This window comes from Salvia splendens, chromosome 4 (assembly GCF_004379255.2).
Source record: "Salvia splendens isolate huo1 chromosome 4, SspV2, whole genome shotgun sequence".
Taxonomy (NCBI): domain Eukaryota; kingdom Viridiplantae; phylum Streptophyta; class Magnoliopsida; order Lamiales; family Lamiaceae; genus Salvia; species Salvia splendens.
Window position 1 is genome coordinate 18,129,530 of NC_056035.1, and position 60,948 is coordinate 18,190,477.

General features: G+C 38.4%; 3 protein-coding genes across 6 annotated transcripts; 1 reads left to right on the forward strand and 2 right to left on the reverse strand.

Moving 5' to 3' along the window:
* The first annotated feature begins 5,463 nt into the window (after nucleotides 1-5,463).
* On the forward strand, nucleotides 5,464-10,712 carry LOC121798977. Of its 4 annotated transcripts, XM_042198266.1 has the most exons (6): nucleotides 5,464-5,892; nucleotides 5,980-6,031; nucleotides 6,619-6,707; nucleotides 6,841-8,838; nucleotides 9,640-9,823; nucleotides 9,999-10,712. In XM_042198266.1, exons 2-6 carry the CDS (start codon nucleotides 5,983-5,985, stop codon nucleotides 10,589-10,591), a joined length of 2,913 nt encoding a protein of 970 aa, XP_042054200.1. In that variant the 5' UTR covers nucleotides 5,464-5,892; nucleotides 5,980-5,982; the 3' UTR covers nucleotides 10,592-10,712. The 4 variants fall into 4 exon arrangements, with proteins under 4 accessions (XP_042054200.1, XP_042054198.1, XP_042054201.1 ...); XM_042198264.1 differs by having other exon boundaries at nucleotides 5,464-6,031; XM_042198267.1 differs by having other exon boundaries at nucleotides 5,464-6,031; nucleotides 9,649-9,823.
* Nucleotides 10,713-45,512: 34,800 nt separating this feature from the next.
* On the reverse strand, nucleotides 45,513-46,388 carry LOC121798369 (protein SODIUM POTASSIUM ROOT DEFECTIVE 2-like). Its single transcript, XM_042197334.1, has 2 exons — nucleotides 45,983-46,388; nucleotides 45,513-45,848 (listed from the first exon to the last, which is right to left on the reverse strand). Exons 1-2 carry the CDS (start codon nucleotides 46,380-46,382, stop codon nucleotides 45,658-45,660), a joined length of 591 nt encoding a protein of 196 aa, XP_042053268.1. The 5' UTR covers nucleotides 46,383-46,388; the 3' UTR covers nucleotides 45,513-45,657.
* Nucleotides 46,389-54,831: 8,443 nt separating this feature from the next.
* LOC121798979 (putative pectate lyase 21) lies at nucleotides 54,832-56,696 on the reverse strand. Its single transcript, XM_042198270.1, has 4 exons — nucleotides 56,302-56,696; nucleotides 55,664-56,226; nucleotides 55,522-55,590; nucleotides 54,832-55,246 (listed from the first exon to the last, which is right to left on the reverse strand). The coding sequence occupies exons 1-4, from the start codon at nucleotides 56,429-56,431 to the stop codon at nucleotides 55,022-55,024; spliced, it is 987 nt and encodes a 328-aa protein (XP_042054204.1). The 5' UTR covers nucleotides 56,432-56,696; the 3' UTR covers nucleotides 54,832-55,021.
* Between the last annotated feature and the right edge of the window lie 4,252 nt (nucleotides 56,697-60,948).

The window sequence follows — 60,948 nt, forward strand, 5'->3', positions numbered from 1 at the left end:
ACAACTTAACTGTATTATACGTATATTTTGTGAATAATTAAACATGAATGAACTAAATAACCTATTTGATGAAGGTATAACCTCACGTAATGAAGTAATATAAATCGATTACTTCACAATACTTTTGATATTTGAGAGAAAATGTATAAAAAAATGTGGCTGCGTAAATCGATTTAGTTTATTTCATGAGGATATTACTTCATTTCACAAGGCAACTTCATTTGATGAGGCTATTAGTTTGGTGCTTGATTGTTAATGTGTGCTTCTAGTTCATTTCTGGACTCATTCGAATTATGTGGCAAAAACTAATCTGCATCTTCTTAATTTGATTTATTACTTCATAATTTGGAGACATTGCTTTGTGGAAATCAAATCGCAAGGAAAGTTCGTCAAATGTTCGTATAAATTTTATTAACTGTGTTGTATGCATATTTAGCTATGAAATAGCATTGAATGAACTAACTAACCTATTTGATGAAGTAGTGTTCATAGGATGAAGTAATTGTGTTGTATGCATATTTTGTGAAGAAATAACAGTTGAATGAACCAATTCAGCTATTTGATGAAGTAATAACCTCATGGAATGAAGTAATATAAACTGACATGTTTTGTACGTATATTTAGCTGTGAATTATACTTTTAATGAACTAAAGAACCTAAATCATGAAGTTCTAAACTATTTTAATGATGTAATATAAACTATGTTTCAAATGTTGAATTATTGTTATGTGTTTCTTGTATATAGGTGAAGAAAACGCTAGGGTCCTCCAACTCACAGCGGGGTGAGAAATCAAATTTGTGGAGCGAGATGAAGAGTTTCGGGAGATGTAGTTGAGGCACAGTGATATGCTGATGAAAACATTTGTGCAATCCGTCCCCACTCCTAACAAATGGGTGGTGCCCAGAATCACGGCTCAACCCATTGAGATGTGCTTGTGTGTCAATTTTGGATGATTTCTTGTATTGGACAAGTTTGTGTTTTTTCCTTTTTTATGATGGAGAGTTTGCATTGGTTATGGGATTTATATAGTGAGGATGGCGAGGTTTACAACTTTCACCTACTGTATGAATAGTTGACTATTTTAGAGAAAATTAAAACGGTTTTAGTTCACGCACAATAATAAACTACTATAATGAAGTAATAAACTACTGCAATGAAGTAATGAACCTACTGGGATGAATAATAGGTAGGTTCAGTCTTGACTTATGAATACGTTATAATAAAGAATAAAAATTTCATTAATGAAACAATTCAAAGTTCACGCAGTCTATTTGATTTAAAGTTTGCCAAATATTTAAATAAATTTAAATTCAAAGTGTAATGAAGTAATAAACAATAAGAATGAAGTAAATAACTACTGGAATGAAGTACGAAACCTACTGGAATGAAATAATTTACTATAAGGAAATAAGCACTTCTTCTTCTCACAATTCTTGAATCACGCTGACCAACCTCGCCGTTTGGCACATTTACGACTTTGCTTGGATATATCCTTTATTTCTTTCTCAAGGCGTAAACTTTTCGACTACTGCAAACCTTGGTGCTGACGACATCAGGAGGATGGACTTTTATTTCACTAGGACTTGCGAACCATAGAAATTCTAAATCATCTTTCAAGCCATAGAAATTCTAAATCGTCTTTCTCTCGTCACTTACAGACAACACAGCCCCCTCGCAAAGTACTTCTTTTTCCATTCAACAATGATATATTTAAATGTACGTATTTGATCAATATTGCCCTCAATAAGCTGAGCGACATTCTAAAAATGTGCTTGCAAATCATTCCTACTAGCCTCATCCACCACAACAATAACAACAAAAGTAATCTTTCAACCATAATTTAAGTTCATTCATCCATGTTATTACTTCATTTAAAAAGGTAATTTAGTTAATCATAAGTACAACCGATCACGTACTTATGCATACAATACACTTTATATTATCATTTCATATTAACCGACATTTGTTCATTGAACATGTTATTAATTCATTCAACTAGATATTTAGTTCATATTAACTAATGCTATACACAAACTTATGCATACAACACAGTTAAGTTCACGTTACTTCATTCAACCTGCGGATTACTTCATTCAGCCTAACTGTTACTTCATTATAGATTTGTTTATACAACAAACATAAAAAATCGAAAAAATAACCACCAACAAGGTTCAACAAGAGATTGTTCATCAATGTTAAAAACATATATCAGATTCAGAATTGGCCATAATTGGCTAGGATTCAAAATTAGAAATTGGCTAGAATTGGCTAGGATTTCAGAATTCAGGCTAAAAACTTACCAGTATCAAAATAACATCCAATTTGGCTAGAATTTAGAATTGAAAAAACTAAATCAGGATTTCAAACAAAAGACCTAGCATTTCAGAGAAAGAGATAGCAAAATTCTAAAGGAATTCACCAAATCCCACCGTTGATGCCGCCGGTGTAGTACTACTTCACCGGCGGAGGCAAATCCTCTGGCGGCGGATCGAGATCGAAGCTCCGCATCCACCGCATAATTTGTCGGTGTCGTTCCTACTACATCAAGAAGCTGATGAATTTCACGTGTGGAATTCTCCATGGATGAGATTTAGAAGATCGTGAAAACTGAGACAAATCGCGATTGAAGCAGATCGCGATTGAGGCCATTATCCGGCGATCGTGAATTGAGGCAACACAATTGTCCGGTGATGAAGATCGATGAAGATTGAAGGTGATTGCGAGAAGGAGATCGATGAAGATGAAGGAAATTGCGAGAAGGAGATCATGAAGATTGAATAAGAGATCGGCGATTGAAGAATTGAGAGAAAAATTGAGGAAACACGTATTTAGTATTTTATGTTTGTTAATAAATTGAGTTCCCAAAATACCCTTCAACAAGTTTTTTAGGGATAAAATAATAAAATAATGGTAAATTAATCCTAACCACAAGATTAAGAAGATGGATGGTCCTAATTTGTTCTCTAGTTCGGTCTTTAAGATTGGTTCGACATTGATCACAACTCTTAAATTTTATGTGCAATTGAATATTTACGGTTATATTTGATTACACGTGTGTAAAATCTTGTACTACTATAAATTAGTTGTGCGCATGATAAAATATTTTGTTTTTAATAAATGGGCCATTCATGATAGTTAAGAAAAACATACTACTACTATTGTGTGGATGGATAAAAAATAATACTCTGCATACTACTGTCATAGTTCAATCTTCATAACACATATACCCAACTTTACTTTTCTCTATCATAAATATTACTCCAATTCAATTGATGCATTATTAAATCATATCAATCATAGTTCAAGGAATCAAGTTTCCATTTTCTTCCTGAGACAAATTAGCCTGACAGTTGTTAATTTTCAGCTCCAACGTGTGGGTTTATTATGTACTTCATTATTCAATTCGCGATAGGATATAGTAAAATTCAAACTTCTACCACAATATTTTTCAATTATAATAAACAGTACTATATTCAACAGTAACTAGCACACCACGCACCACATAATAAACAGTACTATATTCAATAGTAAGTAAAATTGATGATTTTTTTTGCCACTAAGGGGTATGCAAATGAAAATAAAATGATGAACTCATATCAATTTTGTAATGTCGACCGGTCTTTGGAAATTTTGAGTTCCCTATTTTTTCTAACAAGCGGAAAGAATTAAATGGCCTAGAGATAAAACTAACTATAGAATATGCAACTATAAACACAAAAAGGTCTGATCAGATTTGAGTAATGTATATTTTGATTTGTTCTCAATTGCATATTAAACTATGCCATCGATTGGGGATACCCTAATAAATAAAACTTAGTCGAAATTTTAATATACATGATCTTTATTACGAACTAAAAACACTAATGGTAAAACTAACTTCACCAAAAATAATAAATGCCAATCGAATTCAAATTTTGGTGCGTACTTGATGCTTCGACCGTGCCCGATTAATGATACATGTTCAAATTTAACATATTTGAATGTTAACTATTTAATGTAGATCAAAATATAAAATTAATAAAAGGGTAAATAATATAAATACAAATTTATACATGATTGAACACTCTATACAAATATTAGTAATAAAGATTAACAGAAATTTACATTATGTAAATCTAGTACTATTATACATTTAGTATTACTATAATTTTTTCTCATTATTGAACTTACTTCAATAAAAATTGCAATGTAGTTTTTTACATCTATTATCTTAATTCACAGTTCTATATAATGCCATAATAGATTGAAAATGAGAGTGGTTAGTGTAGAGAATGTCTAGTAATGAATATATGTCATTAATATAAATATCTAATGAGTTTTTACAATTGTGCAAAGTGTAAAACGTGATATTTATATTGCCAATTTTATAAATCTTACTCTAGTTTATCTAACATAACATTCCATCGGGAGGGGCGTCCCTTGACAGAGGGCTTAGCCCTATCTGATGGGATGACGCGCCGGGGCGACGTAGCGCTCCCTGGTGGTGCAGTGACGCGCCCACTCAGGGACAAGTGGGTGTTGTTTTAGCAATTTAAAATTTGATTTTGATTTTGATTTTTTTTAAATCGAGAAAAAATTAATATTAGTAAAATTTTCCAACTTCTCCAATTATTATCGTTCATTACCTTTTCCCTTATTCTCTTTAATTTTTCATTTTTCTAATCCCCATTCATTCCAAAATCATTTATAAATACTCATTCATACTTAAATTTCTTTAATGGAAATAACGCCGCTATAACTGCTGACACTTTCTGTATGACACAGTCACAACGAGTAACACATTACCAAACAATTGAGCTCATCCTCTGTCTCATTTGAATATGCCACTGCCGCTGTCGTCGTAAGAGTAATTTTTATGGTTTTTAATTTTTTAGAATTTTAATTATGTAATTTTTTTATCTTTAGGAGTTGGTAATGTAATTTTTTTGATTTTTTAATGGATTATTATTAATAAAATGTTTTCTTATTAATTGTGTTTTAAAACTAAAGAATGAAATAGTGTGACCCATAAATAGTTAAGAGATTGAATGGATTGTTACATGTATTGTCTCTTAGTTAATGAAGAAAATAAAAAAATAGTAGTTAAATGTGTAAGCCCACGAATAAGAACCAATTCACTACAGAGATCATAAATTATGAATACTCTAAGATGCTATATGGACAGCAAAGTTGAAAATAACGATATTTATGAACTTTTATTTTAAAATTATTCAAAATTATATACTCCATAAAGGAAAAATTAGTCATGAAATTCAAGGGTATTATAGAAATGGAACTAAATTAACGGATATTATTGCAATATAAATTTATCTTAGAAATAAAAACAATACATATACAATCAGATCGACATAAACAATAAATATATATTACGTGGAAATTTATTATTCGTCCACGTATAGATAGCACCAATCCCTCCCGCCCGTGTGTCAACCTACCTAAAATTGCAGCCCACATATGGTGGAGTCAAGTGCTTCACCCTTCTCTCTCTCTCTTTCATTTCAAAATTACAAATCCTTTCACACACACACACACACACACACACTCCCGTCATTAATGTCCGGCTGTCTTCTCTCTGCATCTATTCACTTCACGTACCGCTTTTTCTTTATTTCTTCCTACCCGTCTCTTCCTCTATCGATAACTATCTTAATTCCGTATACACACACGGCCTTTCCTTTCCCTCTCTAGAATGTTAACAGGATCTACTCCGATTGGATTTTCCTTATCTTTCAACTCTTTCTCCTCGAAATGAGCTGAGCATCATTGGCTTTGGCTAGGTTGTATGTGGCGATGGTGGCGTCGTGCTTTTTTGCGATAATTCCGCTCTGATTTCTCACTCGCAAACTTCGCCTTCTTTTTTAGAAAAAAGAAACCCAAAGGCCTTAATTATTGTAATTCAAAATAAATTCACTCTTCATTTTCCTCTTCTTTTTACCTTTTCGCTGCTGCTGTCGTCTTACTTTCACATTTTGAAATAGAAAATGGAGAGAGCTCGACACAGGAAAACCAAAAGTGCTTCCGGCATTGAAGGTAATATTTTTTATAATCTCAATTCTCATCCCTGTTTGTTGAGAGTCAGAGTGCGGGAACACAATTATGCTCCAATTAGCCTTGCTCATGCTTTACTAAAGCTAGTTTTGTTGGCTGTGGATGAAAAAGAACTTTTCTTTATTGGTGTTATCATAATTTTGTCCTCTTTTGATTTTCTATTTATGATGGGTTTAATTGCTAGAAATAGTGTTTTGGAGTGACCATTACAAAATTCCTACTAACTTCTTAATAAGTAGCTGCTTTCTAAGCATTGGCATTGCTTTTGAATTTTCTTATATCTCTCCTTAATTCCAGGTATAACTGTTTATCTGTAGATAATGCCATTTTCATATTGCTTTTCCATTTTATGAATGGTCCATTTTCTTACAATTATCGAGGTGTTTGTCTGATGCACAAACTCAGTTGACTGCATCTTTTGTGGCCGTCACGGTGATTAGCAGTCTTGAATTTATCTTTTTTCCTTCTTTCTAGAGTTTGGAGCAAGGGTCAAGGGAGATATTTCTGATTACAATTTGTATCGTTCTACTTTCATGAATCTTACCATTACTTTTTGAGCTTTTGCCCAGGTATTTGGCCTATTTCAAAGCAGAAAACTGTTCCAAGATTGTCTTCAGATTCTCATTCTTATATTGATGGGAGCAACAGGGATGAAATGGTCTGTGATAATGAAGTTCTATTTCTACTATTTGTATTTAGAAATATAATTTTCAATTTTGTGACATATTTAATATTCTCCAATTCTTCAGCAGTTTCAAAATTTGATATACTTTTAAATTTGGCATCTACAGTTCATGCTTGAGCTGGGGCAGAGCAACTTAGGAAGAGGAACAGGGATCCCAATGAAGAAGTTGCTAGCAGAAGAGATGTCAAAAGATGTTGAATCCAAGAAAAGATCACCAAGTGTTATTGCTAGATTAATGGGTCTTGAAGGGCTTCCATCCCCTCGGCATGCTTATAGACAACAAAAGAAGTTCCCGGAGAACTACCAACAGAAAAACGTTTCAACTAACAAACAAAGAAGTAGCCAACATTATGATAGCCAATCAGAGCGGAGAAGCCCAATAGATCAGCCAGAATTCAAGGATGTCTATGAAGATTTAGAAGCATCCCATGTTGTTAATCGCCAGTATTCTTCAAGATGGGGTGAACACTCAATTCTTACAAAACCTGAGATGGAACTGATTCGGCAGAAATTTATGGATGCAAAGCGTCTTTCCACAGTTGAAAATTTTCAAGGTTCGAAAGAGCTCAACGACACTCTTGAGATGCTGGACTCCAACAAGGACTTACTGCTGAAGTTTCTTGGTCAGTCAGATTCCTTATTTGTGCAGCATTTGCATGATCTACAAGCTGATCCTGGCAATTCGTTTGGCAGTCATATAGCAGTCTTAAAGCCATCTAATTCAGAGAAGTTTGAAAGTAAAGCCAAAGCATGGAGATCTGAGAGAGATACTTCTAATAAGCCTCGTGATGCTTCTCACCTGAAACGTGAAGATGGTCTTCTTCTTGAACCACACAGTCGCCATAGAGTTCGCAGTTCAACAGGGATTCAAGTGGAAGAGACGAAAGACAAAAATATTATTCCTACTAGGATTGTTGTTTTGAAGCCAAACCTTGGGAAAATTCAGAATGCTGGCACATCTTTGTTGTCACCAGATCTTTCACACAGTTATAAGACTGGATCCAAGAAAATCAAGGAATACTCAAATGTTGGTAGTGCTGAAATGGTGTCATGGAGAAGGAAAGACTCATCTCATAATGCAGGATTATCAATGTCCACGTCGAAAGAAGCTAGACAAATAGCCAGAGAAATTACCATGAGGATGAGAGATGGCTACGATGAGAATGCAGGTGCCAAATCTACTGTGTACAGCGGATATGTGGGAGGTTATGTGGGAGATGAGAGCTCATACGATGCCAATGAAAGTGATTCTGATAGTGAGTCTGATGTGTTTATATTTGCTTCTAGAAGATCCTTTGATGTTAGTAGCATGTACAGATATCCATCTTCTTATTCGGGTGAATCACCTGTAAATACAGAAGCAAAGAAGCGACTTTCTGAGAGATGGAAGATGACTCACAAATATCAAGATTTGGAAATGATGAGTAGGGGAAACACATTAGGGGAAATGCTTGCTTTGCCCAATAGGGAAACTGGGCACTGCCAATCAAATGTTAAGATGAGTCCTGGCCGAGCAAGTAAAGAATTTGGTAACAATGGAACTGCTACTTTGGATGTTCCTTTAGGTATCAGCAGTAGGGATGGATGGAAAGATGAAATATGCAGAAACTCCTCTAGGTCTAGGTCACTTCCTCCACCCACTGGTGGGAGAGGGAGAAGCCACAGAAGCCTAAATCATAATAAGTTGGCTGAAGACAAAGGCCTGATGCATAGTAATTCTGTACGTCGTAGCAGAAGTAAGGTTGAAAGGGGAAATCTGAGTCACGGAGAAAATTATTCAGCTAATGATTCACAATCCAGGATCAAGTCATCTCGTTCCTGTCAACACATATTTGCTAATGAGATGGACTCTTCTTCAGGAGCCAACATTGAGATTCTGTTGGAACCAAACACCAAGGACTTATCATCTGAACAACAGCCCATCTTTCCAATGGCTGAAAAGGCAGATAATTATGAAGTCCCTGTGGTTGATGTAATGATGATTTCGGATCCTGATAGCACCAATATGTCTTCAAAATCTTCTGAGATTCTTCCAGAGCAGTCACTTTCAACTATAGCAAGTAACAAAGTTGCTGATCATAACCAAGAGGGCTCTTGTCTCCAGGTTTGGTCTTGACCTTGAAACTCAAGTTTCTTTCTTCACCCTATAGCATACTTCAACTGTTATAGGGTGCTTCATATCTGTTAATCCTACTTTTATTTGGAATGTAGAATTCCCCTGCTTTCTTTACACTATCACGTATAGCTTTTTGTGTGTGTGTGTGTACAGAGGCATGCCTTCTTGTGCATGATACTTTTAATTATTTACAGTTGTTTTCGTTAATTAGCAAGGAAGATAGTTAGAGTGCATATTTGCTTTCATCCTCAACTCGAGAATCGAGATATAAATATGTTTGCTTTACTTGATTTTTGTTGGTTAGCCTTGTCTGTTCCCTCAAGCATATGAATTCTGTTCACCAGGTTCATTGTATTCCCTCTGCTGCTTTACATTGAATAAGTGAAAGTGAATCTAGAGCTAGCACAACTGCACAACTAATAAAGGCTTTCTTCAAATTATGCTGATTTGGCTACTTCATTATGCCTTTTGGATATGCATTGCTTAATTACCTGCTGATGGTGATTGCTCTCTTGTTACAAGTTGATAATTCATTTGTAGAGAAGGCTCTTCACCAAAATTTGTTTACAACTTTCCTTCTGGTTAAAAGCCTTTATGGTTAAGATGGCTTCTACTTATGTTTATAATGCATAAATATCTTTAAAAGGTAGACAACTAATGTTTTCATTGTGTGATGCACCTCGTGTGACATGAGTATAATCCACTATTTAAGATCTGGAGTAGGCCCTATGAATTGAACCTCAGGTGCTTTGTGCTTTGGTATGTACGTAATCAATCTTCTGTTTTCAGGAGCTGCAGAAGGAATTGCCTGATCAAGGATGTCCTCACTTGCAGTGCCCTGGAGCCGACCCAGATTCTTCTGCGAGCTCCAAGGAAGCACACCATCCTAGTCCAGTTTCAGTCCTCGAGGTCCCTTGTGGTGAAGATACGCCATCTTCTGAATGTTTTGAGAGAGTCAGTGCTGAACTTCATGGTATGAAATCCCTTCACTGGCTGTTAACATAATTACTAAAGCATAGCCCTCCATGGTTGATCCCATAAGCATTTCTGTTATAATTCTTTATGCTGTTGAACTTTTTCATTCTCCTTGATTCCTGATTTCAACAATGATAATCTTGTCAATTGTTTATTCTTGCCCTCTGGTGTAGAACTCCGAATGCAACTGAAGCTCCTCAAGTTGGAGTCGGGCACATATGCTGAGACATCCGCACTTGTTCCCATCGAGGAAGAAGAAGGGCAACCATCTCCAGTAGTTTCTGAAGGTGACCTCTTAGCAGCTGACAACTGGAGAACTTGTTATGCTTTAGATGTGCTGATAGAGTCTGGTCTTGAAGAATCCTACTTTCACATTTTAAGGACGCCGTGGCACTCCTCAAATAGCCCATTAGACCCTAATTTGTTCGACAAGCTTGAGAAGAAATACAGTCATGATGAGACAACCGGATTGAGGTGGGAAAGAAGGTTGCTCTTCGACGAAATAAATTCATCAGTGATGGAGATTTTCCAGAAGCGCGTGAACCTGTGCCCCTGGGTGACGCCAAAAGTGTCGGGGTCGAATCTGCAATGGCAGGGGGTTCAAGATGATCTTGAGAGATTGATCAACCAAGACTACATCAGCGGTGACGGAGAACTTGATAGAGATATGCTGCGGTCAGAATGTAGAGCAGAAATTGAGATATTAGGTAATGAAATCGAGAGACTGTTGATAGATGAGATGATAACTGAGGTTATATGTAACTAATGGTTAGCTTTTCAACTGAACTGGAATAGAATAGTTGATAACATAGGTAGATGAAAAGCTTGTGGTACAAGAATTGAGAATAAATCTCATATTTAATCTAAACTTACAAGTGATTAATTAAGTCTTCACTGCGTCTGTGTTTCATCTCATTACATAGCAATGCATGTTTGTAGATTCAATTTTGCTTTTAGTCTCATTGCATATGATATAACTTTTATTTTTCACACTATTTTTATATGCTTGAGCCAATAAATATTTTATTTCACTTTTATTATATTTAGTGGGTGCATCCACAACATTTCAAGATGCCCATAACCAACTCCTAAACACCTCAACTGTCTAATTTTATTTTATTTTGACTATATAATTTTATAAATTGAATAAAAAGTTTTTTTTGTAAAACAAATTAACTATATGCAAATGTAGTTTAAGGGATTGTAGTTTTATAACTAAGAGGTGTGAGGACTGTAATATAGGTTTAATTGAAATGGTTTGTAAGTTTGTACATATTCCTCTCTAGTTAACCACAAATTGAAAATCTGTTAATCTTAATAGAGCAGTGATTTATTTCTTATTAAAAAAAGCAAACAAGATTAAGAGCGGGACTAAGCTGGTTAAAAATATGGAGATAAGTAAGATACAAAACCCTATCCTTGGCGCCCGTTCTATGCTGCTTCCAATGTTTTAAAAACCGGACCGACAAGCGAACCGACATCGTTACTGGTTCACTGGTTCAACCGGTTCACTGGTCGAACCATTGGTTGAACCAGAATACTATTTATATATATTTATTTATTTAGTAGTAAATAATAAAATTTAATTGAATGTTTTATCAATAAATATTATAGTATTATACATTTAATAGTATTATTATAGAAAACAAGTCTTAGTATATTAGAATATTTAATGACGTTAAGTTTAAATACAATAATAAATTATAATACACAATATTAAAAACTAGTATTAAACTCTATGTATTATTATAAACTCCTATATTCTAAAATATTAGTGATTGTAAAAGTATAATTAAAATATAAGAAATATATTATAATTAACAATTTCATAAAAGAATATAAAATTAAAATGAATTATTAGTTTCGGTGAAAAAAGAATTTCAGATTTATAATGTTCATAATATTTCAAAATGATCATGTGGGAGTATGTATTTAGAGATGAGGTTATGCGTTCAAGTCCTACTAACAACAAATCTTAAAAAAATATTCTAAAAAAGTGAAAAACCGATTTCCGGTTCACAATCTTAAAAAAATATTTTAAAAAAGTGAAAAACCGATTTCCGGTTCACAGTTGGACCGGCCAGTTCCACCGGTTCGCGGTGATTCAATGTGCTAGTGGTTTTTAGGGGTGAACTAGACCGGACTGTCTGCCGATTCGCAGTTGAACCGGTCGAACCGGCCGATCCGGTCCGGTTTTTAAAACACTGGCGGCTTCGTATGCTTGCATAAATACTTCAACTCGGACAGCTTGCAGCACCCCACCATCTGCCCCAAAAACAGGAACAACCAATTAATCTCCCTCTTCTCCTCCGCCGCCACCGGCTTCGCGCAATTCCGCTGCCCGCAAAACCCGCAGTCCGGCAGCGCAGGGCTACTCCACACCGCCGGCGCGCGCTGGCGCATCTCGTGCCGGTACATCGTGATGTACTCCGCCACCTCCCCGAATTTGGCCTCCAGGTCGTACTCCACCTCGAACGCCTTGTCGCATCGCTTGCACTTCACGCTGCCCGTGATAGTGGCGATGCCGTTGGACTGCAGGTGCTCTATGCTGTGCACGGTCGCGCGGCGCTCCGTCGCCCACGGAAAAGGCGGCCGGATCGCCGCCTCCTCCACCTTGCCCGGGGGCGCCTGGGGTTGAGAGGGAGAGGATGAGCATGTCTGACTCGTCGCTGTGGTTTGGATGCGGATTTGGAATAGTCATTTTGGGGAAGACAAGCGAGGGAAAAAGGCTTGAAAGAAGATGCGGGAGATTGAAACTGCGGCGCTGTTTAAATTGATGGAGGATTGCGATTTCATCGATTCAGTTACTGGTTATGTAGAAAAATCAGCCCCGTATCTCTCATTAGTTTGTTACACTTTGGCTTCGCTTAAATTTTTATACAACTATAGCTTGAACCAAAAACCTTATAATTAAAATATACTTTGTCATTTGATCCATGTCCGCCAATAATAAATTTACTTACACTTGATTTTATAATTAAAAATATTCAATTAAAAGAAAATAAATTTGATTATAAAAGAAACTAGTGTTATCACCCGTGAAATAAATTTTTTTAAATAATAAAGATAAATTCTAAGGTAAGTAGATTAAATAAAAGAGAAGATAACATAATGATATTTATAGTTAAAAATATGTGTTAATTACACTAAGTATTAATAATTTTAAAAGAACAATTAAAAACATTATAAGCAATAATAAAAAGAGAAATTTCTCTCAACCCACTTTAAATTAAACATTTCATATTTAGCTAACGATTTTATACAGTTTTAATTTCTGATATGAGTGGAGTAAAAAAAATAAAGCAAATAACAAAGAAAAGGATGTGAGACCAAGGATTAAAGAGTATGTGTTAATAACCCAAGGAGTGTGGTCGAGTGGCATGAGACTCGTCCATCCTTAACCAAATGGTCAGGGGATCGATCCCTGCCTTTGGGTATAGAGCAGCTTTAAATCCTTGGGCCAACTGTCCCACCCTTTGAGGTGCCTACGGGGATTTCCTATTACTTGTTTTATTTTGTGAGTGTAGAAGAATAAAATAATACTCCCTCCGTTCCTTGTTAATAGAGACATTTCTTTTCGGCACGAAGTTTAAGAATAGTGTGTTAAATGATTGGTGAAAAAAGTAAGAGAGAATAAAGTAGGAGAGATGAAGAGAGAATAAAGTAAAATATGGAATTACTTTTCGTCAAAAGTAGAAATGACTCAATTAACTTGGAACTTATCAAAATAGAAAAATGACTCTATTAACATGGAACAGAGGGAGTATAGAGGATCAAATGAAGATTAAAAAACAAAGTTTTGCATAATTTAATTAAAACTGAAGAGAAAAGAAAGAAGAAAATTATACTCCTTCCGTCCCAAGGAAGATGACCCCTTCTTTGGGCGGCACGGAGTTTTAGAGCATCCACAACGCCGGCCGTCTCGTCCGCCATTAGGCGTGAGAGGGATGAATGCGGACGTCCGCTGCGGACACCGCAGATCCGCGGCTTTCCGACGACGTCCGCCATTGCAGGTTCCCGACGGACGTCCTGGCGAACGTCTCAATTTTTCATTTTTTTAAAAAACTCTATATATACGGCTCGTTGAACTTCATTTCATTCGCACCACTTGTTTTAACGAGTTTCTCTCTCTCTCTACGTTTCTTTTATATATCCAGAATGACTAGTGGTAGTGGTAGTGGTAGTGGTGGAATTTCTGATGACGTACGTCGGCAAATTAGAGAACAGTTGCGGGCTGTTACGTCCAGGGAGATAAATTGCGCGATACAAGCTGCCTTGCAGCAGCAGCCGGCGGTACCTTGACCCATCCATCGTCGAACTATAGTACCCCGGGACCACATCACTGCACACTGTCGGTTGTATGAGGACTATTCGCTCTGGAGCCGCGGTTTGGGGAGAACATGTTCCAGCGACGTTTTAGGCTGCATCGTCAACTATTTCTGCGTATCGTGGGCGCTTTAGAGCATCGATACGAGTATTTCAGGATGAGGGAGTATGCAGTTGGTAAACCCAGCCACACGCCCATACAGAAGTGCACTGCCGCAATCAGACAGCTGGCATACGGAGGTGCGACCGACATGTTCGATGAGTACCTCCACATCGACGAGACAACTGCCTGCGATTGTCTGAAGTATTTTTGTGAGGGCGTTAGGGAGATATTCGGGGATAGGTATCTTCGGGAGCCTACCCCCAAAGATTGCCAGACTCTAATGGATATGCACGGGAGTCAGCACGGATTTCTGGGAATGTTAGGCAGCATAGATTGTATGCATTGGGAGTGGAAGAATTGCCCCGCCGCCTGGAATGGGGGTGTACACTACCGGTTTCAAGGGCAAGAATCCCACGATGATCCTTGAAGCGGTAGCTGACTACCGGTTGTGGATTTGGCATGCGTTATTTGGAGTATCCGGGTCGAACAACGACATCAATGTCCTTCAGTCATCGCCCATTTTCAACGACCAGTGCATAGGTGTTGGTCCGGCAGTTAGTTTCGTCGTCAACGGCAACCGGCACAATTTGAGCTATTATTTGGCGGATGGGATATACCCTATGTCGCCCGTCTTTGTGAAGACGATCAGATGCCCAACAGAAGAAAAGAAGATCTATTTTGCGGGTCGCCAGGAGGCAGCGCGCAAGGATATTGAGCGGGCATTTGGTGTGCTCCAGGCTCGATGGACAGCAGTGAAGGGTCCATCACGACTGTGGTATATTGACAGCATCGCTGATATCATGTACGCATGTATTATCATGCACAACATGATTGTCGAAGATGAAGGTCCAACACTGACTGATTGAGCCAATGATGATGTTGATGCTGCCGGTCCAAGCCACGGCGTGGCCACCGCCAATGTACGTATGGGGATACCCCATGAAGAGGCCGATCGAGTCCGTGCATTTGCCGTCATGCGCCAACGACAAGCCCATATTCGACTCCAGAACGATATAATTGAAGAGCTATGGACGCGGAGGGGTCGTCGTTGATATTTAAAATGTAATTTGTTTAGACTTTTTTTTGTTGAAATGTACTTTTTTTATTTTTTATTTAATGAAATTATCATTGCACTTTCTCCGTCCGTATTCGTGTCGAAATTTTAATTCCGTGAATTGTTTAATTTGGTGAATTTGTGAATTTTTATTATTGTTGATGTATGTCGGGATGTCCTTGGGGATGTCCGCCATTGTGCAGTGGGATGTCCTTATGACATGACAGTGCAGTGGGATGTCCTTATGACATGGCAGTGCAGTGAGACGTCCTTATGACATGGCAGGAGGTGTTTTTGGGAAGTCCATCAGGATGTCCGCCGGGACATCCGTCCCACTGTGGATGCTCTTATGTAGTTTTATGTGTGTTAAGTGGAGAGAGTAAAGTAAGAGAGAGAGAATATAGTAGAGATAAAAGTCTTTCCATTTATAGTAATGGATCATCTTGGATGAGACAAATAAAAAAGGAAAGTGGATCATCTTTAATGGGACGGAGGGAGTATTAAAAAAAAGCTCCTAAAAAGAATTAAAGGTGCAATGCTAAATACGAAATAAAATAAAGAATAAATTGAACAAAATGTAAGTTTAGTTTTATTTTAACATAAATTTGAAACTAATCAATAGTGTGTTGCACGTTTGTCGAGACACCTTACACTTAAAAAAGTTATTGAAATAATGATTATATATTCTATTTTTATCAGTCTTCGTCATCTTCTTCTTTAAACACCCACACGGCCGGGAATGGATCCCCTGCTGTGCTCCCACCACAGCAGAGAGTGTTGTGCTCTCAGAGCACAATTTTTTATTAATAAAATAAAATATTAAAATATTAATTAAATTTTGCTTTTATTAATTGGGCTGTGAGAGCACAGCACTCCCTGCTGTGGTGGGAGCACAGCAGTGGATCCATTCCCCACATGGCCACACTGTTTCCTGCTATTTCTCTGCAATTTAAGAATTTTAAATTTTCAGCCCCTTTTACCGTGTCCGCCCAGGACTATAAATGAATAATTTTCAATTAAATAGAGAAATCAGCCCAACTCATTAATTGCATAAGTGGCCCAAATATCAATCCAATTTCATTCAGTTCCTCTCAAATGATCCCTAACCCTAGAGAAAAGGAAAGAAGGCGGCGCACCATCTTCCATCTCCTCACATTCCGTCAAAAATTCCTGCAGCCGGCACCACCAGGTCTCTGTCAACTCACGCCGGCTCCCTTTCTCACTTTCCTGGCGAAATGCCGCTGACACCGACGCTCTCTTTTATCTTTCTCTCTCTAAATTTTTTCTGCGCGCTGTAAGTCTGCAATCCATCCCCTCTGCACTCCACCGCCGGCGACCATCTCCTCTGTCGCTAGGCTGCCACTGAATCTTGTTCTGCGCGCTGCAAACACCCTCCTTCCTCTAACAAAAAGAAAAAAACTCACCTTCATGCTCAATCTCCCAACATCAAAATTCCTGAAATAAAATGTTAGATTCTGGTATGGAATCGGGGTCTCCGATGATCGGAACGGCGACCGGAATTGCACTAACACGTATAGAACTATGAGATGGAGATGAAAGTGAGAAAGAAGAAGTATCGTGCATTAATTCCAAAACATGGGCATTACAACTGAAAGAAAATCAGCTTATATAGCTGTGAATTTGCATAACAAACTTGAAATGATAGATCTAACTAACTATTATTCACGCCACGTACTGATATTCTTCATGCTCCCTTCGTGTGCTTGCATCCATGCCCACGTGTTATTTAATTCACCTCGTGCGTTTATTCTTCCATCATACTTCTACCTTTTCATGCACCAAATCTCCCCTCCTTCAAATAACCTTGTCCTCAAGGTTTGAAATGCGGAAAACGCTCCTGAATGTAATGAAGAAACTCCCATGTTGCATCTTCGGGAAAGGAGTTTGCCCAGTGAATTAAGACCTGAGTCGCTGGCTTGTTGCCGCGTTTAACCAAGCGACGTTCAAGGATTTGCACCGTTTCAAGAAAGGTTGAATTCCTAACATCAAGCAATGTGCCATGAAGCTGTGACAGAGGTCCCATCTTCTTCTTTAATTGGGACACATGAAAGACAGGGTAGATCTTCGAGTCAGCTGGTAAAGAGAGTTTATACGTCACTTCTCCAAATTTGTCAATAACCTTGAAGGGACCAAAGTATCTGGGACTGAGTTTGTGAAACTGCCAATCGCGCAAAATATTATGCCGATATGGTTGCAACTTCAAGTAGACCCAATCTCCCATTGCAAACTTTCGATCAGAGCGATGCTTATCGTGTTGTTGCTTCATACGTTTCTAAGCACGACCCAAATGGTGTTTAAGAACCTCCAACATCGTCTCCCTAGACATCAGGCTTTCATTAATATCATGCATCGTGGAGTCTCCTTTGAAGTAAGGAATGTGGACAGGCGGAGGATAACCATATAATGCCTCAAAAGGGGTGATGTCGATAGCCGAATGGAAAGAGGTGTTGTACTAGAACTCAGCCAAACTAAGCCACTTACTCCAGTTGGTTGGCTAATCACCGCACATACAACGGAGGTAGGTTTTAAGGCAGCGGTTAACTACCTCCGTTTGCCCATCCGATTGCGGATGATAAACTGTTGACATGTGCAATTCCACACCTTGAAGCTTGAAGAAATCTGACCAAAAGTTGCTCAAAAACACCTTATCGCGATCACTGATAAGAATACTCGGTAAACCATGCAACTTGAAGACATGATTCAGAAAAGCTTGAGCCACTGCGAGGGCTGAGTAAGGGTGTGTAAGTGACATAAAGTGAGCATACTTCGTGAGATGATCCACAACAACCAAGATAGTAGACTTCCCATGAGAGAGAGGAAGACCTTCAATAAAATCCAAGCTAACTTGAGACCAAGCTTCTTCAGGAATAGGCAGTGGTTGCAAGAGTCCCGAAGAAGCACTGTTATCATATTTGTAGCGTTGGCATATGTCACATTCTCGAATAAAATTCCTGATTTGCTTCTCCATATTGACCCAGTAGAACAAAGAATGTAGTCGTTTGTAAGTAGCCAAGACTCTAGAGTGACCCCCTGCACTCGAGTTATGAAACAACTGAATTTTTTAAGCCTCAGATCATGATCATTACCCACTACTAGCCTTCCCTTCCTCCTCAGCTGATTGCCAATCCAAGAGAATTTAGATGAGGCTTCAGGGTTCTGTTGTAGCTCATTGATCACAACCTTCAACTGTGGATCAGACTCCCATGTGGCCTGGATCAGAGGGTAGATATCAATTGAGACTGTTGCTAAGGCCATACCGAATATTTCAGAGGAATGCACACGGGAGAGTGCATCAGCAACTACATTCTCAGCTCCCTTCTTATATGTAATTTCGAAATCAAAAGCCATTAGCTTCAACAACCAACTGAGTTGACCAGGGGATGAAAGCTTTTGTTTCAACAGATGACTCAGAGTCTTGTGATCTTTTCTAACTTCAAAAGTTTGAGTACTCAGATAATGGCTCCAATGTGTGACAGAAAATACAATAGCCAACAATTCTTTATCATAAACCGACAAGCCTCTATTCTTTGGAGAAAATGTCTTGCTAATGAAAGCAATGGGATGGTTGTTTTGCATCAAAACAACACCTATCCCATAGCTAGATGCATCAATCTCCACCACAAAAGATAATGAAAAGTCAGGCAAAGCTAACACTGGAGGAGACAACATAGCCTCTTTCAATGCTGCAAAGGCTGCATCAGCTGCTGCATCCCAACAGAGGGCATTCTTCCTGAGCAGATCAGTTAAAGGCCTACATATAATTCCATAACTCTTGATGAATTTTCTGTAGTAGCCAGTAAGGCCAAGGAATCCCCTGAGTTTCGAAACATCAGTTAGGGTAGGCCAATCCTTCATAGCTTGGAGTTTCTTAGGATCAGTTGAGACACCCTCCGCGGAAATAATTTGGCCGAGGTACTCAACCCTACTCTTAGCAAACTCACATTTACTCTCCTTGGCAAAGAGAGTGTACTCATGTAGTTTCTGGAAAACCAACTTCAGGTGATCCAAATGAGCAGCCAAATCCATGCTATATATCAATATATCATCAAAAAAACCAGCACAAACTTCCTTAAGAAAGGTCTAAACACATAATTCATTAAACTTTGAAATGTGGCTGGTGCGTTGGTGAGCCCAAAAGGCATTACCGCAAACTCATAGTGGCCATCATGAGTGTGAAAAACAGTCTTAGGAATGTCCTCTGCCTTCATTCTAATATGATGATAACCTACTCTCAAGTCGATCTTAGAGAAAACAGTAGCTCCCTTAAATTCTTCAAGGAGTTCATCAATCAGAGGAATGAGATATTTATCCTTGATAGTGATCTTATTCAAATGCCTGTAGTCCAAGCACATTCTCCACGTCCCATCCTTCTTTTGTACTAAGACCACAGGGGAAGAAAACGGGCTAGAACTTGGCTGAATAAACCCCTGCTTAAGTAAGTCAGACACTTGCTTTTCAATGATACTTTTCTGTATAGCAGAGTGTCTGTAGGGTCTAGAATCCACCGGTGAAGCGCCCAGTATTAGAGTAATTTTATGATTATGAGACCTCAAGGGAGGCAGAGAAGTAGGCTTTGCAAAGATAGCCTTCTGTTCCTTCAGAAATAACTTGATGCTTGAAGGAACTTGAAGCTCGGAGTCATCAGATTTCTCCATAGAAAATAGGGTAGAATTCCCTTCTTCATTCACCTTAATGCAGCATAGTTGTATTCCATCATTGTGAGTGAGGAGCTTATTCATTTCTTTTTCTTAAACCGTGTGTACCTTCTGCTCATTATGCCCCCTCTCACCAGATGTCTTCTACCATTTAAGGTGAAGTCCATTGTTAAGTTCTTAAAGTCCCAAAAAATGACTCCCAAGTTTCTAGCCATTGTATACCTAACAACATATCACAACTTCCCAAAGGAAATAGAAGAACATCAGTTATGAATGGGGTACCTCTCAACAACCAACGCATTCCCTTGCACATAGAGTTACACTCCAACCGATTTCCATCCGCAACATCAACCATCACTGGATTTACTGGCGTGAGATGAAGCCCCAGTTTCTTAGCCAAGTGCAAATCCAAAAAGTTGTGAGTACTGCCCGAAAATGTTAGAAAGAGAAAAAAGATACAGGGCAGGAAAAAAAAATGTAACCTGACCCGGTAGAAAAATATAGATAGAGGAATAAGGCCAAAATGGCCAGGGAACAAATCCAAGTTTTGGGAAGTTAGATTGTAAAAAGAGAGGTTGTTTCCATCTTTTGTCCCTAAGTTCACATGTCCTTCACATAATTTACTTACAATTTTTGAACTTAGCCCCCGTAGGATTCTCACCTATACATACTATAATCCCTTGGCCCCATTACAACCGAAATAAAGACCTTGAGGAACTTTTCCTGTGTCAGTAGAACTCAAGGCATCAGTGGTATGACAGAAATGAATGAGTGAATGGTCCTAACGTTTATGGTGAGGAATCCAACAATTGGTAAAAATAAAGCCTATTTTGACGAACTGACAAACTGACCAGATAGAAGAAGGGAGAGGGAGGAATATGAGACTGTAGACATTGGATAGACCTTAAACTTGTGGGGACGGATGCTAGATGTTAAACCAGTTTATACATCTATGTGTTGTTTTGTTTCTGTGTCTTGTTTGTTTTCTTTTATGTGTGTTTGTGTCTGTTTTCTTTGTCTAAGTCTTTTTGCAACTAGGCCCAGGAGTTTGTGTTTGTTTCTTTTCTTTAGAGGCGGTCAAGTGATAACCATGCATTGAAACTTTCCTTATTTCTTTTATCTTGCCTTTCATACTTGAGGACAATTATGGTTTAAATGTGAGCAGTTTGATAAGGCTCGTTATTTCAATGAGCTAATGAGTGTTTATAAGTTCAGGTGCGTAGGAAATCCGTCAGACCCAAGAGATTGTGCTAAATGACCTGGTGGATAAAATCAAGCAGATTTTGAAGTGAAATGGCCGAAGTCGTCCAACTGACCTGGGAGAATCAAGAATGTGGCGGCAGATGCAGAAGTGGGAGCGAAGAGCAAGATTCAAAGACACCCTTATGTTGAGGGTACAAACGTCAATTCAAGGGCTGATTGCTCTGTTTACGTTTCTATTGTTTTATTTACAAAAGTACAATTTATTTACGTTTCTGTTGTTTTACACCGTGAACTTCATTGTTTTGGAAGTTCGGGGCTGATTGCTCTGTTTTGAACTTAATTCTGATGTTACGAAAGTCTCGGTTTATGTTTTATCTGTTTGATGCTTTGATGTTGGTTTTACTGATTTGGATGCTTTTCGCAATTGAGGATGATTTGGAGTTGAGATCGGTTGAATCGGTGTTGAATTGTTGTTGAATTCGTGAATCTAGATGAAGAAGTAATGGATCTGAACATAGCAGAGTTGGGATCGAGTTTATCTGAGTTGGATTGTTGTTTGGAGTTGTGGATCTGATACGTGTTGTTCTGATTCTGCATGGTTATGGCTATTTGCTGTTTATTTTCGATTCTGCTCGACCTAGTAGTTTAGATCTGGTAGTTTTCTGCTTAATCGTAATGTTTGAGTCAGGAATCTGAGATTGCTCTGTTTTGGTGTGTGTGATGCTCTGTTTCGTCTGCGTTTGAGTTAGTTTACTGAAGAAGATGAAGTCGGTTGTTAGTTAAGGATCAGATTTGAATTGTTGAAGTGTCTGTTTACTTTTTTACATGCTTGTTTAACCGTTTTGTGAAATCCTCAACCTGACCCAGTAGTTATAGTTGTTTGAATTTCTCTAGTTAAATTTCATTTCGTTGAGTCATGCACGCATACGTACTTCTCCTGCTTCCTAGGGGTAGTAGATAGGTTAATCGCTTTTCATTCTATTGAGCTTAGTAGTTAAAAGAAAACCTAACCCATGAGTTGCGTGGCAGCAGTGATACGCTCGGATTTTTGCAATGGTTTAAGACTATTTTTTGATCCGTTTTTAATGTCAAAGTTGCATTACATGTCCATTATTGACATATTTTATCTATTTTGGTATTTTGACACGTTTTGTGAGAAATGTGCATACTTGAGCCTAAAAAGGGAGTCAAAACGCGAAGTTGGAAATTTGGAGCTGTTCTGCATGTCCAGCAGTCCGCTGCAACTCTGCCGGCGACCACTGGCGCCCATCGACCGCTAAGTCAGTAGCGGCCCGCTCCGCGAAAATTGTGCATGAAGTCAAGACACGTCTAGCAACTGCTGGAGAATGCGTGGTGACCGCTACCGAGAGTCCAGAGAGTTACAGGATGATGGCTAGCGACCGCTGAAACAAGTGCAGCGGCCCACCAGCCAAGAGACAGAAGCCTCGGACCAACCCACAGCGACCGCTGGCCAAGGTGCAGCGGCCCACTGGGAAAAAGCAGCGAGCAGAATTTACCCTATTTTCTCTCTAAGATTTACCATATTTTGCAACCATTTTCCTTATATGATGTGGGACGATTTTTCCCCTATAAATACCCCCCCAAAGCTTCATCAAAAATAGATCTTCTCTTTGCCAAATATTCTCAGAGCTTAAAAGTTAGAGTGCTTCATTGTGCAAGAAGTTGAATAAGGATTCAAGATCATCAAGGCTACAAGGATTCAACATTTGGGTTTTATTGTTTTAGTTCTTATGTTTTCATTGTCTTTCCTTCAATCTATGTTTTTAGCTTATTCTATCATGTGTAACTAAACTCATAGGATTCTAGGGATGTGTTAGTAACTCGGGAGGGTAGGTATGATAAGGATAACTTTGGAATGAAGGGTAATGGCTGGAATAGTTAGTTTGGTGTGTCGGTGGGATGAATCCATAGCTGTGAAATTCTGGGTAAGGTTGATAGTCTGGACATCCCATTTGCCAAGTGGGCGTTTGGGCGGAAATCAGATAGGGCTCTGGATGGTATGGGAAAGGTGGGTACTCTTCCGACCAACTCCATCCTCCACAATGTGGGTATTCCTGTTGGTACACATCTACTTGACCTCTGGGATTCCAACTCCTATTTGAACTCTCATTCTCCCTTGTATTCTGGCGAAGACTCACTTGATCAGTCTGAAAGTGGTTTTGGATAGGAAAGACTTGAGGTTGGCTCGACTCAATCACTGACTGGAGTGTTTCTTCTAGCTTGTCATATCGGCTCTTCAGTAGATAGTCATTGTCCTCTATGGTAGTACTCTTCACTTTTTCTTGCAATGAGGTCCTTAATGTATCATCGGACTCTCTTTTTGCGTTTACAAGTTTTTTAGGACAATCTTGGCTTTACTCAACCGAAGTTGGGAGAAATTCCCCTCGCTCGACGAGTTCACAAGGTCCTTGCTCTTTGCATCCATCCCATCGTAGAACCTTGAGTAGATCTACACTTCACTCAGATTGTGGTTGGGGCATGCATTCAGCAGACTTCTGTACCTGTGCCAATATTTGCTCAAACTCTCACCATACTCTTGGGTAGCTTCTCTAATTTCCCTTCTGAGTGCATTTGTTCTTGTTGCTGGAAAGAATTGGTTCAAGAACTCCCCTATGAAATCTGACCATGTGCTGATGCTGTTGGACTCCAATCCTCTAAACCAAACATTGGCTTCGCCTTTTAAAGAGAAAGGAATAGTTCTCAGCCTGAAATCCTCCTCACTTGACCTCTTTGGCATTTTCTGTACTCTGCAAACTTTGTCAAACTCACGAAGGAATTCAATCGGACTTTCAGCACTATCTCCCAAAAAGGTGGGTAAGATGACAAGTACTTTCGGGTTCACATACACCGCTTCCTGCCCCTAAGTGATAGATATTGCAGTTGTTCGTTCATTCACTGGGTGGGCATAGAGTGAGCCTATCTCTAGATCATCCTTCTGGTAAAAAACTATGGTAGGTTCCTCCAGGATTTCTTCCTTGTTTGGGGCGGCTATTGATTCACGCGGACTCACAAAGGTGATGTCCTCACTTTCTTCACAGCTGGCATCCAAGTCAACCGGTGGAGTAGGGGTTGATTCGTCTTGGACAGTGTTTTACTCCACTCCTTCTTCAGTTTGCTTCCTAAACAGAAAACAACGAAAAGTTTACTTACAAAAGTTAAACTAAATTTTTTAAGAAAAACCTGAGACGCTCTGCCTATCTATGTGTTCTCTTGCTTCAGCAGCTCCCTTGGTTCACACCAGCAGGGAACATTTAACCCACATAGATACGGACACGGATCTTTCTCTGTTGTTGCTTGATAAGTCGTATTCTAGGCCCAGGTTACGGGTCAGTATGATGTGCATAATTGAATTATATCTGCAAAACTAGTTGCTTAAGCGTGCAGGGTAAGCGTTCTAGCCAGTAGGCAGAGTTTCAGACACTTCAAGTGAAAAGGGCGTCAGGACGATTACGTACTGACCAGTATACATGCAAAAATGGCTCGAGATGGAGAAGGAGGATAGCTGGGACTGCTCAATCACAATTAAGGGCAAAGAAGTCATTTCACCGCAAGGTCTCACCCTAAAAATCAAGGGTAAGCCTCCCTATAAAAGGAAGCCACTTGGAGAAAAAATGAGGAAGAGTCGTTCATCATCATCACTTTTAGGAGAGTTCTCTCGGAGTTTAGTCTTTCAGCCCAGTCCAGAATCTCGTTCCTCGCCACTGCCATGGTCACTTGAAGATCTAGATGTTCCCGGAGTTCCAAATCGTCCGTTCCAGCCAGCAAGACCGTAGCTTAGAGATTTCATCGCCCAGAGTGGCAAAACACTTTTATTCGCTTTCGTAGTTTAATTTACTTGCTTTCCTTACGTTGGATCTTTGCTTGCTTTTGGATATTTTCTGCTTTTGAAGTACTTGTTGAAGATCCGAACGTGTTAATGCTAAGAAGTTGATTTCCGTTCAGTTATGGTGTTGATTTCTTTTCCTTCATATTCCACCTAGTTAGCTTGGATCTAAGGTTCCTTGGTGTTTTAAGTGCTGAATCTTTTCTTTCCTTGTTTCCGTCGCAATTTCCTTAGTTAAACGTGGAACTGTTCGATCGTGAGTGAATCGCTGCATGTGAAGTTTAGTTTGAGTGCGTTTCGTTTCCTGTTGACCAGTACGCGGAGTTGCAGTTTCTGTGTTTTGATTTCAGATTTGGTGTTCTTATTTGTGGATCTGTGTTCGCGAATTGATAAACTGTGTTTCTGTGTTGAATCTGGAATGATTTTCTGATTTTAGTTTGTGTTGTTGAAGAAGATGATGTCCAAGTCTAATGTTGGGGACCACTTTGCTTTTTAGATGTTTTTTGCTTTTTGTCCTTTACTTTTAGTTATAACCTGCAGATCTGTCGGCCTAGTCACCATGACTACCACTACCCTCTGAATATTCTGTCTAGCCCAAAATAAAATCCCGTACCTTCCAAATATTTTCTGTTACAAAAATGTCTCCCCATTTCCACGTACACAGCTGCACCTCTACACTACTTTCCCCATTCTAGTCAGTAGGAAATTACCTTTAAGTTCTTGCCTAGGTAGAGACTCAACCCGAGCGTGGTAGCTAACCAAACCATCCAGAATATCACCACAATAGTTTTAACGCACCATCTCTGTGGGATTCGACCCTTACCACCACTATACTGATCAATAGGAGTGGGTTGAGGAATTTTTGAAACCAGGGCCTAGGTTTAATTAGGATCTCTATCCTGACCAGTGGGATGTATCCTTACTTGAACGACACCTAAGCGCCCTAAGCCCTATAACCGTTTCAAATGGCGCCGTTGCCGGGGATGGATGGCGTTACTAGTTACTTTTGTGTGTGATACTTTGGCGTATATATTGTGCATAATCTTCTTTTTCTTTTCTTTTCATTTCAGTTTATGAGAAGCAGTTCGGCTCCTGACCAGGGGAGACCGAAGATACTTCAGCGAGGATCTATACTCGTAACCACTCGTTCTGGCCTGTCGACCACCTTGTCTGACCTAGGCACGAGTAGTGACGAAGAGAAGGGCACCATAGAGGGACCGATACCAGAAGAGATACCACGGTTGGAAGGCAACCCAAGGGAAATGGCCAACCAGGGAGATGAGGACCCGGAGATCGGGACGCTGAACGCGCATACTGAAGGAGAACCCCCGCAAGCCATAGTCGTTACTCCAGGGCAAACCGCCTGCGATGTGAAGCCTCATGTGATCGCGATCCTGCCTACGTACTGCGGGAAGAGCTACGAAGGGCCGTATGAGTTTCTTCATGAGTTTTGCAAAATTTGTAGGGCGCAGAGGAGACCAGCAGGAGCAACTGAGGATGATTATAGGCTGAAGGCTTTGCCATTTGTGCTCAAGGGGGAAGCTAACACCTGGTTCATGCGCCTGCCCCCCAACTCTATTGAGACTTGGGCCGATTTCAAGTCAGCATTTCTGGGCGAGTTTTTTTCCGTCATCCAAGACAAGCGCGCTGAAGAGGGAAATAACTAATGTGAAGCAAGGGTATGATGAGCCCTTGAGTGATTATTGGGCAAGATACATAGGCCTTTTGGAATCATGTCCCAACCATCGCATGGCGGACATTGAAGTACATCATACTTTCTACGAAGGCATGAACGCGGTAACCAAGGACCTGGCAAATTCATCGTCAGGAGGAAGCTTCACGCAATTACGGGTTAGCGAAGCAAAGAGAGTCCTAAGGAAGCTATTGAATGCAAAGAAAGAGTATGACCATTCAAGGGAAGGATACAACCGAGAGCGGGCTGCCGTTGCCTCGGTTACTGATCTGGAAAATACACTGGAGCAGAAAATGGATTTGAAAATAGATGAGCTGAAGAAGTCACTTCTGAGTGCGATCGAGAAGAGCACTCCACCCCCAACTGGGAATTACAAGGGTGCAGAGCAGGGAAATCAAGGACCAAACTATGATCAGCCTACTGACTTCGGGAATATGGAGCAAGTTAATGCTGCGGGGTACTTCAATTCTAGTGGGCATTGGATTCAAGGTAGGCAACAGGATACACCATGGAGGGATCATCCAAACTTCCGATGGGGTGACGGGAGCCAAAATCAGAACCAAGGTCAGAACCAGTATAACCCTCATCCGAACCAAAACCTAACCGTGGACCAGCAAACCCAGACTACCAGCCCAACTGGTCAGGAAGAAACCAACATTCCCAAAACCAAAACCCACAAAACCAGAACCCGAACCCTGTCTATATGCCACCCCACCAGAGAAACTTCCAAAACTTCCAAAATCAGCCAAACCCAGGACCCCAAAACCATCAGAACCAAAATCAATTCCAAGGCCAGCACCAGAATCAATATCCTCAAGATCAGTACACCCCTCCTGCCCAGTATAACCAATACCCGCCTAATCAAGGCCAGCAAAACTCCCAGAACTATCAACACCAAGGGCCAAGTCATTTCCAAAACTCGAACAGGTCAAGGAGATCCGTTGAGGACATGATGGGTGAAATGCTAGCGTCACAACAGAGCATCAAAGGAGAATTGCAATCCCATAATGAGGTCGTGCAGGGGATGCAAAACGCCCAGAAGGAACATAAGGCGAACATGGATATGATGAATAGGCAGTTAGCTCAACTGGCCAGTTCAGTGGGTGATTTGAAGGGAAATGCAGGGAAACTCCCATCTACAGTCCAAATGCCCGAAAAGGCAAATGTGAGTAAGGTTACGTTGAGGTCAGGAACCACTTATGACGCGCCTCAACCGAAACAACCTGGTGGAGGATCCAATGGAACGAAGATAGGAGGTGATACCATTTCAGCGGAAGAATTAGGGAGAACTATGCCTCGGATGAAAGATCCATTCTTCTTGGATGATACACCAAGTGTACGAGGTGAACCCGACACCCTACTGACCAGGAAGGAACCTCCTCACGAGGTAGAGCCCAGAATAGAGGCTCAGACCCAGGAACTACCCAAGAAAAACTCCAAGAAGGTTGCTGAGGAACCAGTAGAGGAGAAAAAAGGGGAGAAACCATTCCCATTCCGATTTGTTACAAAGAGGAAGAAAGAGAACCCGGTTGACTACATGTCGATTTTTGGGAAGTTGGATGTCACCATACCATTCCTCCAAGCCGTGAAGCTACCCCCTCTTGGGAAATTCATAAAGGACTTCATAGCCGGGAGAGCCCAGAAGGATGGCAAGATTATGGTGGAAGGGATAGCGTCAGCAATAGTGCAAGAGAAGTTGCCACCCAAGAGAGCCGATCCAGGTATGTTCACTCTGCCTATAGCTATAGGAGATGTGAAGGTCAAACATGCAATGTGTGATTTGGGGGCATCCATAAATGTCATGCCATTGTCTATCTATAACCGATTGAAGGGAGTTAGATTGTCGAATACTAGGGTGTTGATCCAACTGGCTGATAGGTCGTGCATAAGTCCTGAAGGAGTTTTAGAAAACGTGTTAGTAAGAGTGCATGATTTTATCTATCCTGCTGATTTTTATGTGATCAAAATGAGTGAGCATGAAGCTAGGGAATCTAGTGGAGTGTTGTTAGGAAGGCCATTTTTGAGAACGGCTAAGACAATAGTGGACATGGCCGAGGGGACAATTTGCATTGATTTTCATGGAGAGAAATTCACTTTTGATATCAATGAAGCCATGAAGAAACCGATTGATTCTGAAAATTTGTGTTATGTTGATGTGATTGACCCCCTTGTCCAAGATTTTCTTGAGACCGAACTATTGCAGGAGAAACTCCAAGCGTTAGATGTTTATGAGCAGGCTGACATCGAAGCTGCTGCATGGTGCGATCTGATCAGTAGCCAAGGGTTAACTGATGAGGAAATAGAAGCAGCAATCAAGGAATTCTGTCAGAAATCGGAGTTCATTGGAGCCGCATGGGTTCAGCTACCAGCCAATATAGAAGAACCATCGGAGGGAGATTTAGAAAAAGAAGGAGAGATTGAGAAAAACCCTCTACCCGAAGACACACTTTCACCTCAAGTTGAGCTGAAGAAGTTACCACCAAATTTGAAGTATGCCTTCCTCGGAGAGGAGAACTCATATCCAGTGATCATCAGTAGCAGCCTTACGATGGAACAAGAGGCTAGGCTACTGACCGTGCTGAGCAAGAACAAGAAGGCGATTGGTTGGAGTCTTACAGATTTAGTGGGAATTAGCCCCGATGTCTGCATGCACCACATTAGGTTGGAGGAAGGAGCGAAGGCACATCGAGATGCTCAAAGGAAGGTAAACCCTAACATGCGAGAAGAGATATTGAAGGAGATCTTGAAGTTGTTGTCGCTAGGGATTATCTATTCAGTACCGGATAGTGAGTGGGTCAGCCCGATCCACATGGTCCCAAAGAAGTCGGGCATCCAAGTAGTTCAGAATGAGAGGAATGAACTGATCCCAACGAGGCTAGTCACGGGTTGGCGAATGTGCATCGATTACCGTAAGCTGAACAATGCGACCAGGAAGGACCATTTTCCCCTGCCGTTCATCGACCAAATGTTGGAGAGATTAGCTGGGAAGAAGTTTTTCTGCTTTCTAGATGGGTACAACGGGTATTTCCAAATTTTCGTAGATCCTGAGGACCAGGACAAGACCACTTTCACTTGCCCGTTTGGAACCTATGCATACCGTCGCATGCCTTTCGGCCTGTGCAATGCTCCAGGTACGTTTCAACGATGTATGATGAGCATATTTTCCGATTTGATTGAGGATTGCATAGAGATATTCATGGACGATTTCACGGTTTACGGAGACTCGTTCGACTCTTGCCTTCACCATTTGGATATAGTTTTGGAAAGATGTCAAGCAAAGAGTTTGGTTTTGAACTTTGAAAAGTGTCATTTTATGGTCACCGAAGGGATAGTTTTAGGACACGTGGTCTCAGAAAGAGGTATCCAAATGGATCGAGCCAAGGTAGATGTTATATCCAAATTACCATACCCTACTGATCAGAAGGGAATAAGGGGTTTTCTGGGGCACGCCGGATTTTATCGAAGATTTATCAAGGATTTCTCCAAGATCGCCCAACCCCTTACTAGATTACTTTAGAATGACGTGGAATTCATCTTTGATGAGCAATGCAAGGCTGCTTTCAACCTTCTCAAGGAAAAGTTAACATCCGCACCTATCATAAGGGCTCCTGACTGGAACCATCCTTTCGAAGTAATGTGCGACGCCAGCGATTTTGCGGTAGGAGCCGTGCTGGGTCAGAAGATCGACGGGAAGAGGTACGTAATTTTTTATGCGTCCAAGACTTTAAATCAAGCCCAGCGGAATTACGATACCACTGAAAAGGAGATGCTGGCAGTGGTATATTCTTTCGAGAAGTTCAGGCCATATTTGTTGGGATCCAAAGTCATAGTGTATACTGACCATGCGGCGATTAAGTATCTGATTGCCAAGAAGGAATCCAAACCACGCTTGATCCGATGGGTACTCTTGTTACAAGAATTCGACTGGGAGGTAGAAGATAAGCGAGGAGTCGAGAACAAGGTGGCAGACCATTTGAGCAGAATAGTGCAAGATGGAAACGGTGACGAAGTGCACGATAAATTTCCAGAGGAACATTTGTGTAAGGTGATTTTTGCGCCCAGAAGAATTGATTGGGAAGAAGTGTTCAAGCTTACTGGTCAGAATGATACAGCAAAAGGAAAAGAGAAGGTAGGGCAGGAACCATGGTATGCGGACCTGGCCAACTACCTAGTGACTGGAGAGCTTCCAGAAGTGCCGAGTGTTACCAAGGTCCAAAGAATGAAGATCAAGAGTGAAGCGAAATACTACTTTTGGGACGACCCCTATTTGTGGAGGGTAGGATCCGATCAAGTGATAAGGAGGTGCATTCCTGACTGGGAGCAGTGGGATGTTTTAACCCACTGCTATTCATTAGCATGCAGAGGACATTTCGGGTCCAAGAAGACGGCAAGGAAGATTTTGGATAGCGGCTTTTATTGGCCAACCCTCAACAAAGATGCGTACGAGTTTTGCAGAAGTTGTGAGCGTTGCCAACGGACCGGTGGAATATCTGCCCGGGATGAAATGCCGCAGGTACCCGTAATAGTTTGCGAGCTATTCGACATATGGGGAATGGATTTCATGGGGCCTTTTCCTTCATCCTATGGGAATCTGTATATCCTAGTTGTTGTAGACTACGTCTCCAAATGGGTAGAAGCCAAGGCCATAGGCACGTGTGAAGCCAAGGAAGTGGCCAAGTTCTTAAAGAGTCATATCTTTAGCCGATTCGGTGTACCCAGGGCGATCATATCCGATCAAGGTACACACTTCTGTAATCGCATAATTGAAGCCTTGATGAAGAAATACGGTGTGCACCATAGACTATCCAGCCCTTACCATCCGCAAGCAAATGGTCAAGCAGAAATCTCTAACCGCGAGATAGAGAAAATTTTGGAGAAGACGGTGAACACTTCTAGGAAGGATTGGAGTGTAAGGTTAGAGGATGCTCTCTGGGCGTATCGAACAGCCTACAAGACCCCCATAGGCATGTCCCCTTACCGGATTGTTTTTGGAAAGATGTGCCATTTACCAGTTGGAATCGAGCATCGAGCATACTGGGCAGTACAGAAAGTGAATATGGATGCTACAGCCTGTGAAGAGGAGAGGAAGCTGCAACTGCAGGAGCTTGAGGAACTTAGATTGGAGTCATTCGACTCCGCCATGTGGTACAAAGAACGAACTAAATTATGGCATGATCGAAATCTGAGAACTAAGGAGCTCCATGTTGGCCAGAAAGTACTACTCTTCCAGTCAAGATTGAAGCTTATGCCAGGGAAACTCAAGTCCAAGTGGACAGGACCTTACATCATAACTGCGCTCCGATCTAATGGGGCAGTAGAAATTTCAGGGAGTTTCTCTAACTCTGAACCTTTCATAGTAAATGGGCATAGGTTGAAAATATTCAGGGATAATAGCGAGGTGGGTGTGGTGGATGAAATTCCACTACAGCCACTTACATCGGTTTCATACTGATCAGTAAGATAGGAATTTGGAGTTCCGCGCGGCCAGTTTCCCTTTGAAAATAGTTTGCATATACTGGCCAAGTTGAATTCCAAATTGCCTAAGGAAGTTGTAAATATTGTAAATACATAATTAATCTTTGCACGCTAGATAATTCCTAAAAATCCAAAAATATTTTCGGGCCTTAATTTTAATTTGAAGTGCACATTGACCAAGGGATTACTTATCTGGTGCTATTTCAAAATTTTATTTAAGTGCCCATTTGAATTAGTTTCTTTTTTAGGTAAGTATAGGAGAAATTATGGAGATGACGAAAATTTGAATTAAAGCTTGAGCAGCTTTTGCAGGGTGACAGCAGGAAAAATGGCGCGTGAGCAGAGGGAAAGACGCGCGGACCAATCAGAGGCCAGAAACCTCAACCGCCCTTCCCGTCTGAAACGTCGCGACCGGCTACCCCTGATAACCGGTTACAACCACCTGGAACTGCATTCTCTCTCCCACATAACCATACTGCTTTACCTTTTCCCCTCACAAACCCTCATTTTGCAATTACACTCTCTCTCGAAAAATTTCTCTTTCATCTCCGCCGACTCCCAACCCTAATTTCCAGATCGTAATTTCCGCTCATGGTTAAGAAAGCATTCGCCAAGAAAACCAAACCCAGCCGCCGAGAAACCCCGGAGGCACGACCACAGCCAACCCCACCAGCACCCGTCGCTCAGCCACCACCTATGATTTCCATGGATGCCATGATGGCATTTCTTCGCCAACAGGACCCAACTAGGGACTGGACGACGGCTCTGACCAGTTTCGGCCAAACGGGGGGCGTCGGAACCACATCCAGCGAAGCTCCGCCTGCGCCGGTAAGTCATGCAGCAGTTTCAGTACCGGAATCGGCAGAACTCGACGCTATCGCCGCACATTACGACTCCGACTCTGAGGAGCGTAAGAAAAAGTCGAGCCAAGGCAAGAAGACTCCGGAGGGGAGCGAAGGTACAGAGAGAACGCCCGAAGCGGAGCCGGTATTTCAAGAAGTGAGAAGGCCAGAAATAGATTTGAATGAATCGGCCAGAAAACAAGGCCTCATGACAGACGAAGAATTTGACTCGATTCTGAACAGGGTCAACCGGAGAGAAGAGGACACTGCACCAATGGCTGAGGGTCTAGACCTCGCATTGGGGGCAGTAGGAAACAGGGAGAAAGCCACATCAGGAAACATACCGGAAGGCCGACCTTTCCAGTTGGTAGGAGGGGAAGGAGAAGTACCGAGTAAAGAAAAAGAACCAGTAGACCCCCAAGTGAAAGCCGGGGATGATAGAATACAAGTAAGAGAGGAAGGTACTGCGTCTACGGAAGTCAAGGACACAGGAACAGAGACAGCGGAGCCAGAAGTAGAAGCACCCACCCCAGTGGCACCTCAGGTTGTAAAGCCGATTCCGGTCAGGCGAAAACTGGTGGTGAAAGCAGACCCCAAGGCAGACTCGCCCAAGCCGCAGAGGGTGTCGCAACGTTGTTTGGGTAAGTGGGCCTCCAGCAGGGCAAAACCGAACACGACGGAGGACCCCATAGAGATCGCAAGCGAGGAAGAGCGAGCCACTCCGAAAAAGGCTAAAGGTGAACCTGTTCAAGCTACTGATCAGGAAGACACAGGGGTGTCTCCAGTACAGAACGAACCGGGCACGACAACGGAAGGAATGGATGGGGAACCGAACCTCACATCAGCGTCAGGAAGGTCTGATGGATCTGAGAAGGACGAGGCTTTACTCCAAGCTGAGGAGGAAGCCAGGTACCAGATAGAAAGGAAAAGGAAAGGAAAAACCGTTGTGAAATACAAGCCGAGTACCAAAAAACCGCGTACCGTGAACACAGACATAGTGATCACTGAGGCTGACCCGAGGACCCCATCAAACCGGCAAACACAGAGTGATAGTGATTATGAGATAAGTGAAGAATCTGAATCCGATAGCGATACGACCATGGAAGATGAGGAGTACAAGGAGCAGCAACTCCCTAACGATCATCGGGAACTATTGCATCCACCTGCAGAACCACTCCGAGTACAAGGAGCAGCAACTCCCTCACAGATGACGTGGTGGAGGGGATGAAATTTTTTGACTCCAAGGAGCTCCAGTCCATCTATCGCACCAAGAACGCAAAAGGCAAGAAGGTTAAGTGTGGAAAGGTAATTCATCTCCCCTCCTTAGATGAATTGAAGGTTCGGGAATCGTTTCTCGCCCTTGTGCATGAGTTGGGTTTTGAATGGCTGTTAAGAAATGAGAATTTGAATGTTCCGGTCGATTTGGCCAAAGAATTTTTCGCGACCTTTCGATTCAAGGTCGCGACGGATTTAGATGTAGAGTGTATCAGTTTCAGAGTATTTGGAGGTGAGATTAGGATGAATTTGATTGAATGGACTGTTCGGCTAGGAATATGCAGTTTGGAGGAGGCCATAGGGCCCGAGTGGAGAGATAGGGAGCGGGCGATTCCCCGCAGGCATGTGGAATTTGAGCCCCAGGTAGCTTGGGAAGAACTTACTCACCCCGGGGCAGGACAGTTCCAGTCCACTATCTCCCGATCTATCCATCTCAACGATCCTAATCCACGCCTGGTTCAACTCTTCTTGGATTACAACCTTTTAGGACAGTCCAATTCGACAGTCCGGACATTGATGACGGAGTTGTATCTTATGTGGTGTGCCAAGAAGGGCAGGAAGTTGCACTTAGGGTTCTGGACTGCATACACATGTCACCTCATCGCTACCCACCCAGCACGGAATATTTCCCTTTGCCATATATTGGGAATCTTTGAGAGAAACAACATCACCGTTTCGGAGGATGTAGACTTAACCCCCTTGACGATGGTGGACGCCCCAGGATTGTTTGATACCCCCCTGTTCGTCCAGACGAATGCGGTATACATAAGGCAAGGCGTGCCACACTTCTATGCGATGGGAGAGGAAGCTATACCCACTGCTCGGTTAGCAGCAGCTCATGAAGCACCGGCACACGACCAGAGGCAAGAGGGGATGGAAAAAGCTGTGGAGGAAATAGCGGAGGAAAGCAGACACATAAGGGCAGAAATGATCGGATTGGCATCAGACCAGGAACAGCGTCAAGCCAGAATGGAGAAGGCAATGGACGAAGTTAGAGAGGAGAATAAGCAGTTGAAGGCAGAGATGGTCAAGCTAGCGGGAGTAGTGGAACGGATGTTGGAAGGGTCTGCGGAGCAGAGGACATTGGCTCAGAGGCAAGATGCTATGGAGACGTTAGTGACTACTTTAGGAGAGGAGAACCATCGATTGATCACGGAGATGGGCCGAATGGCATCCGTGATAGATGAGTTGTTGAAGGAAGTGACCAGCCGGAAGAAGGAACCAGCTACAGGAACAAGCGGCCATGGAGGCCAGGACGATGAGACCCACCCACCAGAGACAATGATAGACGAGCCCGAGGAAGAGAACGCCGAGGTGCCGGCAGAGGCCGAGGAACCGGCGAAGAAAAGTGAGGATCACACTGGAACGGAAGAGGAACCCCTGGAAAAGCAGCCTACACCACCTGCCCCACGGAGGAGCAGGAGACTTCGCTAGACCACCCCCCACCCTGACAAGTTAGTTTTATTTTTAGCTTTCTGTTTGTTTTTAAGTTTTTTTTTCATAATTGTTGGTGTTTGTTTCTGTGTAGCATGTTTTTGTTTTTTTTCTTTTTCTTGTTTCGTACGCATGTTGACTCACACTTAGTCCGTTGCACGGCCTAAGTGTGAGGAGTTTTATATATATGTGTGTTTTGTTGGTCTGTTTAGGTTTTTAAACTCTCCCACTTAGCCTATTCCATAGTCTAAGTGTGAGAAGTTTTAGTTTTAATTTGTTGTTTCTGTATGTTTGTCTATGTGTCCATCATACTGGTCATTACCTTTTCCACTTCACAGCCTTATCTGAGGGCAGACACTTGTGAAGTGGGAGGGGGGACGCAATGACCAGTATGATGAGTATGTGTATATGTATATATGTGTAGTTTTTGTGTTCGTGCTTGTGTTAGTGTCCTGTTAAGTTTAGTTTTTTTTTAATTTGTGTGTTGATTGGGCTTAAAACTCAACCGTCTTGAGCTGACGGTGAAGGGAACTGAGGGAAATAAGACATGCTGGAAAACCGAAACCACCCTCCCTAGTACATCCTAGTCAGGATAGATGATGTGAGTATGAGAGAAAAGCCCATACTTAGAGCCAAACGCGAAAGCCCTCTTCAAATGTGAGTTATAAGCTTAAAGTGGAACCACTTTCCACAAATATTGAAAAGAAGGAGAGGCTGCCACAATTTGCCTAGGATGAAGTGACCACGGGTAGCAAACACTGAAGGCAGTAGAAAACCCGCCTCCGTTAAAAAAAAAACCCTTAGAACCTCTTTTCCCAACTCTTTTACCCAGATAAATACCCCTAGCCACTGGGGCCGTGTGTGTGCAAGGCATGAGGCGAATGAAGCTTACTGGCCAGAAAGATGTGAAAGAGAGCAGACTCCAGCTGGGCAAGAAAGTTCGGAAGAAAATCGACCAGGGAGTTATCTCGGGTCCACAAAAAGAAAAAAAAAAGGGGAGAGAAGAAGGTATAAGGGTGGCGAAGCCACAAAGGAAAAAGGAAAAAAAAGAGAGAGAAGAATGTGGAGAAAAAATGGTCAGAAACTTGACCACACAAAAAAGAGAAGGAATAAGGGTGGCAAAGCCACAAGATGATACTGACCAGTTGGAGACCCAAGCCAGAAGCGCCAACTAAGAAGCAACTGATCAGAAGCCTAATGCACACAGTCCCCCCCACATCAATAAAATAGAAATGTTGAAACTTAGAGCCTTAGGAACATCTACCCCAAAACACTACAACCCAATAGCCCCATTACAAGCCTTTAAGCCCTTCAGTAGCTGCACATGAGATCCAAGTCCGAAGCAAGTGTGGTTGAGCATATTGAGAGAATGCGGTCCCAACATTCCTGGTGAGGTATGAGAGACCGAGTGAATCTAGTGTTTGGCCGAGAGTTTGGGCGATCTTGACAAGCGGATATACTGACCAGGAAGGAATGGGGGGTGGCAGAAGTTCAAGGCTGTCTAAGGCCGGATTGCACCAGATCCCGAGGTAAGGGATGGTTGAAAATATAGCCCAATCTTTGTGTTTTAGTTTTATTTATGTTTGCGTGTTTGTGTGTTTTTTCTGTGTTTGACCAAGTGTTTTTCTTTGCGTCGTTGTAGTATAGAGTCTAGTTTAGGTAGAGTCGGTCAGGGGAGTAACCAGGCTAGAATTCGACTTATTCCTTTTTGTTTGTTCTTCACGCTTGAGGACAAGCATGTGGTAAGTGTGAGCAGTTTGATAAGTCGTATTCTATGCCCAGGTTACGGGTCAGTATGATGTGCATAATTGAATTATATCTGCAAAACTAGTTGCTTAAGCGTGCAGGGTAAGCGTTCTAGCCAGTAGGCAGAGTTTCAGACACTTCAAGTGAAAAGGGCGTCAGGACGATTACGTACTGACCAGTATACATGCAAAAATGGCTCGAGATGGAGAAGGAGGATAGCTGGGACTGCTCAATCACAATTAAGGGTAAAGAAGTCATTTCACCGCAAGGTCTCACCCTAAAAATCAAGGGTAAGCCTCCCTATAAAAGGAAGCCACTTGGAGAAAAAATGAGGAAGAGTCGTTCATCATCATCACTTTTAGGAGAGTTCTCTCGGAGTTTAGTCTTTCAGCCCAGTCCAGATTCTTGTTCCTCGCCACTGCCATGGTCACTTGAAGATCTAGATGTTCCCGGAGTTCCAAATCGTCCGTTCCAGCCAGCAAGACCGTAGCTTAGAGATTTCATCGCCCGGAGTGGCAAAACACTTTTATTCGCTTTCATAGTTTAATTTACTTGCTTTCCTTACGTTGGATCTTTGCTTGCTTTTGGATATTTTCTGCTTTTGAAGTACTTGTTGAAGATCCGAACGTGTTAATGCTAAGAAGTTGATTTCCGTTCAGTTATGGTGTTGATTTCTTTTCCTTTCTATTCCGCCTAGTTAGCTTAGATCTAAGGTTCCTTGGTGTTTTAAGTGCTGAATCTTTTCTTTCCTTGTTTCCGTCGCAATTTCCATAGTTAAACGTGGAACTGTTCGATCGTGAGTGAATCGCTGCATGTGAAGTTTAGTTTGAGTGCGTTTCGTTTCCTGTTGACCAGTACGCGGAGTTGCAGTTTCTGTGTTTTGATTTCAGATTTGGTGTTCTTATTTGTGGATCTGTGTTCGCGAATTGATAAACTGTGTTTCTGTGTTGAATCTGGAATTATTTTCTGATTTTAGTTTGTGTTGTTGAAGAAGATGATGTCCAAGTCTAATGTTGGGGACCACTTTGCTTTTTAGATGTGTTTTGCTTTTTGTCCTTTACTTTTAGTTATAACCTGCAGATCTGTCGGCCTAGTCACCATGACTACCACTACCCTCTAAATATTCTGTCTAGCCCAAAATAGAATCCCGTACCTTCCAAATATTTTCTGTTACAAAAATGTCTCCCCATTTCCACGTACACAGCTGCACCTCTACACTACTTTCCCCATTCTAGTCAGTAGGGAATTACCTTTAAGTTCTTGCCTAGGTAGAGACTCAACCCGAGCGTGGTAGCTAACCAAACCATCCAGAATATCACCACAATAGTTTTAACGCACCATCTCTGTGGGATTCGACCCTTACCACCACTATACTGATCAGTAGGAGTGGGTTGAGGAATTTTTGAAACCAGGGCCTAGGTTTAATTAGGATCTCTATCCTGACCAGTGGGATGTATCCTTACTTGAACGACACCTAAGCGCCCTGAGCCCTATAACCGTTTCATTGCTCTGAGTTGTCTCTCAACTGAAATCAAAACAAAGAAGCATAGAAAATATCAACAATACTTATACCAAAGTTCACTCTTGGAATTAATAAGATGTTAATTAATTAAGTTCATAGCAGACACTAATTAATTAATGGGCGTTTCTATCTTAAGCGCGGGAAAGAACGACAAACAAATGGAAACCCGAATTACTTATAATTTCGGATTTGGATGGGCAGTGCAATATTACTTCTGTAGTGGCTGCTCGTAATATTCCAATATAAGCTTGTACTCCCTCCGTCCCGGACTACTTGCACTTATTTCCTTTCTGGGCGTCCCAAGTTATTTACACTCTTTCCATTTTTAATAAAAATTATCACCTACAGCCGCAATTGTTGACTTTGCTATACACTCATTCCTTAATCTCCGTGCCGAAAAGGAAATGTGCGAGTAGTCCGGGACGGAGGGAGTATTAAATTGTGGGTTCAATTTAATTAGTAAAAAGCTAATTGGGGGAGACCTTATCCAAAACCTTCCATAGATTCCTGACTGGGCCCAATATGTGACTTAATATAAATATGAGAATAAAGGAGACAGAAAATACACTTTATTTTATCTGAAAATTTCGTCCCCCTCTCCCATACAGAAGAGGATGATTTTTCTATCCAGCTCTCCTCTGTGAGATAGAATTTCACAGTCAGAAGGCGCGAGCTATCTTCCATTCTTTAGAGAATCCCCAAGGTAAGATGACTAATCCGTAGAAAGCATGTTTTAGGTTTCAATTACGCTAAAGCATGATTTAATTCAAGTTATGAGCATGATACATGAGATAATTGCGCGAATAGATTTTGTCTAAATAATCTGTTAAATAGATCAGAATTATTATGTGATCAATTTGATGCATGCTTCTGCTGCCAACCCCTTCATTTCTAGGGCTGGACCTTCTGGGTTTTCTATTGATTTCCCCTTCCGTTTCCTATCAAACTCTTGCATCTCCCTAATCGCTTCAGACGCGACTTCCTTAAGAGGGAATCGTGTTCTCTCCACTTCATGCTTACTGGTCTGTCTAGAATTATCCCTAATCTCCTCCTCGTCCTCCTCAGAGTCAATTACTACGATATCCACCAGATTCTCCGCTTGCTCACTGCCGGTCGCCACTTGTTCCATTCCTACCGAGCGCTCTCTGCAAGTCTTCTTTCCATCGGTCATTTTACTCCTCTTTCCTGTGCTGTCGGCTTCTGCAAATAAGTCGTAAGAGGAGGAAGAAGTAAAATTTATGACTTGATTGTCAGAGAGAGATGTGGCTTCGTCCAAACTCTTGAGAGAGTTCGGTGTAGAGGGGGGATTTCTTCGTTTCTGGCGCCGATGGCTTGGTAAGTGAACGGGTAGGGCATTTCCACGGCGAGTCTGAATCTCTGCATCACTGCCCTGGGACTTCCTAACTGTGAATCGCTCGGAGAAGTCTCCGGAGATTGAGTGGAGTCGGCGGTTGATGACGATGAGGATGAGGGTGTTGGGGGTTCCTGGCGAGGAGTCGCCGGAATTAATTCGCACCCGTCGGCCGGATGCGGGCTTCTGGTGACGGCCGGAAGCGGAGGCTCTGTCCATCTTTGGTAAGTGAGTGCGGTTTCGCTTGAGAATTGAGGGAAAAGATTTGGGTGGAGAAGTTGTAAAAGCTAACAGAATGTGAGAGAATGAGAGAGAGGTGCGCAGATATAGGAGTATTAGAGGGAAAAGGGAACGGTCACTTATGACATCAGCGTCTGTTCGCCTTCCTGCGCCAATTTTCAAATTCTCAAGTTAAATGATTTCGCTTTACTTTTCCCGGTTAAAAACAAATTTACTCATTAATTTCCTTCCTCTCAGTTATTCAGCTAAATCCTGTCCAAAAATAAAATAAACAAAATAAGAGATTTTGTGGAGTACTAGTCGGGGATTCTCTTCCGAAAATTAAAAGGTCTATCATTTAAATTAAAACTCTTTTTTTTTATCTTTTTTTCAACCAAAAAAAATTGAAACAGACTATGTTGGGGATTTTCTTAAGAATAAAGCATAAATAAAAATATTTATTCCCAACCGTGGATAATTCTTGGATTCCACTTGATCAAGTGCCTTTCTCACTGAGTCGAGTAAGTGAATCTCCAAGAATTTTCCAACTGCCATTTATTCATTTAATTAGGTTGGGTATGCATAATGGAATAACATACTGCCGATTTATTTACCAATTTTTTAAGATGGAGCAGTAAGAACAAGTTATAGATCAGGATATTCCCTTCAAACTTTGTAGTTCCCAGGAGGTGGTGGATTGGTGGAGTCGAAAGTTGTTCCTTACTTTTCTGAATTTGGCCTGCTTCGATTCCCACCAAGACTTGAGGAGTAGTACTTTCTGCCCAATCAATCATCTTTGCACCTCCGTGCATACGGTTTGGCACCTTCCTTTCCTCCTTATAGTCATCCACCGTCTTGTTTCCGTTTTCATCTTTGCATTCGATTGGATCAATTGATTTCGAGTCTCCTTTCAACTTGATCAGTTCAGAGTTTGACACCCCGTTGTGGGAACGATCATCAACTGGAAATCCTGAACTAACTTTTCTCCCTAGAAGCGAGCTGAATTCCTAAGATGCACTCTCTGTGTGTGTGCCCCTCTCTCCTACTCGCGCTGGGCTTTTTATATATAGAGGCGTAGGGCTCTGATCTCTAGGGTACCATCCTCTCGAATTGCCATTCCTGTCTTTGGCTTTTGGTGGGGTCCTTAGCTCAATCTTCTATGTGGAAAGCTCCTGCTTGCTCCGTTTATTTCTGACTTGATCAACTCAGAATTGCAGGTTTTCGACTTCATTTCTTGACTCGTTCATTCTCCTAACTGATCAGTTCAATCTTCTGAACATGGCGGAATTTTACACACCTGACTCATATTTTCATGTTAGATTTAAAGATTGGGGTGCAGCAGTTTTATCACAGAAAACATGCATGAAACGAGCCTCATCACACATCCCTAGAATTCCATTATCTCTATACTTTTATCTCTGTGTTTATTTGCAATTAGTTGTTTCTTTGCTTTCAATAGTTCTTTGTTTTCAAATATCTCCAAAACTTTCGGTTCTCCAAATAGTAATTGAGTTTTAGTAGATGATAGACAATCTGTGTTTGTTTTCCCCGTGATCGATATCCGGTACTAACCTTTAGCTATACTATTCCTACTATGTATACTTGCAGGTATTTATAGTGCTAATAAAAAGTGCATCAAGCAGCCAACCCTTTTCCAAATCCTCCGAACACTTTCTAAACTCCTCCATCTCTGTGGGATCGATCCTTACTTCCATATACTAGCCAATAGTATGATGGGTTAAGGTTTTGAAGTGGTTGGGAGTGCATCCAAAGACAATTCCAGATAGGCTTATAATCTGCTAGACCCTGCGGTTCAGTAAATCCTCTAGATATGTTTGATTGAACACCTCCACAACGTTCTCGAAACTGTCACTTCAGATATACATAAAAAAATTCTACTATTACCCGAGCTAGGCATTGTGAACATATAATATTTTTACTCATAGCGAGCACCATATATGTGCTCGAAATTTACGACCACCATAATTGTACTCATAATTAAAAAAAAATACCGTTGAAATTATTCAACAATAATTATGTGTTAATTTATCAACAATCCATCAACATTGAGCACAATTTATGTGAGGAGAATGGCAAGCACCAAAGACGTGCTCGGGACATATTAAAATAAAGACTTGTGAAATTATTCATAGAATATATGCGTTTTTCATCGATATAACCGGGCACTATATATGTGCTCAGGATAAAAAAAAATAGTATTAAATAAATTATTTTCCAATAATCTACCATGCATAGAGCTAGGCTAGCAAATTAGTAAAATTCCAAATTATTATTAAATAAAACTAGCTAGAATGTGTTTTTGTGCTCCAAATTGCCATGAATAATTACACTAGTATTATTTTCTGAGTACATATCAATATATGCTAGGGTAAATAATACAATAAATAATTATTCAACAATAACAAGAATTTAAGACATGTCAATATTTTTTCTTAGTACATATTAATAATTTTAAGCAATAGTTGCGAGCACTATATATGTGCTTGGGATATTCCGAGCACCACATATGTGCTCGGCAAATATAAAAAAATTTGAATAGTTATTCAACAACAACAATAATTTAAAACATGTCAATATTTTTTATCGGTACATATCAATATTTTAAAGTAATATCTCGAAAAATTCGCATATATAAAAATTTGTGGATCATTCACCATAAATATTACTCCCTCCATCCTCAAAGAGTGTGAACTATTTCCTTTTTCGTCCGTCCCTAAAAAGTATGAACTTTCTAATTTTTAAAAATTCAAACAATAAACTACCCCTACACATCATTTTATTTACTAACTTATATCATTACCATTAACACTTATATCATTATAATAATGTAGACCCCACCCTCCACTAACATTATTTCCACTACCCTTTCTCTCTCTCTCTTACTTTTTCTCTTATTTATTAAAACTCGTGCCGAACCCAAAGTTCATACTCTTTGGGGACAGAGGGAGTAAATTTTTTTTGAATATATAATATCAATATTTTTAAGCAATAGTGTCGAGCACCATATGTGTGCTTGGAAAATGCCGAGCACTATATGAAATCATAAAAAAAATAATTAATAATTATTTAACAACAACAATAATTTAAAACATATCAATATTTTTTATTAGTACATATCAATATTTTTAAGCAATATCTCATAAAATTTGTGGATCATTCGTCATAAATATTAAAATTTATATTGAACATATAATATCAATATTATTAAACTATAGTTCCGAGCACCACGTATGTGCTTGGAAAAAGTCGAGCACCATATATGTGTTCGAAAATTATAAAAATCAATAACAACAATAATTTAAAACATGTCAATATTTTTTATTAGTACATATCATTATTTTTAAGCAGCATATCAGAAAATTTGCATATAAAAAAGTTTGCGGATGATTCACAATAAATATAAAATTTAATTTGAACATATAATATCAATAATTTTAAGCGATAGTTCCGAGCACCATATATGTGCTAGGAAAATGCCGAGCACCATATATTAAAATTTATTTTAAACATATTTTATCAATATTTTTAAGCACTTCATTAAAACTAATTTCAATCCGGCCAAAATAAAACAACTAGCATACAGAGTAGTATATATTCCTCCACATCCATTAAGAGTGATCAACGTTTCTTTTCTTTGCTTTGCTTTGCTTTCTTTTTGAATTCTCTTTTTAATAATTCATCCTCACAAGTCACAAGATGTCGGAACTAATCGTTCGAATCTTTTTTCATTTTTTTCGAGTTTTTCGGTCACAACCATATTGCTTTTAGACCCCATAAGGCCATACCCAATGTTTATATAGGAGATGGATCATGTATATATACATAATATTTTTGGAACTACCAAAAATCTGATTCGTTATCAGATTAAGGACTAAAAGGTTATATTTGGATAAATATCTAATTACTGAAATAATAATCACATTCAGACCTTTAGCTCAGTTGGTAGAGCGGAAGACTGTAGTATTTTTCCTAAATCCCTTTGGTAGGTCACTGGTTCGAATCCGGAATTGTTAGATTTTTTATATCTCTAAATTATTTTTATAATTATTTCATTTAAATTTTATCTGTCGACAGAGTTCGGCTTGGTGGCAGGGTTATTAATTTAAATTATTTAATCATTCCGAATTTTGAAATACTATTTGGACCCAATTGAGGTATAATTGGATGGGATTATTCTCCAATATAAGCATACATACACTTATCCTATTATGAAATTTCCAAGTGGATCCATGAAATAACTTCTAAATATCTATAAGCCCTTACAAAAATAAGCCCCCAACCCCAATTTATTTTTTTCATAATTTTATAAGTAACATTTAATTTACAAAAATTATATTACTATAAATTATAATTATAAATTTATCCTCCTAACTTTATATATGTTCGATTTCCTTGTCTCTTAAGGATTTTTTTCTATACATATTATAAGCTTATTTATTCAAATACTTCAACAATTATAAGCTTTTCAGATCTTACAATTTATAATGGCCTATATTTTTTAATCATACTAGCTACAGACAAAATAAAAGAGTTTTTCACCTACATTGTTGTCACTTGTAAGCACTCGAAGAAAATATATGTAGCACTATAATCAGATTGAACCGAGTCGAATACATGATCTTACATCTGTCGAGGAAAAAAAATAAGCAATGTAATAAGATTATATATGATTACTCATTCACGAAAATAGTCTGGTTTTTCCATTTCTTTCCGGCCACCAATACCAGTCTCTATCTCTATATGATATTCTTCTACGAGGCGAATGTCATTTTCTACTAAAAAAATGTCAATAACTTTTTCTTCTTATTTCTATTTTATTGTATCAATTTTGTATTACAACGTGTAACCTTGAAAATTGTTTTTTAATCTACCTTATAGTAATTGTTTTATATTGGTACTACTATTTGTGAAAAAGTATGTTGTAACATTAGTAATTTTGTAAGAGAAGATTTAGCATATAGCAAGTGAAGAAATTGAGAAGTAAACTCCAAGAGAGCAATAAATTTAATCTAAAAGAGGAAGATGATATGATTGATGGTTGATGAAATTCAAGAGTGAAGAGCTAGACGGCTAGTCCCTTTGTCTTTGAGCCAAGCTCCTTTGAATTCGGATGTTATGGTGGGAGCCCATAGCTGCGCGTTTTTCACCTTGGATATGCTCGACAGCACCTCCAACGGCGTGATCTTTCCGGCCACCGTCACCTTCTTCGCTGCAAAATCTATGTTGAACGACCTAACCCCTGCATCACACATCATATTACTCATGTCCCATATTTATAAATTATCAAAATTACTCAAAAATATACTTTATATAAAATTTAGAAATTAGAGTCTCTATCGATAAATATATTTAGTAGTAATAAAAGTCACTCACCAGCCATTCTAGAAATATGTTTCCTCATTTTCCTCTCGCAGCCTCTGCAGTGCAGCGACACTCTAAGCACCACCACCTGATCGGGCGAGGGGGAGGAGGAGGAGTGTTTGGACTCATCTAATTTGGGCTCCAAATCGGATAAGGTGTTGAGCAGGTCCTTGCCGCTCAGCAAGTACCTAGTGGAGCCGGGCGGGCTGATGAAGTCGGACGGCTTGGTGCAGTTCCAGCTCTTCCTGCTGGGAGTGGGAGTGGGAGTGGGCGAGGTGGGATGGATGGGCGGGAGAGGGGTGGCAGCGCATCTCCGGGAGTCGGTGATGATGGGATTGTATCGGTCGATGGCGGGGCTGCTGCTGCTGGATGGCTGTTCCATGATGGCTTTCGATATATCCATTCCTTTCATCTTTAAATCATAGTGGCTATGGGAATCCGATTTGTTTCGGAAAAGAAGAGGAATAAAGGTTTAGAATCAGATTCCTCTCAACTTCTATCCTCCCAAACTAACAACACAACACAACAATGTTTATCTCTAATCTTTTCTTTTTTAAATACCGTGTCTTCAGTTATTTTGCAGTATGTATGCCTAAGATAAATCTTCATTCATATAAAAGTAACAGCAACTTGTTCGACAGATTTTAGTAATTAAAAGCCATGTGTATGCGTGCATATATATCGAATGAATCAAAAACATTTTCTGCACCTTGACGCATGCACATATACTTGTCTCAGTGTAGCCTTTTCTTATTCTACTATATTTTTACTGAATCCAATGATCATCATTTACCGCCATCTGTGATCTGTTATTGAAAATAGTTGGCATGACTAATAATTAAATGAGATTCTTTATGTTGAGTAAAAAATAAATTATAGTACTCCCTCAGTCCATGATTAAATGTCCCATAAAAAATAAATTATAATACTCCCCCAGTCCATGATTAAATGTCCCATAAAAAATAAATTATAGTACTCCCCCAGTCTATGATTAAATATCTCATATTTGACCAGCATAAGTTTTAAGAAATTGTTTGACTTTATGTAGGAAAATTAGTAGAAAAGTTAGTGGAATGTGAGACCTACTTTTGTGTATTAGTTTTATATTGATATGTGAGTGGAATGAGTTAGTGAAATGTTGAGTCCACTTACCAAATATAGTAAAAGTGAAATGAGACATTTATTAGCGGACGGACGAAAAGGGAAAAATGAGACATTTAATGGCGGATGGAGGGAGAATACAGTAAAAAATGAAAAAGGTAGAGAGATGAAGGGAGAAAAAAGTAAGAGAAAGTAAAGTAGGTGTGGAAAAATGTGTTGACTTTTACTAAAAAGGGAAATGACTCTGTTACTATGGAACAAAGAGAATATATAAATTATTAGTAATGATTAAAAAGTATATTGTAAATAAGAAATGAATAAAGAAAGTTATACTATAAATATTATCGTTATTATTAATGAAAAGTGATTATTTCATGAACAGGACAAACAAAAAATATAAAAAGTGACAGTGATTTTTTAATGGAGGGAGTAATCGAGTATGAGAGGAGAATAAGTTGAAGTTTGTAAGATGCTTTTGGAACATATTCTACCTAAAAGGAAACAATAGTGCTGGTTTTTTCTTGTTACATTTGGGCATGTAATAAATGTCCAGAAAACAATGGCATCAGATCCCTTTCATCAATATATATATTTTCTCTCACTTTAAATCCGATCCAAGCGCCAAGCAAGCTGTTGTTTCTTTTATCTCTCTCTGTCCCCCTCTCTCAAATTATTGCTTTTGGGCTCGGGCAAATGGAGCATGAAATATAAATACATTGAAGTTGAAGTATATTTGAAGTCTTAACAGAACATGTTACCGCATATGGAAAATTTTATTTTTGAAAAAAAACTTGACTGCAGATGTAGTTAAGAATTGATTGGGATTCAATAATCCATAATTATGATTTATTAATGTGTAACTAGTATTGTAGTACTAATTCAGATTAGGGTTGGGACGGTATATATCCTGTACTAACTACTGAAAGTGTCATATTGTATACCATTCTGAAAATATTGATATGAGAAAATATCATACCATTACCGTACCAAACTTTTCGTTGTACTGAAGTTTCGGTATGGAATGATTTGAATAGTGTTACCATACTAGTTTTACGCATATCGTACCGAAATTTAATATGGAATACGCTATACCGTTCTTCCATACCGTTTCTTGTACTTGTATATTGAAAATATCATTTAAAAATTGATATATATCGTGTATATTATGGATTCGGTATGTATTGATATCGTATATACCACGTTAAATCGATACCGAATGTAACAATACACCGAACATATTGGTATATACCAAATGTAACAGTACATAAGGTATGCTCGGTATATATCGGTATACCGCAGTATAAGAATATTAATTATGTTACCATACGTTATCATATCATACCAAAAGTTACGGTATATCGAAAATTCGGTAATTTTTTATATTTTTACCATACGATATTTTTACCCACCAGTTCGGATGGTGCAGGTGCAATGTGGCAGTGTGGCGGTGCGGCTCTTTAATACTCCATCCGTCCCAAAAAAATAAGCCATTTTATTTTTTATAACTTCTATATCTAATGGGATGAGCCAATTATCCACTAATAATATTGTAATTACTTTTTCTTTCTTTGTTGCCAATTATACATTACAACTTGTGCCGTTCCAAATATCCATATTTTTAGTTATGTTGTGATTTATAATTAATTTACATAGTTAGGACATATGAAATAATCTCTATATAATTTGATCCAAGTTAAATTGATGACGCAACTCAAATTATCTCTAAACATACTTCTTCCGTCCACGAAAAATAGACATATTTGAGGGTGATAGGAGTTTTAATGATAAATTGATAAAGTTAGAGGAGGGGGGAGAAAAAGTGGATAAAGTAGAAGAGATAAAGACAAAACAGTAACTAAAGTATGAGACAAAGAGAAAAAGTTAATAAATGGTAGGTATAAGTTGGCTAAAACCTGAGGTTGGGATCTTGAACTCTTCAGTCTTCTCTTGCTTTAATTGCAACTAGTGTCTCCCCCGTGCGATGCACGGATCAATTTAATTTCATTATAGTAAATTCATATTTTGAATTAATTACTTAAAGTCAAATATAACTATATTATCAAAAGGTTAAATCACAATTCATTAATAAATCACAATTTTAATTATCATCAAGATGAATGCACACAAAACAAGCAAAACTAAGCAATTAAGACAACACAAACAATAACCAATTTGAAACTGAACCCAATAACGAATTTGAAACTGATACATTTAGTTTTATGAAAATATGAATTAACCGTTTTGCATTTAAAATTGAAAAATGAATCATTTAAACTCTCTATATATTACTCTATTTTTTTTTTCAGAAAAACGTTTGTTTTTAGTTTAAGTTTTAATATGGCCCGCTTAGTAAAAGCAAACGAAGGTAGTTAAGATTCAGCTAAAATATAAACACGTGGAAAATAATACTGTATATTATTTTTATAAAATGAAAAAATGACTCTGATCGTGAGACTAAAAAATAAAGCAAATTTACATCACACAAAACAAAAAAACCTAAAGAATGTATAATTACCACTTCTCCGAATGAGTTCTAAGATATTGTTTATCAAAAGCTATAATTTAAGATTGCACTGGTGAGACACTTCCTAGTCGAGCTTCATATCATTGCAATATAGTGACCCTATACAGTAAAAACTCAAACCTTGAAACCTAAATCCTAAACCCTTAACTTTAAAATAAATAGTAATAAAACTTAACATTAGTAAATAAAATAATACTAATTCGTAAGTTATAAAAAAGGTATTGTAAACAACCCCAAAAGTAAAATAATAAGAATAGCAAAATAAAGAAATTAAAATAATACATAGTCAATTAACGTCAATATTATATTTAAAAATAAATTAGTTCAAGTAATTATTGTAGAATTAATTTTCAAATCTTAACAGAATCAACGAATACAATTTTGTAATATATAATTAAACTTTAAATGAATAGAATTTTGTTGGAAAATTCAAAACCCAACACTAATTTAATTCCATAATTTTAGGGATAGATGCATAATTATAGTGATAGATTGCAACTAATTTAGATCTATAATACAGGTAAATATAATTCAAAATATAAAAGTAATATGATATATAGATATTATACCGAACAATTATATTTCACATGGAAAATATCCCTACCGTTTTCAATATTAGTACTACAATTTTGCATACAAATGTTTATATCCTAAATTCATTAGTTATTTTAAATTATCTTACCTAATTAAATCCTTAAATTATGATACTCAATGAAATAAAATAAACATTGCTAAGCTTGCAGCCCTCCCTCTTCTGTTTATGCAGTCCTCCATCTTCTCTCTATGTTATACCGTTGTCTCCTCTTTATTTTGCCAGCAGAATATTCACCATCAAATCCTTTGGAAGTGCTTCTGTCGTTCTTCTGTATCGGTTTCTTTTTCTTCCCCTTCCTCTTGCCTTCCGTTCTTAATCTATATTGTTTCCTGAAATAAATGATAAACACTTTTTATATTTATAAAATAAAACAAAATATTGACATTCGAATACAATTTCAGAAAATAAAATGCATTCGTAACAGTGTAACCCCCCAAAAAATGAAATTTCGAATAAAACAATTGACATAGCAAACAATAGGAGTTAAATCCATTAAATTCATAGAACCATGGAATAATATAACTCTATATATATACACAAAATCTTCTCAATTTTGGAAATGAAAGATTAAATAGAGATACAACGTAATCATAGGATTTTAACAAATCTCATTAATCTTAACTAAAGACAATAAACAATTTTACATACAAAATATAAAATATAAAATAATAATATATAATATAAAATCACTATTTGTTCAATCATATATAATAATGAATACAACTCAATAATATAGATGGAATACAATTTTATTCTAGGTTTTGAAGAAATGATAGATTAGCGGCTACTTCTTCCCCAAATCTCTCTTCCTCCCTCATCTTCCTTCCACTCTCTTCCTACTTAATATATTCCCAGCGCTGCTCATTATCTTCATTCTCGACCGCCATATCCTCGCTGTGCATGCTGCGGAGGCGGCAAAGGCTCTCGTGCTGGCGCCGACACCTTCCTCGTTAGTCCTCAGCCATGTGGGTCCCGGTGAGATGGAAAACTAAGAATGCTCTACAGAGGTTCCTAATGCGGCGGAGCTCAAATCAGTCAAAATTCGGTAGAGAGTAATCAAGCAATGTATATTGCTCATCTACGCAAGCTCACTGATTATGGTAGCGAGCACAATCACAATGGAATTTATAGTAGATTTGAAACCTTTTGCTATTCTTCGTAACTTTTAGTAATCCCATTAGTATTTATTTAATTAATGACAGAAAATTTATTTTTTACGTTTCATGAAGGTAATTTAGATGCTAATTATAAGTAATTTAATATTTAAACATGACAGTTATCGAAATTAAATGGATTCAAAGAGGAAGGTAGTTTAATATTTTAAATTCAATTTACATCCCTAGCTTAAAATGACTATTAAAAAATCCCAAAACTCCCCTTTTATATTAGTATAGAAACGGTTGGACCAGTGGTTCAACCGATCGGACCGGTTGAACCATGAACCAGTAGCCTCGCTGGTTCAACCGATCGGACCGGTTGAACCATGAACCAGTAGCCTCGCGGGTTCATTCACCAGTCCGAATTTTAAAATATTGCTTTCTAGTCATCCCATATTCACAACTTATTCCCCTATCTGCTTGTCCACCATACGCCACCTATTGAATTAATAATTGATCAGTCTAGAGTATATATTATCAATAATATTAATTAAATTCATAAGAAATATGGTTTTCATAAATCAAATAAATTGAATTCATAAATATCTTATCATTTTTCAAATCTAAAATGGTAAAAATATATAAGTGGAATAAAGGATGAGAGAAACAAACATCGTGCAAACAGAACAATTGCCGCGATAAAGATGATTATAAAAATAAAATATGCGGATATATCTCTTCATTGGAGTTATTCTGTATTTTTTGAGTAGTGGTTTATTTCTATTGTTTGCAGCATTTATATAGGAGCTTGACATTACTGATACTGATAGATATGACGATCAATAAAATCAGATTTATAAAAGTTTAATGAGGTTAATAAAACTTCACTCATATTTTGGTTGATTATCATAATTTTTCTTTAGTTCTTCATTAGCACCCTTTTTATGCTGCATGTAAATTGGCAGCTTGGTGAACTAAATCAAGAATTGTTATGGACAATTGACGGAAATGCTTTGGGTTTACAACTTCTGCAGTTTACCACAGTACGTATGCGCAAACAAACTCCGACTTGAGCAAAGCATAATCCATAAAAAATAGATAAAATGCTAAAGTAGCATACATAAACATAGAATATTAAAATTGAGAAACGGAAATTAAAAAACGAATGAATTATACCATGGTGATGGCGGATAGCTCTCAAACATCAAGCATTGTGAGTGCCGAGAGATTCAAGAGAAAAAAGATTTATAGGGATGGTTGAATATTAAGTGTCGTGAATATTTGGGATGAGAATTGTGCATTTAAATGAATAATAATTGTGAGAATTAATGTACGGGCGACAATTTTCTTATTATTAGCGTGTGGCTGTTTTTTTTTCAAAACGTTTGAGTTGATTGAATAGCAAGAGTTGAACTAATATTTAATGCAAATTCTAAAGTGGAGATAATTATATTTATAGTACTACTTATTTGCACATAGTAGCCATAGTTATTATTCATAAAAAGTAACGACGATTGCGGTTATTTTTTCAAATGCCAGGTTAGTATATAATGATGTTGATGCTTTGAAAACCAATACGATTATCATATTGATGCTTTGAAAACGCCGTTTTATTATCGGTTACTTCCAATCCAAATTTCATACCCTATGTTCTTAATTATTCAAATTTATACCCAGAATTCATAAATATTCAAAAAAATGGGCAAAACTCACCTTTTATATATGTATAGATTTTATGATGCATGATGGAAAAGATGGATGAACTTGATAAACTTGTATTTCTACCGGTTTGATTGTTTAGTTGATATGATCATTGTCGAGTTTTATCGAATTTTTGGATATATTTATGAAGTTTCAGTTTTTTAGGTTCGTTTCGGATTTTATAGTTCGAATTTTGATATTTCGAGTTTGGTTATTTATAAAATTTCAAATTTTATACTCCATCCATCCCACCATAAACAATGGGCTTTATTTAGTTACAGAAATTAAGAAAATAATGTTTAAGAATCAAGTAGAGAGAACTAAAATATACTCCTTCCGTCCCCAAAGAATATGCACGTTAGGTTCGGCACGGGTTCTAATGCAAAATTGGGAAAGTAAGAGAGATGTAAAGAGAAAAAGTTATTAAAGTATTGTTAGTGGAGAATGGGTCTCGCCTCATTAAAGTGAAAGAGTTTCTAAAATTGGAAATTGTATATCTTGTGGAACGGACTAAAAAGGAAATAGTGCATATTCTTATGAGACGGAGGGAGTAAGAGGTAATTAAATAGAGATGCAAAAAGAACAAAATAAAATAGAATAGAATAATTATGTTATACTCCCTTCATCCCATAAAAATATGGGCAATGGTAAAAGTAAGAGAGATGAGGAGAATGATAGTTAAAGTAATGTTAGTGGATAATGAGACCCACATTATTAAATTGATATAACTTTCCAAAAATGAAATGCACATATTTTTATGGGACGAACGAAAATAGAAAGTGCAAATATTTTTATGGACGGGGGAGTATTTTGCTGATAAAAAATTGACTCACGTCCAAAAAATGAATATGATTAATTTTATAATTTGTTAACATCGATTATAGTAAATTTTACTATCCAGTAAAAGTGATAGTTTATATTATGAATAATAATTATATATCCTAGTTTAGTGTAATGAAATCTCGATAATAGGTGCAAAAATCAATTTGAGTTAAAATGAAAAAACGTATATGTAAAAAATAAGTTATAGATGGAAAGCAAAAATAAGTTATCCGAAATTCAATCAATAAATCACATTAATAACAGAAACGTGACAATCATACCATTTACACCAAATCCAAACTCATTTTTATGTATATGTCTACTCCAATGTAATTTTACTCCAATTATATAGGCTAAATTCAAATCCAAAAGAATATTTCATATTCATCTACTTTTTATATTTTTTCAGTTGTACATACATACTTATTTAAATTACATATTAATCTCACAACACTTTATTAATAAATTAAATTAAATTAATTTTTTTAATAATATATTTATGTACTCCCTTCGTCCCCTAATAATTGTCCACTTTGGCTGCGACACAGGTTTTAAGAAATGTAAAGGAAAGTGGGTTAAAGAAGTTAGTGGAATATGAATCTCACTTTTATATATTAGTTCTATAATAAAATTTGAGTGGAAGGATTTAGTGGAATGTGGAGCATACTTATCATTTATGATAAAAAAAAAATGAAAGTGGACAATTAATGAGGGACGAACGAAAATGACAAAAGTGGACAGCTGATGGGGGATGAATAGAGTATTAAATATATTTATATTAAAAAATATTACACTAACTTGAAATTAAAATTGTCACAACTAGAAAACAATACCAGTAAAAATTCAAGTATTTTCGTTTGTTATTGTGGTTTGTTGTTCGTATTTTAATTCACATTAATTAAATGATAGTGGACCAAGTTGCAATTTCTCATAAATTTTTACAGTAACACAATGTTTGGTTGGTGGTATTCCATAAAATAAACCAAAAATGAGTTTGAATTTGGAGTAGGATTGAAAATGATTTCGATAAAAAAATGAGTTTTGGTTTATGATTAGAAATAGGTCTAATTCAAAGTTTGATTTCAACCTATCCTTATTGTATTAAAATAGCATATCCTACAAGTGATCGCAACTCACAAGAAGATTTTGAACAATGAGCAACGCAGAGGTCTCGTGTAGTTGTAGCATCCCGGCCCAAAAACAACATTTATTTATATAGAAGGAAGGGGGATATTTTGGAATCCGGTGCAGTGTTGAAGATAGTGTTTGAGATCATCGCTTGGCGGTGCCACCACAGTCCATTTGTTGTAGTATTCGCGAGGATCAAATACACAAGAGTCGCCGCCGCCGCCTTCCAACCCCGCCTCTGTTTCGCCAACAAACAAGTCCCCTTGTGATCTGATGCCCCCACTGCATTCCTCCTCCTTATCACCTGCCTGCAACATTTCATCAACCATACCAAATCAAAAAAGAGGGTACTAGCAAATAGGAGGAAGTTAATGTACAGTGCGTTTATTCTGTGTATAACGTGTCTAGAGCGTGCATTGTGTTGAGTGTGGTTTTTTGAATAGTCTGTGCAGTGCATGTGCTTTGTATATAGCGCGTGCAGTGTGTGTATAATTTCTCTAGTGTGTATTTTGTGTGTAGTGGGTGGTGTACAATATGTGCGTAGTTAGAATTCAATTATTCCAATTCTATGTACCTAATATACCTTTTCTTTGTAGTACTTAAAGGCGATCTTCTTATGCCCTGCTTCGTAGATGTTGCAGTCTGAGTAAATCTACAAGTAGTAAAATAAGAAGACGATTATAATTAAGCAGTGTGATTATACACACAAACAATAATATGGTGACCTGAGAATCAACACTGGCACAAACAGCATAAATTGCCCAATTTCTGGTGTAATTATTGTACAAATGCACTTTCCCAAATCTGACGCGGGGGTGTCTCTGCCGCGTCCCATCAAAGAAGCAATGGTGAATCGTAACCCTAATGCACCTATCCTCCACATGCGAAGGATCAGCCCCAATCAAAATCGTCTTGTTATGATTCGCAAAACGGCACCGTGAGATAGTAATGTCCGTGCTCTGGCGGCTAACATCGATGAGTCCGTCGCAGAAATCACTGAGGCTGCACCGATCGATCCATATATGCTTCGAATTCGGCTTGATCTGAATCGCATCCGCGTCGTCTCCAACGCCCCCTTCGATTAGCAGGTTGCAGATTATGACATGCTCGCACTCCTTCAGCCTCAAACCCTTGCCGGTGAGCTTAATTTTCTGACCCCGCCCGTCGATGGTCGTGTAAGAGGAGACGCTCAGATAAGATCTGAGTTCAATTGTGCCCGACACTTGGAATACGATCCACAGAGCTTCCTTTTTCCGGCATCCGTACCGTAGTGAACCTGGCCCGTCGTCTGCAATGCAAATTGAAAATGCTTCAAACTGTAAATCTAGTTCGATTCATCTAATTTCAATTCGAATTGGTTTACCGGCTAGAGTCGTAACGGAGTAAACGTCGCCGTTTTGGCCCCCCACTGCGAGACGTCCAAAGCCCTCGGCTTGGCCCGCCAGACCACGCAGGCTGAAGTCCACGCTTCCGTAAGGTAACTCAAGCCCCATCTTTTGCTCATCCAAATCAGTCAAATGAGGTGTTAATGCAATTTAAAGCGGATTTGAGGCTAAACGTAGCCTCCATTAATGAAGGACTTGATATTTTTGTAATGTATGGCTGTTAATGACTGAGTTCAAACCGACACTTTATTTATTACATAATCAATTCCTTTTTCGGATTTTGGTTATGCTTTTTTTAAAGAGTAATGCTAAATGATCATAATGTCGCAGACCATAAAATAAAAAAAAATAATTAAAAAATAGTACATTAAATGCTAATTACTTGAAATTAGTCTTAAAAGTATCAATATTTTTTTGACTAATATACCCTTATGCACAAATAACAAACTAAGTCATTAAATATCTTGGAAAAATTGAACTTTGAATACTACATGTAAATCCTTTTCGATTCTTTTATATTTGCTTTCTTCTTCTATATTTTTTTATACTTCTATTTATTATTTTAATTGCTTAGTATGTATAGTTACTTTTCAAGTCAATATATAAATACGTTTCTTTTATGTTTGCTTACTTTTCGATTTTTCTTTTTTACAGTTATTTGTTTTCTAGTATATATTATTATTTTAATTGTTTAATATATAAAAATTACTTTTGAAATCAGAATATAAATATCTTCATGATATTAAAATTCTATAAATATTTAAAGTATACTACTATACATAACATTAACATTTAAATAACTTATAAATAAAATAGATGTAAACATTAAACCGTACAATTATTTTTGGGTAGATATTTTCAATATTAAAAGTGTAACACCCCTTACCCGGTAGGTAAACCCACCGAATACGTGATGTCACGTTTCAGTATCGACAACCCGTACTGAAAATTTCCTATTTTCTTTTTAGCTTAAAAAGCACAATTAAAATCTATTACATTTAAAAACTTAACATTTATCCAGCGGAAGATCAAAGATTGAACTATTAAACAACATGCCACGACTACTAAACCAAGTTGACCACCAGCGACTCGCCAAAAATAGGAGTGAGCTTTCCACAGCTCAGTAGATATATCCAAACTATAAAAATTAATTTTTTTAATCTAAACTATATTGAGACTTTTACATTATTTATCTTTTACTTAACCATTCATTCTTAGCACTTCTCACTTTCATAATTTACTATATTAATCTTTTACTCGTCAACACATTAATTTCCATATCACCTTCCAGATGTTGTCATTTCTTAAGACATCATATATCATCATTCTTTTCTTGTGTTACCACGTATCACTTTATTACAACATCTATATGTTCACCGTGTTTTCCAGATAATATCTCATATCGATACTCTCACATTGCACCATAATTCTTCATATACTTACTTACAAAATACATGTTTCCATATAATTCCTCAATTTATTCAATTAGTTAATTATTATTTATTCACGCTTATTCTTATCTTATAAGCATATTACTTCCCATAATCTGTCATACGTCCTATTTCCATATCCAAGTCACTCTGTCATTTAATACTTTATGTCACATTCTTATCCACTCACCAACGCAGACAAATCGCAAACGTTAACCCATTTCAAACACATATAACGATCACCAAGGTACTCATATACCGAAATACATATAATAAGAAATAATATACAACTTATATCATAAACAATCTCATATCCATATACATATACCTCTCTATTCATTTTTATTATTCTGTAACGGATCAAACCTGTTATCGGCCCGGGATTTCCAATATGATTGACCCGAAGGTCCCAATATGATTTGACCCGAAGGTCCCACTGTGATTTGACCTGAAGGTCCCAATATGATTTGACCCGAAGGTCCCAATATGATTTGACCCGAAAGTCCCACTGTGATTTGACCCGAATGTCTCACTGTGATTTGACCCGAAGGTCCCAATATGATTTGACCCGCAGGTCCCACTGTGATTTTAGATCCAGGGCAACACCGTCACAGATCCTCTTTAGTCGAATGATTCATATAATTCCAATATCATATGCAGAACATATTAATTTCATCAATCACATATTCATATCGTATCCTACCAAATAATTCGAATATAACATATAAAACATATATGTTGCATCAATCACATATCCATATCTTATCCTACCAAATAATTCGAATATAACATATAAAACATATCAGTTGCATCAATCACATATCCATATCGTATTCCACCATCAATATCAAATAACGCATAACCATATTTAGTTCACACCATATAACCTAAATATTCACCACAATCAACATATAGCAATCAACCACATAATATATGTAAAATTAAAAGTGTGATTCATACACACTTCAACACATATTATTACATTTCACACCATATTATTTCTATCATCATCATTTAATTATATTTATACCATTTCTTTGTAGAACTTTCATATCATGTTTATAAATATCATAATAATTCCATTTGTGTCTTCTAATGACATATATATAATTATCACATAGATAACATATTATTATACATTTAGTTCACATAGTTCAAACCAGAGAAGTAAAGTTCATAGTAAGGATATCCTACCTCTTAGGCTTATGAACATAAGCATATTTCACCTTGATACTTCTCTACCTTCTAGGTTCATTCCTTTGTCTCCAAAACGCACTATAGGTTCCTTCGCCTTTATGCATAATATAAATAGCGTAATTATTAATAACTCATATTTACCCAAAGAAGTCAGTTTATAATCCAACATGATTCACTCAATGATTCCTAATAGTTTAAGAGATATTCTTGTTTTCCCACATACTACCAAAATCAGACAATTTCTGGCAGCATTTTCTAAACAATTTTTGTAAATGGTATTTGTACTCTTTAATTAATCATAAAATTCAAAGAACAACTAAACACCTTATAGTTAATTTAGAAATTATGAAATCAAGTTTTCATCGACCTTACTAGCCCTGAATATTTCGGATAACACATACCAAAATATGACAAAGTACCAGAATTTTGACAGTTCGTAGCTGTATTGTTATAACAATTTATACACATAATAAACGAACTCCTAAATTCTCCATATATTTCAAGGACTTTCTAGACTCATCAGAGTTATTATAAAAATTGATAAACCAAACCTTTCACAGTCCTAAATATTCAAAACAATTCGGAATATGGGGCTGAAAAACAGAGGAGTAAATCTGACTCATACTTTTGTATCAAATTCTATTTCCATTTATGCTTAATCATCCCATTAACCATAAATCAACAACAATTTACTCTATATAATATCAAAACTATTTAGTTATAGCCAACTATGTTCGGTTATTTCACAATTTCTACCAGAATTGGATTTCATTCCGATTATCGAATCAAACGACGTTTATTCACGACGTTAAACACTTTTCCCAACCAAATTCAAATCCACAACAGGCCAAACACCGCAATTATATCCTAGGGTTTCGATCATGATGGAAATTTGTGTTAGGGTTCGATACATTTAAATCCAAGGGTGTAACCCAAACGTTATCGACGTCTACAAACTCGTATCTATCGAAAGAATTAAACAAAGACCACACCTCCACTCACACCCATGAAGGATGAAAATCACAGCCCACACACCCTCCAAATCATCACTCAAATGGCAACAAAAGTGGTATAGAAAAGAAGGTTTACCTCAAGTCATCGGGGAATACGCGTCTAGAATTCGATTTCACCGAAATAGAGGGAGATGAAAGCTTGAGGTCTACTTCTCCTATAAGGGCTGATATGCACGGTTTTTTTTGAAGAAAATGAGTGGAAGATGAAGTCTAGATTAATATATAATTGATTAGAATCTTCTAGATTTAGTTTATTATGTAAAATATTTTTAATTATTCTTTTAATCTTCCAATATTTTATTTTCCTACCATATGATATCACATTTAGGATTTCTTTATACCCTCATTTAGCATTTAGATTCTAGTTTAAGGTAAAATTATTCCCGTTTATATCTTCAAAAGTTTCGCCGATAGTTTTCGCTAAAAACTGAAATAATCGGCGATAGATTTTTTTTTAATTACCTTCAAATGGCCCAAAACAATTCCTCACATTATCTACAATTTTGCTAGGTCATAATTTATAATTTATAAAATTATTAGCCCTTAGCTTCAATTTACGATTTTACGTGGGTAAAAGAAATTGCCGAAAATCGCATAATCGACATTTCGTATTAACTTTCTACCTTATAGTTTAACTTAACTACTATTCCTCATCACATATCCAAATCTTTCGTCAAGCCCTATAATTCGGGATGTTACAACTCTTCCCCCCCTTAAAAGAATTTCGTCCTCGAAATTTCACTTGTTTTAAATAGCTATAAACATTTATCGTATCATATCATCTAATCTCATATTATGTTTTAATTTCGCACAACCTTCGTAGTTTCATATAACATCATTCAATCTCTTATAATCACATGTGACTTTATCCAATCTTACTTTGATTTCCTGGAACTTACCGAAGTCACAATCCTATGCCACTTCATAAAATTTATAGAATATAATAGTAAAAATGCACAACTTGATAATAGCATACCATACAAAT

What these genes read in the sequence shown, in the direction of transcription:
- LOC121798977 (XM_042198264.1), top strand. Translation starts at nt 5,983, where the DNA reads ATGGAGAGAGCTCGACACAGGAAAACCAAAAGTGCTTCCGGCATTGAA. An exon ending in GGAGCAACAGGGATGAAATG is followed by an intron (nt 6,708 to 6,840) that starts GTCTGTGATAAT and finishes TGGCATCTACAG; the next exon opens with TTCATGCTTGAGCTGGGGCA. An exon ending in AAGAGGGCTCTTGTCTCCAG is followed by an intron (nt 8,839 to 9,639) that starts GTTTGGTCTTGA and finishes TTCTGTTTTCAG; the next exon opens with GAGCTGCAGAAGGAATTGCC.
- LOC121798369 (XM_042197334.1), bottom strand. Translation starts at nt 46,382, where the DNA reads ATGAAAGGAATGGATATATCGAAAGCCATCATGGAACAGCCATCCAGC. An exon ending in ACATATTTCTAGAATGGCTG is followed by an intron (nt 45,849 to 45,982) that starts GTGAGTGACTTT and finishes TGTGTGATGCAG; the next exon opens with GGGTTAGGTCGTTCAACATA.
- LOC121798979 (XM_042198270.1), bottom strand. Translation starts at nt 56,431, where the DNA reads ATGGGGCTTGAGTTACCTTACGGAAGCGTGGACTTCAGCCTGCGTGGT. An exon ending in CTCCGTTACGACTCTAGCCG is followed by an intron (nt 56,227 to 56,301) that starts GTAAACCAATTC and finishes TTTGCATTGCAG; the next exon opens with ACGACGGGCCAGGTTCACTA. An exon ending in TTAAGTACTACAAAGAAAAG is followed by an intron (nt 55,247 to 55,521) that starts GTATATTAGGTA and finishes GAAATGTTGCAG; the next exon opens with GCAGGTGATAAGGAGGAGGA.